This window comes from Oratosquilla oratoria, chromosome 12 (assembly GCF_046742065.1).
Source record: "Oratosquilla oratoria isolate Oo_2021 chromosome 12, ASM4674206v1, whole genome shotgun sequence".
NCBI lineage: Eukaryota > Metazoa > Arthropoda > Malacostraca > Stomatopoda > Squillidae > Oratosquilla > Oratosquilla oratoria.
In genome coordinates, this window is record NC_134788.1 from 4775611 (window position 1) to 4841817 (window position 66207).

The 66207-nt window shown below is 39.1% G+C and overlaps 1 protein-coding gene across 1 annotated transcript; it reads left to right on the forward strand.

Annotated features, from left to right (window-relative positions):
- Positions 1–16530: 16530 nt before the first annotated feature.
- On the forward strand, positions 16531–60723 carry LOC143030170 (prostatic acid phosphatase-like). The gene is made up of 6 exons (XM_076193331.1): positions 16531–16689; positions 26059–26157; positions 37951–38190; positions 45771–45956; positions 57387–57507; positions 60593–60723. Exons 1-6 carry the CDS (start codon positions 16576–16578, stop codon positions 60721–60723), a joined length of 891 nt encoding a protein of 296 aa, XP_076049446.1. The 5' UTR covers positions 16531–16575.
- The last annotated feature ends 5484 nt before the right edge of the window (positions 60724–66207 follow it).

The following is a 66207-nucleotide window of genomic DNA, read 5'->3' on the forward strand; positions in this document are numbered from 1 at the left end:
GAGGGGTCCATTGTTGGGTTCTTCGAAGATGAAGTTGAGTTCGGAAGACCTAATGAAGCGATTTTTTACTTGTAATTCATCTCAATGTTTTACTCGTACAAGTATGTCATCCACATAGCGGCAGTATAGGGAGGGTCGGGCCCCCGTCAAGAGCTCTGCTTCTGTGGTATCACATCGTTGATTTGTTTATACATTCGTCCAATAGTACAGGTAAAGGGAGCTTATTTTGTACAAATCTCCAGCAGCAACTTCAGGGTTTTCTCAGGTATGTTAAGAGGTATGGCGTCGTCGCAGTGGTACACTCTCATTAGGATGAAGTCGATGATGCGGTCCACATTTACGTTCTTGAATAGGTTCTCCAAATCCAACGAAGCGATGATGGTATGTTCGTCAGAAGAGGAATCATGTAAGATCTCTTAAGAAATCGACGCTGAGTCAATGATAACAGCAAGACAAGAGGAACATACCAGAGTAAAAACATTAATAGAAATCATCTCATCGGTGCAAAACAACTTCGCGAAAATCCCAACATCACCATTAACCCATTAAACTCCGATGACAAGATTCTTGTCATTTGGTCAAATAAAACAAAAAATCATAAAACACCAAAATGTTTGATCAAACACCAGAAAAATATGACGTTATATTTTTCTGGTGTTTGATCAAACATTTTGGTGTTTTATGATTTTTTGTTTTATTTGACCAAATGACAAGAATCTTGTCATCGGAGTTTAATAGGTTAAGGTGTGCAGATAAGACCGCCCTCTTCGTCATCATCAATAAAGAAGAATACATCCACAAGATGAACACCATGCTCAGAGACACCATAAAGTTCACGAGAATAACACGTAACCCGACTGAGTCCATCAAGAAGAAATTGAATATCACCACAACTTCTATCAACGCCAACACAGGAAGTCCGAAATTCCCAAGTTCACAGATGAATACCCGCCTGGTTAGGCCTTTGGATACATTAACCCATTCAACTCCGATGACAAGATGTCTTGTCATTTGGTCAAATAAAACAAAAAATCATAATAAAACAACAAAATGTTTGATGATCAAACAGCACCAGAAAAATATGACGTCATCAGTCCTCCTCGAGGAGGACTGATGACGTCATATTTTTCTGGTGCTGTTTGATCATCAAACATTTTGTTGTTTTATTATGATTTTTTGTTTTATTTGACCAAATGACAAGACATCTTGTCATCGGAGTTGAATGGGTTAAGATATTACAAAGGGATTACAAAGGAGGAGCATGCCGACAGGAGACCTCTTGGTCCATAACTAGGTCGGATGCGAAAAAAATTATAATGATAAATGAATAAATAAAAATTATGGTAATATAAATAATAATAAAATAAATAAATGCATAGGTATAGTTGAATAATAAATAAACAGGTAAATAGTAAATAATAATAAAATGACAGATAGATAATAATAAATGAAAATCAAGAAAATAACTATAAACAAACAGACAAATAATAACAAACAAATTATTTCCCAAACACCAACTGCAAAATACCCCATAAGTAAGAAACGTAATTATCTCCCTGCCCCATTTGTTCCAGCACCTACACTATTGTCCTAGGGTTTGCTTTCTTGGAGATACTACGTTATCAAATTCAACGTTGGAAGAAGTAAACGAACAAGAAATTTACAAGTATCGAGGTGAGTGGAGGTGTCCGATGACGAGGCCGACGACTAACACTTGAAATCAACTACGTGGCGTCTGGAGAGAAAGGTGAGAAACTACGTGATCCCCCTTCCAACGAGGATTCGATTATCATTTCGTTGGATACAGACAACCGATTCACGAACGTAAATGTGTATCATACCAATCAAATGGGAATCCTCTTTAGCTTTCAACCTCGTCTGTCTGATATATATGTGTGTGTGTGTGTGTGTGTATTCACTTGGTCTTTGGATCACGTGTTGGACTCGTGATCGACAGCTATTTCCCTCCTGGAAGAGAGCTCAGAGCTCGTAGGTCCGATCTATGGGTAATGCTATGACCTTGCACACACACACACACCCAACTCCCCGCCCACGAGAGTTGGAGTAACACCCCTCAGCGCTGCGATACTGATATTATTTCAGCCCCGGGCGAGGGTCGAACCCGGACCTCCGTAGTGGCAGGCCAGAGCTCTAACCACAGCGCCATGTGTGTGTGTGTGTGTGTGTGTGTGTGTGTGTGTGTGTGTGTGTGTGTGTGTGTGTGTGTGTGTGTGTGTGTGTGTGTGTGTGTGTGTGTGTGTGTGTGTGCATATGTTCTATATCGTTATAGATGTATTTGAATTCTCCCTTAAAAAAACAAAGACGGGTACCTCTATGTCGTGGTCCTGCAAGATGGAGAAGAGCAAAGCTACTGCCCCATTTTCGAAAACCCGTCAACCCCCCACCTCCATCAGGAGGTGCAGCCCTGAGGGGCTGTCACTCGATCTCCGGACTGGTCACACGATCTCTTTTTGTCTACTTCATATGTATTTTATACACTTCCTCACACATGAAGAGCTGGCAACTGCAAACTTCAGCCAGTGACATAGAAAGTGTCTTATATGACTTGGTGGCGCGGTTGGTAGAGTCCTCGTCTGTCACTAAGGCGGTCCGGGTTCAAATCCTGCCCAGGGCTGAAGTAATTTCAGTATCGCTGCGCTTCGAGTCGTTACTCCAATTGTGGGCGGGGAGTTGGGTGTGTGTACACGTGCGTGACCCATAGATCGGTCATACGAGCTCTGAGCTCTCATCCGGAAGGTTAATAAATGTCGATCACGAGTCCGACACGTGATCCAAGACCATGGTGAATCACAATGACACAACACAAATTCAAGTCCAAAGTTCCTTTCCAAAGAAATATGAGAAGATCCAAGGACTAGACTGCTAATAACCATTGTGCGAATTATCCACTTAGGCCCTGTTCACAGTAGCGGCTTGAACCGCGCGAAAACAGCGGCGGTATCGCATAGTCACGTAAAAATTACTCGGTTGTGTATGAACGCCTCCATTGACTTACATTGTAATTGAACCTCCGCGGGTGAAACCCCTAGTGTGAACAGGGCCTTAGTGAAATTTGAGGAAACGATTGATCGATTATTCTCCCCTAAACTCATATCCCTTACTTTAATCGTATATATATATATATATTGCAGTAATTCACAATGCACACGTGAAAATAATATGCAGAAAAAACCACTGGGAAATAAGAAGCTTAGTCCGTATATGTAAACATCGGCTCTACCTGATTGTGAAGCATCTTGTGTGTACTTCCCATGTTCCTAGCTTGTCTTTTACTTTTTTGTATATATATCCACCTTTGTCTCTGTAACTGTGTATTCCTTGATAATGTCTTAAATAGACGAAAACGTTCGGACTAAACTTCTTATTTCCCAGTGGTTTTTTCTGCATGCATATAAATATACATAGATATATATATATACATATATAGATACATATATATAAATATGTATATATATATATACATACATATATATGTTCGTAAAGAGCTGGAGTCCAGGAGCCATGATATCGGAAAAATTTCGAAACACTGGACTCAGAGTAACAGAATTTATTACCGACGTTTCGAACCCTGTCCGGGGTTCGTCCTCAGGGTTATACATAGTAAGCAAAAGGATTCATTTAAATAGTGTACCGATGTTCTCTGGGACAGGTCCCACCGGAGTGTACAAAGTTGAACAAAATCAAAACCCATTCCGAATGACAAAAGGTAATTACAAATTTGTGTAAAGCGTCACCCAAATGAAAAGAATTGACAAAAACCTCATAACACATGTCATAATAAATGGAACAAAACCAATTCTAAACGACACCCAGAAATTGATAACAGAGTAAGTACAGAGTGTCACCAAATGGCTCCACCGAAAATAAGAAATAAAATTAAAAAGGGGGCAAAAAGAAAATATCAAATGGCACAAACCAGACACAAAAGCACTACACGAGTCATCTGTCACCGCTCTAACTGTCCTGTATGTACTTATCGGTACAAATCAAACCATAAAATAAAACAAAAACAAAAACCAAGACTAAAAGACACAAAGAAATTTGATTACAAAGTGTCCACAAGAATAACAAAAGGCAAATAAATGGCAAACCGACATAATAAAAATATAAAAAATCACGGTCCGGACGCAAAAGCACCACACGGGTCGCCATTCTTTCTGTCCTGCTTGTGCTTCGCTCCCTTCATCAGTGCAAATCAAAACTAACAAACGCCACCAAAACTGAATGACAAAAAGAAATTGCAAAGTGAAAAAGACGGGAGTGGTATATGATATTGGCTGCGGCAACTGTGGTACTCGCTACATAGGAGAGACGGGTAAGAAATTATCGACTAGAGTGAGAGAACATCAACGAGCTGTAAATCGTAAAGATGGTAGCTCGGCGATATTCAGGCATTGCCAGGAGGAGCAGCACGAGATGGATTGGGACAACGTTGAAGTGAGATACAGAAACAATAAGAAAGGAGCAAGGTTATTTTTGGAAGCTTGGGCCAGCGATAGCAACAGCGTCAACAGATGCATCAATCTAAATCCTATTTACAAGGGAGCGAAAGACAGGCAGGACAGAAGGAGCAGTGAGCGGAGGCCAGTGTAGTGATATTATGCCGGGACTGTGATGTTTGGCACACGTGGGCATTTTTAGTAGTCCCATTGTGATGTTACTTTATATAACTTTATCATAATTTTCCTTTTCGTTTATCGTTCAGAATTGGTTTTGTTTTGTGTATTGTTTTGTTTCGCTGCTGCTGAGTTAATTGTCATTTTGTTGGGTTTGGCTTCATTTGCTTTTTGTCCCCTCCCCCCCCCCTTTTTTTCAGAGGACACTTTTTCACTTTGCAATTTCTTTTTGTCATTCAGTTTTGGTGGCGTTTGTTAGTTTTGATTTGTACTGATGAAGGGAGCGAAGCACAAGCAGGACAGAAAGAATGGCGACCCGTGTGGTGCTTTTGCGTCCGGACCGTGATTTTTTATATTTTTATTATGTCGGTTTGCCATTTAATTGCCTTTTGTTATTCTTGTGGACACTTTGTAATCAAATTTTTTTGTGTCTTTTAGTCTTGGTTTTTGTTTTTGTTTTATTTTATGGTTTGATTTGTACCGATAAGTACATACAGGACAGTTAGAGCGGTGACAGATAACTCGTGTAGTGCTTTTGTGTCTGGTTTGTGCCATTTGATATTTTCTTTTTGCCCCCTTTTTAATTTTATTTCTTATTTTCGGTGGAGCCATTTGGTGACACTCTGTACTTACTCTGTTATCAATTTCTGGGTGTCGTTTAGAATTGGTTTTGTTCCATTTATTATGACATGTGTTATGAGGTTTTTGTCAATTTTTTTCATTTGGGTGACGCTTTACACAAATTTGTAATTACCTTTTGTCATTCGGAATGGGTTTTGATTTTGTTCAACTTTGTACACTCCGGTGGGACCTGTCCCAGAGAACATCGGTACACTATTTAAATGAATCCTTTTGCTTACTATGTATAACCCTGAGGACGAACCCCGGACAGGGTTCGAAACGTCGGTAATAAATTCTGTTACTCTGAGTCCAGTGTTTCGAAATTTTTCCGATAACGATATATATATATATATATACATACATACATATACCAAGGCTTTTTTTCCCCTTACCAGGGGGGTAGCCAAAAAGGACAAGGCACAAAAACATTCCCACCCATTTCATCCCCGAAAACACTCCACACCCCTCCACCCTCGCTCCCATCTTAGCACCTCCTAGATGATGGGTCATCCCTGCACCCTGTCCACTGCCCTGGGTCAGAAGTAGTGACGCAGGACACAGCACATCCACAGCAAGGCCGCTTCATTAATATATATATATATATATATATATATATATATATATATATATATATATATATATATATATATATATATATATAATACCTGCGCGCGCGTGTGTGTGTGTGTGGTGTGTGTGTGTGTGTGTGTGAGAAAGATACTTTGATTCCTTATTGATAAATTAGTTGTTTTGGCTTCGATGCCAAAATATTCGAATTAAAATATTCAACTAAAACAAATATTCATAGAATATATATTCTATTGTAAAACGCTGAGTAATCCCGATTGTAATATATAGTTTATTTCATATAATTCGGTATATATTACTTAATGTGTTCTTAATGTAGGCTGGTGCAGAATGGTCGAATAATTCTAGAGGCTTGATAAAATAAATAACGAGTATTGCTTGTGTTCGGCAGTGACTTGATTATTTACAAGATATAGCTTGGTAAGTGTGATTTTTTCCCTGTCTTTGTTTTCCAGGAAGACCCAGGGACACGAAGTCAGTGATGGAATATGTCTCAGTTGTTGCCAATCGTTGGTCGACCACATATTTTTTCATACATACAAGATATTAATTTTCTGCCACATATTCCTACAATGATAAATTTATGGGAATATAGAAATGTTAACGCTATCAAAAATAAACTTACGCGAATCAAATATAGAGTGATCGCATAATATACAAATATAACGTCGTACCTTTCATAAAATGCAGAGGCTGGTGACGTCACGGCATCAGTTCTCAAGCACCGGGAATCCCATGGTTGCGCAATGTTAGAAGCTATCACGAGTTACAATTTCAACTCCTTTTCCATGTATACGTTTGTGACACAACCCTCCTCAAACAGTAATACTTGGGAAATCATCATCCAGGGTATTATATTTTCATCTTGCGTGGTATCCATGTAAATTTTCAATTATAGTATATCCTATTTAATCCATATACAGTACATGCAATATTTTGCCAACATATGTATATGATGTCGAGAGTTTTTTGATGTTCCTTTTCATCTTTAGCATCGTTAATAGTCCAGCGGATATGTACATAATATATACCAAAACCTGCATTTTAGTGATAACCATTGTTATATTTGGTTGGCTCCATATCCAATTTTCCGTTGGCTATGCATCTTATAAATGTACGGTTACGCTAGTCGACGATAAGCTTGCAGTCCAACTTTTGCATTCCTTCATCCAAACAATAAGTGGTTATACCAAATTCCAGCCTTACCTTGTAGAGAAATTTCCACCAATCACAGAAAGAGAGCTACAGCAAGCCCCACTCTCTAGAATGAGGAATCTCATTGGCAGAGCCAATGCCTATACCACTTTCTCATATATTTTATCTCAAATTAGTTTGAGGTGAGGAGGAGAACAGGGGTGGAAAGGGAGTTGGGAGATAGGATTGATGAAAGAGTGTTAGGATGGTATGGACACATGGAAAGAATGAGTGAAGAAAGACTAGTAAAAGAGGTATGGAAGGCAGATGTGGAGGGAGTGAACATGAGGGGACGTCCTAGGATGAAGTGGATGGATGGGGTGAAGGGGGCTTTGGGGAAGAGGGGAATGTCTGTTGAGGAAGGACAGAAGACAGGGGTGAATGGAAAATGGTTGTATATGGATGATGTTGTGATGCATGAGATGGAATGGGCGGGGGGATGGGGGGTGAGGTAGTATGTGTGAGCAAAATTTGACACAGCCCGAAGGGATTTCTTCCCGTCTTCTCCTTTTTGCACCTTGTCCAGGGCAGTGGACAAGGTGCAGGGATGACCCGTCATCCAGGAGGTGCTAAGATAAGAGGGAGGGTGGAGGGGTGTGGAGTGTATTCAGGGATGGAATGTGTGGGAATGATTTTATGCCTTTTCCTTTTTGGCTACCTCCCTTGTAAGGGGGAAAAGCCTTCGTATATGTATGTATGTATGTATGTATGTATGTATGTATGTATGTATGTATGTAAGTTTGAACAACTCGTAATCTCTCTAAAATGCATATTTGACGCTTAGCACAACTTATACACACGCATCCACACACACACACACACACACACACACACACACACACACACACACACACACACACACACACACACACACACATACACACACACACACGAGTCCAACACGTGATCCAAAGACTAAAGTGAATACACACACACACACACACAATCAAGAAAGACAGTTATAGAAGGGACCTGAAAAAGAACAGCTTTCCCAACAGAGTAATAGGCATCTGGAACAAGTTGGACGAAAAAGTGGTGTGTGCAAAAACACTTCATGAATTTAAAAGCAGTTTAGATAAAATGAGATATGAAGACGGGACATCACGAACATAGCTCCCCTTCCCGTAAAATACAACTAGGTAAATACAACTAGGTAAATACACACATGAGGTACTGATAGATGGAGGAAACGGTAATTATGGGTAAATTTTACGCAAAGGAAATAAATTGAGAAGAAATAACAATAAAAGGTGGAGAGGAACTCTGGGGCAACATTCTACTGGATATGACTATTGATTATACATGGACTCAATAGGCCAAGGAAAATACCAGATATAAAAACAATGAAGAACCATCGAGACTAGACTTGATATTCACATCTGAGCCTGAAATCGTGGAGAAAATGAATTACAAGACACCAGGTGGGAAGAATGACCACATACTAATAGAGGATTACAAAGGATTACAAAGGCAGAGCATGCCGACAGGAGACCTTTTGGTCCATATCTAGGTCGAATGCGAAAAAAAATCATAATGATAATAAATCGATAAATAAAAACTATAATAATGTAAATAACAAATAAAAACATAAATAAATGCATAGGTATAGTTAAATAATAAACATACAGGTAAATAGTAAATAATAATAAATTGACATATAACTAATAATAAATGAAAATCAAACAGACAAATGATAACAAAAACAAATAATATAAAATAAATTACAATCATTACAGAACAAAATGATGTAAGAAGAAACGAGAAACATAGAGAAGGAAGATTAATGTACAACAAAACGGACTTTGTAAAACTTAGAAGTTTTTCCAAAACTCTAACTGGGAAAAAATTTCAAATGAAGAAACAAATATGGAAGAGAAATGGAGGGAACAGATAAATATCTACATAAGAGGAAACAAAAAAGGATTTACATAAAGTGTTGGTATAACAAAAAATGTAGTGATGCTAAAGATAGAAGAGACAAAGCCTGGAAAAGATGGAAAAAAAAAAAAAGACCAAATGGCAAACATACATCAAACTGAGAAATGAATATGTAGATATACGCAGGGAGGAAAAAAGAAATTACGAAAAATATATAAGATAAATGCAAAGACCAACCTAAACTGTTCTACAGATATGTAAATGACAAACTAAAAGACAAGCATGAGATAGTGAAACTGCACGAAGGAAATATAGAATATATAGATGTAGAAATGGCTAAAGTTATGACCAGACATTTTAGGTCTGTATTTACAATTGAAACGCAATTTGGAATGAAGGACAGCGAGAAGAATCCCCCAAAATGAAAGAAATAACGGTGATACAGAAAGAAATAAGGGACCAAATAAAGAACCTTGACATCAGAAAGTCATACGGGCCCGATGGAATTGCGAACTGGATATTGAAAGAATGTATAGATGAACTAACAGACAAAATACACAAGATATTCGTAATTGACTTCTCACTCAAAGAAGGAAAAGCACCACAAGATTGGAAAAATGCAAATATTGTACCAATATACAAAGGAGACAAAGAAAATCCAACAAACTATAGACCGGTATCCCTTACAAGTACAGTAGCAAAAATATGCGAAAAAGTTATTAAAAATAAATGGATTAAACACTTGGAAGAGAACAAAATGCTAAATCCTAATAAATTTTGTTTTAGAAGTGGAAGATCATGCACTACAAACTTTATATGCTTTTACTCAAGATTAATAGAAATAATACAAGAGAGACAGATAGGCAGATTGTGCTTTCTTGAACTTACAAAAGGCTTTTGACAAAGTACCACACAAAAAGCTACTAAGAAAATTTGAAATAATAGGTGGAATACAAGAAAAGTTATTGGAATGGATGAAATATTTCTTGAACGGAAGAAAAACGAGGGTGGTACTTAGAGAAAAGAACTCAAATTGGGAAGATATGATAAGCGGAGTTCCCAAAGGGTCTGTATTGGCTCCGATAATGTTTGCTATTTATATAAATTATATGGATGAAGGCGTGAAATGTTATATAAACTTCTTTGCAGAGGATGCGAAACTATTAAAGAGAGTAAGTACAGAGGAAGACTGGAAATCTTTTCAAGAAGACCTGGACAAAGTCTGGAAATGGAGTCAGAAGAGTGAAGTGAACTTTAACATTAAGAAATGTAGTATAATGGAATTTGGAAAAAGCAAAAATAGAATATCGTGTCAATATAAAATTGGTACAAAGGAAGAAAAAAGTACTCTCCGAAGGGGACCTAGGAGTAACTGTCTCAAATGACATGACACCAGAAAAATATGCCAACAAATTAGTCGGAGAAACTTTCAACTTACTAAGATCAATGAAAGTAGCCTTTGATTACATGGATGAAGAAATGGTAAGGAAAATACTAGTTGCACTGATAAGACCAAAACTGGAGTACACAGCGTCACTATGGACACCTAGTTCCATATAAAAACATAAAAAACTAGAAAGAATTCAAAGAGCAACGAAAAAAATGGCACCAACACTTTGCAATTTGACATAAGAACAAAGATTGGATAAACTAGATCTACCAACCCTTGAACAAAGAAGAGAAAGAGGTGATTTGCTGACCATCTACAGACTTATGAAAGGGATGAATATTCTTGATAGGGATGACCTACTAAAATGGGACAGAAGAAATACAAGAGGACACGAGAAGAAACTTAAGAAGGACAGTTACAGAAGAGATCTGAAAAAGAATAGTTTCCCACACAGTGTGATAGATATCTGGAACAAACAGAATGAGGAAACAGTGAGTGCTAAAACTATACATGATTTTAAGAAAAAAACTGGATGCGGAAAGATACAATGGCTGTTCACTACGAGTATAGCTCTCTTCCTGCAAAATACAACTAGGTAAATACACACACACACGCGAGTGCGCACGACTCGTGGCGTAGTGGTAGAGTTCCCGGCCGCCACTACGACGGTCCGGGTTCGAATCCTGCCCAGAGCTGAAATAATTTCAGTATCGTTACGCTGCGAGTCGTTACTCCAACTATCGTGGTAGGGAGTTGGGTGTGTGTGCGCGTGTACGGTCACAGTATTACCCATAGATCGGTCATATATGAGCTCTGAGCTCTCTTCCGGGAAGGAAATAGCTGTCGATCACAAGTCCAACGCGTGATCCAAGACCATGGTGAATGGTGGTGAATTACACATACACACAGACTGTCGAGCACTTGGCAGAAGATGTTTGTCGTCCATAGAATTGTAAATGAAGGGCTGACTCACTGAGAGAAAGATTATATTAGCATTATTTCTTGATATAGTCGGGATGCCTCACATTCCAAAGTGCCTCTTGTGGCCACATATTTCTATTGGAGCATGGGTAACTTCAGTATTCCACTCCATAACGGCGAAAAATGAAGATATCAACCAAATGGTGAGAAGAGTTTTCGCACGTAAAAAAAAATTAACGATGTTTACATACAGCAGAATGCAAACGACTGTTTGATTGCCACAATATAAACTAAATAAAATCTATTTTCTATTTGAAGATAATTCTATAATATTAAATAATATACCTCTTATTACTGAAGAAATTGTACACACACACACACACACACACACACACACACACACACACACACACACACACACACACACACACACACACACACACACACATATATATATATATATTATGTCGTAAATGTGAATACTCTTATCATACGTGCATATCTTCAGTTTCTTTTTGGATCTCTTCCGAAGTGTGGACTACAACAGTATTGTGTTGGGCGTTCCTAGGCTTGGATTCCACCCCAAATCCTCCAGCGTTGGACGAAATCTATCCCTAGGCTCGGAATCCAACCCATCCGTTGACTGGTGTAACCGTACCTTAATAATGTACCAAGTTTGGATGTTAATTACTAAAAAAGCAAGGTTTTGAACAAATCCGCTAGGTTATAGGCAACTCCTCAAGTGTTTGTTTTTCCTGGTGTTATCTACCGTTTGGATAGAGCGCATTGTTGTTTCATCTGTTCTTTGTCACTCAAGCTGTAAATACTGATTCTTGAATTCAGATAGTTTCTGTTCAATCTAATCCTTGAATATCTCCTTTCTCGATTTCTGTTCCTTGATTTTACCTGGTGATTAAAGATTATAACTTTCCTCTTGAAACTCTTGCGTTAGTCAACACTGGTGTGTTTGATCCCAAGGCTGTGTGCTGGTTTGGTAACCACTTCTGTATGAACACACCACCAATGCATAATAACATCAAAATTTACTTTTGGAGCTCTCTTGAGACACACATTGGCCTAACATGTGAGAAACAGATGCATGTGAGGCTTTAACAGATTCATTGCTGCTTTCTGGTGACTTCTTTCAAATAAACCTTAAACGGGCTCTTGAGAAGAATTTAAACTTTCTTTCAGCCGTAAATACAAACTCATTACTACTGTTCTGCGGGTTATGAGACTCGGTCGAGTTGAAATGTTAGGGGATATTTAGGCCCTTATTTTCTTTTGAGATTTGTGAAAATGTACTGTCTCAAGGACCTGACATACTCTTTCTCATCGCCACCTTTAGCTTTTCTCTATTCTTCCCAGCAGTGATTGTTACCTGCCCCACCAGTCCCTAAAGAACCACGGCTTCAAACCAATGTATTGTATTGCTTTGCATTGCATTGCATTGCATTGTAGCATAGGATAAAACGAAGAAACTCGCACTTAGAAATACGGGTCCCAGAGATAAGAAAGGTGTGAAGGGACAAGTCATATCACAGTTGAGGACGTTTTAAACGTGTCATTCACCGGGAGAATAAGTTGTGGTAAGAGGCGTATAAGGAAGACCCAGAACTCAGGATGCCAAAATCAAAAGTTAGAATCTAACTAGATTTAAAGTATAACAAAGATCAGATAAACTACTTAGAAATAAAGTAATTTGGTGACAAAGTAGAAGGTACAAAGTCAGTTAGGAAGTAGAAAGAATAGAAGAACATCCAGAAACGGGTAACTCAATGAGTCTAATCATAGGACAGACAGGTAAAAGAGACAGAAAAAGAAGGTTAGAGAGAGAGTTAGGGTGTTCACCTAGGGCTACAGGAACTTTTGAACTAACTTATATTTCTATATTGTTCTAGCCAGAGCCCTCACATGCCAAAGTGTCTCCCAGGGACAAAATAGTTCTCAGTGACGCCCCCCCCTCCTCCCCCATCACCACTTCCCACCTCCACCATCCCTTACAGCAGTGGTTCCCAAACTGGGGGAAATTTCCCCCTGGGGGGAAATTTGAAGCTACCAGGGGGGAAATAATTACACTACCAACTAAGTAAAAAAAAAATCTCAGATGGATTTTCTCATGTCTGAGAGAGAGAGAGAGAGAGAGAGAGAGAGAGAGAGAGAGAGAGAGAGAGAGAGAGAGAGAGAGAGAGAGAGAGAGAGAGAGAGAGAGAGAGAGAGAGAGAATGCCTGTTTATCAGTGTATATGTACATTTGAAAAATAAAATAGTAAATAGTCACAGTGTGTTTTAACTACTCTTTCCCTCATACACATGAAAGGGGGAAATCTGGATGGTTGAACTGGGTGCAAGGGGGAAATGACAGAAAAAAGTTTGGGAACCACTGCCTTACAGCCTGCTTTAGCTATTGGCTTGCGAAATAATTAAAAGTATTTTAAAAATTGTGTTTAATGTCCTTATTGCAGAAAGGATAAGGTGATTTTTATTTCATATTTCAAAACCGACCCATCCTGCGAGTGCGGAGAAACTGAACAGAACATTGACCATGTCCTAAGCTCGTGCCCGCTTTCAACCAATTTAGACAACATTGACCTGGTCAAAATTAACCAAAGAACACTTGAATGGCTGCCTGTCTGGCGTGATAAGCTATGATGATGATTAACCATGGTCTTGGATCACGTATTAGACTCATATATGACTGATCTATGGGTAATGCTGTGACCTTACACACACACACACACACACGCGCACACACACACACACACACACACACACACACACACACACACACACACACACACACACACACACACACACACACACACACACACACACACACACACACACGGTGGTACAGTTGGTAGAGCGCTGAACTGGGAAGTAGAAGTGCTCCCAGTACCCAGTTCGAATCCTGCCCAGGGCCGAAATGATTTCGGTATCGCTGTGCCTCGGGTCGTTACTCTGACTCTCGTGGGCGGGGAGTTGGGTGTGTGTGTGTGTGCAAGGTCATAGCATTACCCATAGATCGGACCTACGAGCTCTGAGCTCTCTTCCAGGAGGGAAATAGCTGTCGATCACGAGTCCAACGCGTGATCCAAAGACCAAGTGAATACACACACACACACACACACACACACACACACACACACACACACACACACACACACACACACAACTCTCCTACCACGAGAGTTGGAATAACGATATTGAAATTATTTCAGGCCTGGGCGGGATTTGAACCCGGACCACCGTAGTGGCGGCCGCGATCGCTACTACTGCGCCGTCAAGTCGTGTGATTCACCATGGTCTTGGATCACGTGTTGGACTCGTGATCGACAGCCATTTCCCTCCCGAAAGAGAGCTCAGAACATATGTATGACCGATCTATGGGGAATGCTGTGACCCTACACGCAACGACCAGATATCATTATAAAATAGTGACTTATGCACATTATCAGAGCTGGGCGCGTTCCTCGGTGCGATCCTCTTTAGTTTGGCAGCGGTTAGCGCTCCCAAACTATTAAAGCAATATAGGTGCCGGTATAGTATGTGGCCTACCTTTTGGATGTGGCCTACGAATTTTTTCTTTGGTACAGTATGTGGCCTACCGGACTTTTATTACGGTATGAACCATTGAAAATGCATTAACCCATTAAATTCCGATGACAAGATTCTTGTCATTTGTTCAAATAAAACAAAAAATCATAAAACACCAAAATGTTTGATCAAACACCAGAAAAATATGACGTCAGTCCTCGCTTCGCGAGCGAAGCGAGGACTGACGTCATATTTTTCTGGTGTTTGATCAAACATTTTGGTGTTTTATGATTTTTTGTTTTATTTGAACAAATGACAAGAATCTTGTCATCGGAGTTTAATGGGTTAACTTTATACGTGACACGTCAAATGGATCACCGATAAGTGGAAATGCTGAAAGTCTCTATTATGTGCTTATCGCCTAAGTTCTTCTTCTGTCGTCTACAGTTGCTCTATAAACCTGCATACATCGTATTTCTTATCACATTCGGATCACAAATGCGAAAAAAAGTGTAGCGAAATGTAGCGAAACGACCGAACAATGTATCGAAATGGTTGGTAGCGAACTGGCCATGTAGCGAAACGACCATATACCCACGCCCCCCCCCACCCACCCCCTCCTCTCCCTACTCCCCGCCCAAGAGAGTTGGAGTGACGACCCGCAGAGCAGCGATACTGAAATTATTTCAGCCCTGGGCGGGATTCGTACCCAGAACGCCGTAGTGGCAGCCAGGAACTCTACCACTGCGCCACGAGTCGTGTGTGTATTCATTCACTTGGTCTTTGGATCACGTGTTGGACTCGTGATCGACAGCTATTTCCCTCCTGGAAGAGAGCTCAGAGCTCGTAGGTCCGATCTATGGGTAATGCTATGACCTTGCACACACACACACACCCAACTCCCCGCCCACGAGAGTCAGAGTAACGACCCGAAGCGCAGCGGTACCGAAATAATTTCGGCCCTGGGCAGGATTCGAACCAAGAACTGCGGGCCACTATGGTGGCAGTTCAGCGCGCTACCAACTACGCCACCGAGTCGACCAACTACGCCACCGAGTCGACCAACTACGCCACCGAGTGTGTGTGTGTGTGTGTGTGTGTGTGTATTCACCTCGGATCTGCTGCAGTCTCTGTCGAGACAGCCAAACACCACCCTACGGCAGTGAGCTCAGAGCTCATTATTTGCCGATCTCTGGGTAGGTCTGAGACCACTCACACACTACACACCGGGACAGCAAGGTCACAACTCCTTGACTAACGTCCCGTACCTACTCACTGCTAGGTGAATAGGGGTTACACGTGAAAGGAGACAAACCCAACTTATCTCCGCCCGGCCGGGGAATAGTGTGTGTGTGTTTGTGTGTGTGTGTGTGTGTGTATTCACTTGGTCTTTGGATCACGTGTTGGACTCGTGATCGACAGCTATTTCCCTTCCGGAAGAGAGCTCAGAGCTCGTAGGTCCGATCTATGGGTAATGCTATGACCTTTCACACACACACACACCCAACTCCCCGCTCACGAGAGTCAGAGTAACGACCCGGAGCGCAGCAGTACTGAAATAATTTCGGCCCTGGGCAGGATTCGAACCAGGAGCTGCGGGCCACTTTCGTGGCAGCTCAGCGTTCTACCAACTGCGCCACTGTGTGTGTGTGTGTGTGTGTGTGTGTGTTTTCTTTTACTCCCTCCCGCATATTTTTTTTAAAATAAATGTCCTGTTTTATTCAAACGTCTGGCAGCAACGACAGCCTTTCCAGTGATTTCCTCCGATGGACAGTAATGTAAACAAACAGAATTAGTGGAAGCGTAAACGATGGTGGTGCTAGGGAACAAGACGAATTTTAGTGTTTTAATATTTTTAAGTATTTTAACTTATAGACATACAATAGTCAAAGCAGCCGAACCAACATTGGAAATTGTTCATGTGGTAAGTTGCAAATCTACTTAAGCAGAAATGAGAAGTCGCTTTTAAATTGATGGTTCATGTTTTCACAGTATGAGGTAATTTTAAACATGTAGGAAGAAAACACGTAAAGTACTACAAATTGATTAATGCCGTTCGTATGTAAACGTTTACATCATGGAGATGGATGATTATGTGGGCTACAACTTTAAAAACTGGTAAGTCAGTCGAATGACATGAAATATGTGACGGAAAACGAATCGGAGACCGTTTACGAAATACGAAACTTTGAGTCAGTTGAAAAGAACAAAGTTGAAAAGAGGTTTAACCGGAAATACGAAAGATGTTGAAAGTTCTAATATTTGGAAAGAAAGAAAGATAAGTGGTAGTAGATGCAGAGGCAACAGGATTTTTTTTTAAATACAACAAAAACCATACTAGAGATAGCTACCCAGATAATGATAATAACAATAATAGAATAAAAAAAACTAACAACTTAAACAAGGTGAAAAAAAATCAACAGAAGACTGATATCACAAACTAATAAGTTGAAAAGATGGGAAAATGTAATTTTTTAGGATTACACACCTACGTGAAATAGCAATAGAAAATTAGATATTTATTTTGTATGTCAATATAATATTTAAATATACGTTTTTCGTGGTGGAAATCGGAGAAAAAGCTGCTAGTGATACACAAATGAATGGAGCCACAATAACTGCTTGAGCCATCATTGTTTTGATAGACGTGGAGGTCAAAGAAATTAAAGTATAATAAATATATTGAACCTAACCTACAGAACTTAAACTAACCTAACCTGCATTTAGTAATGTGGTACCTGTAATTCAAGAGGTCATCAGGAATGTTGACTGCTGGTTTTGGCATCCAACCAGACTAGGATGTAGAGGAGTTTCATAGCTTGAAGAAAAGCATGAAGCTCAGCTCTGTAGCACTTTTTAAAAAATATTTGGTGTGATGTTACTTGGAATGGGAGAACATCTGGTACATAATGTCAACACCATTGTCAAATTGATATTGATGTTGATTCTAACATTTTGCCTATAACTGATGTTAAATTGATTGGCCTGTAGTTGTGCATTGACAATTTACCCCTTTTTTTTCTTTTCTTTGTAAGGGAACATTTGCCTACCCACAAGAAATAGGCATAAATCCATTATCTACTGACTTGTTGAATATTTATATTACTATTAACTGGTCACAGATTTCAAACTCTAAGCAACTTTAGGAAAAAAAATTTGCCTAGGGATTTTGTAGCATTAAGTCTGTCAATCTGTTTGACTACTTATGCTGATGGTAGTCTACTTCTGTCATCCCCACTGGATGTGTGTGATGATTGTATTACCTCTTAGGGGAGGACTCCCTCTGTTACAGACTTGTTGTATAGGATTGTTAGGGGCTTGGAAATATTGAGTCTCTGAGGATCTCCAGGTAAATGCCGGGACCATAGGCTTTATATATGTCTAGTTCTTGCAGGATTTTCTTTACAGAACCTTGATAAGGAGGAAGTAGGCATGGAATTAATTTGGGTGAAGGGTATAGGCAGGAACAAGGAGAAAATTATCAGGTTCTCTATAGACCTCCTAACCTGAGTACCGTATGGGACAGACTGAACCCCTGTTGCAATAAATTTGCAGTGTATTGCAGTACAAAAATTTTGTGATCATAGGAAATTTTAACTATAGAAACATTTACTGGGAAAGTTTAGTAGATCAGAAACTGTACAATTTTTTTAATGTAACACAAGATCATATAATTTCTTAAAGCAATTAATTACTGAGTCTACGAAGTGAGAGAATCCATTGGACCTACTGTTAACAAGGGTTTCTTTCATCTTTACATACCTAGGAATAAGGAAAAGATAGGTTAAATTTTTAGAAGTACTTATGCAATATAGCTTTAGAAAATTAAATATTCATTTTGTAAATTATAATACATCAATGTAATGTACATTTTTCTTGGCAGAAATCAATAATGGAAAAAGTTGCTAAAAGTAGTACACTAATGGAGTTGCAATGACTGCTTGAGATGTCATCTTTATTTTGATAGATGCAGAGGTTGATAAATTCTTTTAACCTAACCAGCATTACTAAATGCAGGTTATGATAGGTTAAACGAATTTATCATGCTTTGATTTCTATGATCATATCTATCAAAACAAAGAGTGCATCTTAAGCAGTCACTGTGGCTCTGTCAGTTTGTGTATCACATTTAGCAACTTTTTCTGTTGTTAATCTCTGCCAAGAAAAATGTATATTATGTTGACGTATTTTAATTTACAAATTGAATATCTTATTTTCTAATGCTATATCTCATAGGTGTGCACCTCTAAAAATTTACCAAAGATACATATATACATACATACATATACCAAAGGCTTTTTCCCCCCTTACATGGGGGATAGCCAAAAAGAAAGGCATAGAAATCACTCCCATCCTTTTCATTTCCCATATATTCCACTCCCCTCCACCCTCCTCTCTCCCTCCCTCCTATCTTGGCACCTCCTGAATGACGGGTCGTCCCTGCATCCTGTCCACTGCCCTGGGTCAGAAGCAGTGTCGCAAGACACAGCATATCCACAGCTGTGTCAAATTTGTTCTTATACATACTTCCTCACCCCCATCCCCCACCCACTCCCCCTCATGCATCACAGCCTCATCTATACACATGCATCACAGCCTCATCTATACACATTTAGTAAATATTTTCTCACAGTAATATCAGCATTAGCAAGGAAGATGTAGTCAAACAGATTGATAGACTTAAGATTGGAGGGGTTCAATAGGTCACTAGAGCAAATTAAGAAAGACCATATGTCTAAAGCATGTGAAGAAATAGGTTTCCATATAGATGCTAATATTGTCTCCTTTTGCTGTTATCTTCGATATTCAGCTTGCCTGTCATATCCCTTCGATGCCTAGTGTGCACATGCATGCATGCATGTATATGCTACCAGAGTGAACTTGGATGTCTTCAACCAACTCTCCAGGGACTGCCCAAGTGACTCAAGTCACCAACTTTTCCAGATGATGCCCCTAGCGAACAATAGGCTCCCTGGTCAAGCCACCTGAAGCCCTCTTCTTGACCGAAGAAACCAACAGGGTGTTGACAAGACACCTGCTTGAAACTTCTACATCTCATGGCCTTCGCTATTATAGAATCAGCGAACTAATCCGGCACCTCTTATCGCATTGCCCATCTGATGTGACCAACCTTTTAAATATTCTATATGTGAATATAGCAACAGCCTACTTATACCATATTTTGGCAACCCTATAAATATGTACATTCTAATGTTTCTGGCGACCCTCTGAGCTTAGAATGGAGCTTGCCTCATATTTGTAGGCAAGAGAGCTGTCTGGTACATTTAACAAACCACAGTACCAGAATTTACTTTGCCATTTAAATGTAGAAGTTAAACCTACACTCTACAATAAGTATGTGGAATAGCTTAGAAAGTGATATAGTCAAGCTCAAACAATACATGAGTTTGTCTAAATGTGATAATTGGAATTAAGGATGCAGATTAAGTTGGAACTGTACATAAATTTGAGGATAGGTATGATAAAAAATTAGAGAAGACAAGTTCCAATGGACATTGCTCCTTTTCTCTGTACTACATTTAGGTAAATATTTAATGCTACAGAATCCTTGGGTCCAAGTGAAATTTTTCCGAGTGTTAAAAGTGTAATTTAAAATCTGTGAATAGTTAATGGAAATAGTAAGTTGGTTGACAATGGACTTGTGCCAATTTCTTGGGAACAGGCAAATGTTGTTCCTGCATTTAAAAAGGGTAATAAATCTTCTATGCACAACTATAGACCAGTCAGTTTGACATCGGTTATAGGTGAAATGCTGGAGTCATTAAAAGCTAATAGTATCGAGGATCATATTGAGAGGCATAATTTGATTTGTGACTCACAGCATGGGTTTGCCAAGGGTAGGTGGTTTGTAACTAATCTTTTATCTTTTTGCACCAGATAACAATGTTAGTTACAATGTTACCGTATATATCTTGACTTTAGCAAAATGTCAACAAGGTGCCCCACCAGAGACTACTATTTAAATAAAGTCAAAGCCCATGGCAGAGGAGGAAAAGTGTGTGAATTAGTGGCTGAAAACAGTGGGACATCATTAACTGTGTAAAATCCAAATGAAGAAATGTTACTAGTGAAGTTCCCAAGGGGTTGGTTTTAGGATCTTTATTGTTCTTTATGTATATATGATTTGGACAATGGAATTGATAGTGATGTTAGTAGGTTTTGGCAGGGCTGTGGAGTCGGAGTCAGAGTTGGAAGCAATTACGGTCACTGGAGACGGAGTCAAAAGCAATTACGGTGTCACTGGAGTCGGAGTTGGTAAAAATATACCGACTCCGACTCCAGTTAGATTTACACTTTATAATGCCTTCGTTTAATCTGTAAAGTTATGCAGTGCAAACTCCTTATAAGTAGATTATATAAAAAAAATAATTTTAAAGATGTGATAAATCTCGTCTTATCTTTGTGGTCATTCCACTAAACCCCCAAAATGTCCTTGTGCAATGCTGGCTTTCAAATTTATACATAGAGCGATAAACCTCCAAAGTATTACTTGAATAAATTAGATAAACACCTCCATTTTACACCTTCTGTTGACACACAGTCATGGGAGCTGTAATATCCCTGTCAAGTTCCATATGCGTCGTTTCCATCACTCCATCAGTTTGGTGGTTTCTCCCAATGCTGCATTGCCAAACAGCAGGATAATTATGATTTCAACTGTAGACTAATGCAATGATACTATGTCTTCTCTCCTTTCCCCTTCTTTGTCCCTTCTATACTTTTTAACATTGAATTATTGAAATAAGGATATTTAAAGTTGAAAAAAAAGTTTCCCGTTTCAAACATGTTCAGCTGTATCTTGTATTGTACTCGTATCGATAAGATCGGTTCCAGAACCAGAGTGATGTCCATCGCAATAATCGCATAGCAGTACCAGTATGTAGTTAAATCAAGAGGTACATTATAGAATCTTTATTTTACAGAATTTTCTTGAATATCCTTTCAAAAAATCTCTACTTCAGTAATAAAGTATTAATGAAGAGGTCAAACATAGGAAAGCCACACTATAACATATATCTTTATGCTTTGATATAAACCAGTTATAATGATATAAGTCTCTTCAAGATTGGAGCGTATGTGTGTTGTATAGGCTTTATAAAATATGTAGGCCATAATCAGTTAATTACATGAAGAGGAGTCGGATTTGGAGTAAGTGGTGCCAAAAATAGAGGAGTTGGAGTCGGAGTCGGTGGTTTTGTGTTCCGACTCTTCACTGTTTTTGGTAGTACTTCTTCCACCATCATTTGAGACCTTAGTTTAATTTTTAGAGATCTATTTTTTCTTTAGAGTATAGTCCCATCAATGCACTTCTATTTCTTTTTCCATCTCTTGCCCCTCTTGTATCTTTTTTCAGAATTTCCTTTGCTATTTCTTTCTCCTCCATTTCTATTAAGTATCTAGCTACATTGTGCTTTATTTTTATACCATAAACTATTATACACTTTCTTTTTATCAACTGTGTCCCTGACCCAATTTTCATTCTCTTTAATTACTTTAATGACTGTTTCTTTTGCATTTTCCTCCACTTGTACAATTACTTTGAAAGCTACTTTTTGGTTTTCCTGATCTACTTTCCATTGATTTTTGATGTCTAGAAGATTTGTCTCTTTTATGGTATCTTTAACTTTCTTGGTCACCACTTGTATTCATTCTTTTACTTCTCTTTTCAAAGCCTCATTTTTGTTAGTATCTTCATTTTTCATTCTTTTTATTTTAATTTTTAATCAAGTTTTATACTTAGTTTAATTTTTTTAGGTCATTAAGCACTCTGTTGGTCTCAGCATTATTTTCTTAACTCGTTCATTTCTCAATACATTGCCCAGTATTCTGCTTTTAGGTCTATAATTCAATCTATTAGTTCTGTAATCTCTTGATTTTGTAGAATATTTTTATGCCTTATCTCCCCTTCTAAATCTGTACCTTCACCTAGTATTCTACCTTCTCTTGCAAACCCTGAAAATCCATAATTCTCCTCGTACCTTTGGTTATATAGAGGCGTTTCCATGTTACAGCTTTTTTTGGGGATGACACCTAATGGTGATTCAACCCTGCTCACATCTAGTCTTCTTTTAGTTGGTTCACCATATTTTTGTCTGTCTTCGCCATCCTCCATTTTGAATTATTTTCCACTCGGTGGAGTTATTCTAATAAATCATTTCAGTCACTTGAGTGTTAAGCAAAGCTCTCTCTTTCCCATACAGTACCAGACTAGGTGTTTCCTCCAACTTAGCAAAAAAAGCTGTGAACCCCAGATGTCCGCTCCAGATGGTGGTTCGTCTGTGTGTGTATTTACCTAGTTGTATTTTGCGGGAAGAGAGCTATGCTTGTAGTGACCTGCTATTGTATCATTCTGCATCCAGTTTTTTTCTTAAAGTCGTGTATAGTTTTAGCACTCACTATTTCCTCTCAGTTTGTTCCAGATATCTATCACTCTTTGTGGGAAGCTATTCTTTTTCAGATCTCTTCTGTAACTATCTTTCTTAAGTTTCTTCTCGTGTCCTTTTGTATTTCTTATGTCCCATTTAAATAGGTAATTCATATCAAGAATTTCCATCCCTTTCATAATTGTGTAAATGGTTATCAAATCACCTCTTTCTCTTTTTTGTTCCAGGGTTGGTAAATTTAATTTATCGAATCTTTGTTTGTGTGTCAAATTGCAAAGTGTTAGTGCCATCTTAGTTATTGCTCTTTGATTTTTTTTTTATTACTAGGTGTCCATAGTGATGCTGCATATTCTAATTTTGGTCTTATCACTGTAACTAGTATTTTCTTTACCATTTCTTCATCCATGTAGTCAAAGGCTACTTTCATTGATCTTAAGTTAAAAGTTTCTCTTACTAATTTGTTGACACGTTTGTCTGGTGTCATGTCATTTGAGATAATTACATCTAGGTCCCTTTCAGAGTTTACTTTTGTAACTTACTTTGTACCAATTTTATATTGACCCGAGATTCTATTTTTGCGTGTGTATTTACCTAGTTGTATTATACAGGAAGGGGAGCTATGCTTGTGGTGACCCGTTTTTGTATCTTGCAAGATCAAGTTTGTTCTTAAATTCTCGTATTGTGTTTGCACACACTATTTCTTCATCCAATTTGTTCCATATATCTATCACTCTGTGTGGGAAGCTGTTCTTTTTCAGGTCTCTTCTGTAGTTATCCTTTTTGAGTTTTATTGCATGTCCTCTTGTTTTTCCTCTGTCCCACTTTAGTAAGTCCTCTCTATCAAGGCATTCTTTTCCTTTCATAATTCTGAAGATGGTTAGTAGGTCCCCTCATTCTCTTCTTTGTTCTAGGGTTGGCAATTCCATTTCGGCCAGTCTTTGTTCATGTGTCAGGTTTGAAAGTGTTGGGACCATCTTTGTTGTTGCTCTTTGTATTCTTTCTAATTTTCTTATCTTTTTTGTACTGGGTGACCATATCAGCACTGCATATTCCATTTTTAGCCTCATCAGTGTTTGTAATATTTTCTTGATCATTTCCTTATCCAGGTATTCAAAGGCCAGCTCTATTGATCTCAACAAATTATATGTTTCTCTGACTATTTTATTTACATGTTTATGTGGTGACATGTCTTTGGTGATGATTACTCCTAGGTCCCTTTCAGAACTTACTTTCTCTACTTCTTTCCCATCAATTTTATACTATCCTAATATTCTCTTCTTGCTTTTTCCAAATTTAGTTATACTGCACTTCTTGATATTGAATTCTACCTCCCATCTCTTGCTCCACTCTGAGATCACTCTGCAATGAGTCACAGTCTATTTTGGAGTTTATTCTCTTTAATAATTTTGCGTCATCCGCAAAGCAGTTCGTGTAACTTTCAAGGTGTATTTACCTAGTTGTATTTTGCGGAAGAAGAGTTATACTCATATGGACCCGCTCAGAGCTTGTATGACCGATCTATGGGTAATGCTATGACCTTATACGCACACACACACACACCTCCAACGCCCCCGCCCACGAGAGTCGGAGTAATGACTCGAAGCGTAGTGATACTGAAATAATTTCAACCCTGGGCAGCAGGATTCGAACCAGGCACCGTACTGGCAGTCTAGTACTCTACCAACCATGCCACCGAGTCGTGTATTTACCTAGTTGTATTTTACGGGAAGGGGAGCTATGCTCGTGGTGTCCCGTTTTCGTATCTCATTTTATCTAAACTATTTTTAAATTCATGTATTGTTTTTGCACACACCACTTTCTCATCTAACTTGTTCCAACTGTCTATTACTCTGTGAGGAAAGCTGTTCTTTTTCACATCTCTTCTATAGCTGTCTTTTTTTATTTTCTTTCCATGTCCTCTTGTATTTCTGTCATCCCATTTTATCAGATTCTCTCTATCAGTAATTTCTATGCCTTTCATGATTCTGTAAATAGCTATCAAATCTCCTCTCTCTCTTCTTTGCTCTAGTGTCTGTAGTTCAAGTTTTGCTAGTCTCTCTTCATATGATAGTTTTGAGAGTGTTGGTGCCAATTTGGTAATTGCTCTTTGTATTCTTTCAAGTTTTTTATGCATTTTTTTGCACTTGGTGACCATATCGTTGTTGCATATTCCAATCTTGGTCTTATCAGGGTGATTAGAATTTTCTTCACCATTTCTTCATCCAGATATGTAAATGCTACTTTGATTGTTCTTATTAAATTATAGGTTTCTCCAAAAATCTTATTTATATGTTTTTCAGGTGACATATTATTCATAACAATGACTCCCAGGTCCTTTTCATTTTCTACTTTTTTTATTCCTTCTTCTCCCAATTTATATGATCCTGTTATTCTGTTTTTGCTTTTTCCAAATTCCATTATACTACACTTTTTTGTATTGAACTCCATCTCCCACTTCCTACTCCATTCCTGTACTATATTTAGATCTCTTTGTAGTGATTCACAATCTTCTTCCGTGTTCACTTTTTTCAATAATTTTGCATCATCTGCAAAGAAGCTCATATAGCTTTCAATTCCTTCATCCATATCATTAATATATATAGCAAACATTATTGGGGCCAGAACTGTTCCTTGTGGAACACCGCTTATTACTTCATCCCATTTTGAGTGCTGATTGTGTGTGTGTGTATGTGTATGTGTATGTGAGAAATTACTGTAGCGGGTTACCAACTCAGCCACATGGAGGCTTATTGAACTTTCATAATGAAACAATGTTAGGGAAGTATGGATATCACATATTTAATCAGTGCTCCGTAAAGTTTGCTTTTTATTGATTTTTTCCCTATTCTTGTGTTTGACCATTTATCCTAATTCTATCTTGTTTGCAGTTATTCCGTCATGGAGACCGTGCCCCAGTTGAGTCATACCCAAATGATCCATACAAAGATGGTGCAACATGGCCGAATGGATTTGGTCAACTTACACAGGTAATAAGAGATATGATTGTCCTCATAGGATTTATCTGGTACCAATGATGGGTACCTGCATGTGATGGTCCCGCAAGATGGGAGAGCAAGGCTTTCCATTCTCAAAAGCAGTCAGTCCCCCACCTCTATCAAGAGGTGCAGCCCTTAGAGGCCGACACTTGGTATTGGGCCAAAGATATCTGTCACTGTCAACTATATATCTTAAACATTTTAATTTATAGAGAAGTGACAACTGATGACTGTTTCCCTCCTACTACTTTCAGCCAGTGACACAGTAATGGTCTCGCACTAATAGAACACAAATAACAGTCCAAATCTTCTCATAGAGATATGTGTAAGGGCCAGGATCTGTAAAGGAGAATGTCTGTTGAGCAGGGAAAGGGAGAATGGAGGGGATAGATGTGAATGTAGAATGGTTGTGTATGGACATTGATTTGACAGTCCAAAGGGATTTCTCCTTGTCTTCTCTTTTCTTTGCATGATGGGACAAGGAGGAAAGGTTGACATGGAAGTGAAGAGCTTGCCCAGCTTTGGATGTACTATGTCTTGTGTTACTTATTATCTTGGCAGGGAGACAGGGAAGATCCTTCATCCATCAGGAGCTAAGAGGAAAGGGAAACAAATGGACAATGCATGGGACTGGAATTGGTTGAGGATGGGTGCATGCCTTGCTTGGCAACCTCCCTTGTGAGGGGGAGGAGCCCCCTTGTATGTAGAGACAGGATTTAATTGATTTAGTAAATCTCCAGTCATGTATTCTCAATTTTCTTCATTGTTTTATGTCATTTCTGTTTTGTTGAAAAGATTTTGCTAAAATTCCTTATGTTTATATAATGAAAAATTCATACATTGAATAAGCAATTGCCCCAATTTAATATGTACTAAAAAAAAAAAAATGAGGATAACAAGTATTAAATTGTTTCCTTTGTGGTTCTCCATCTCCATGAAGATTGAATAATGATTGTTGATTTGAGTTTCACTAACTGGAAACCTCTCAGTGGCTGGCAATGATCCTTGGACCCTCAACATTTGTCTGGGAAGAAACAATGGACTGTCTTTATTGTAGTAGTGTGGAACTGTTTCTGTGACTGGCTGAGAGTAGGAGGACAAGGACTGTCAGCTCTTGAAGTAAGAAGTTAGAGGAAATACAATTGAGACAGAAATCTCGAGCCTGGTCTTGCAACCAGGTACCAGTCCTTTAGGGCTGTATTTCTATATGGATATAAAGGGTTTATGGGTTTTGAAAATTAATAATAGGGAGATGATTCCCTTACCCAACCATCTTGCAGGGTGACCACATACAGGTACATGTCCTTAGTCCAAAGACTTTTTAAATACAGTCTGCTGACAGCAAATCACTTTCAAAACCCATCTCCAACATTATCTCTCCACTAAAATTCTTACCTGGTACCAAAAATCTCCCTACTACATGTATTAGCTCGTGTCTTACTCTAGCATTGAGGTCCCCCAACACCCTTACATTCACATTCTTCCCAAAACTCTTAACACATTTAAAACTCTACAAAAAAAGGGCCTCCATTTTCTCTTCACTTTTCTCACTACCAGGTCCATAAATACCCACAAAAACCCACATCCCAGTTTTGCTTTCACCTACATTAATCTTGAAGACACTTCACTCCACATACTTCCCTATCAAATCACTTGCCACCAGCATAGCCACTTCTTCCCTCCTATGCCCTCTGATGACTCTAGACACTGCCCATCATACTACCAAATTCAAAATCACCCCAACCTTTCAACATAGTTTCATTTAACCCCTTCCATACAGTGCCGCATACGTAGGCGGCATGAGGAGCAAGTGGATACGCGAGAATGCCATATCGGCGTCTTGATTATATTTATTGTAGTTGCCCCTGCGTAATGACATACTCTCTAAACTGTCTTCATCATATTTTCTATGGTTATCAAAATTCATGGGTGAAAGAGAGAACGATCGATATAAGCGGTGACTATATTTTATGATGCAAGTATTATTACGACACATCGTACGTCTGGCAGCTAATGCTGCCCGCGAGATTTTGGCCCGTACTGAAGAGGTTAAGGCTAACACATCCATACTCTTTACAAACATACTGCCAATCTCTTCCCTTTAATCATCTGTACCACAATCATACACATTTAATGACTAAAATTTTAGGGTTCTGACTGGAGTTCTTCCAGAACTTATCATGTCTTGACTTCTTGGAGGATGAACATATAGAGAACAGAATCCCTAGCCCATATCACTCCAGCCCAGTTTGATGCCTTTTACAATTCATGTGGGAATCAGAGTGGCAGAATTATTTTCCATCCCACCACAGTTTCAATGGAACAGCAGAAGGGAGGGATAGTTGTAGTACAAAAGGAGGATCATTCCTCAGAGTAGATATTTTATTCTTATCATAGACAAATGGTGTGTGAATCCAGTCCATAGTGGTGCCCCAATACAGTCCCAAAAGAATTTGCTGTGTACTACCATGTAATCCCCACTGCTTGATAATATGCAGTTATTACCCCAGTGTGAAGTATTCTCATACTACAGATGACAAAATTTTAATGTTTTTCACAAATAAAAGGGAGTTATTAGGGAAATCAATGAGGATGATACTAAGATCACAATAAAAGAAAGGAAAAGCTTTCAGGGTCATAATTTATCAGAGGTAAAAGAATTTGCAATTGAGGTGAAAAAATTCATGAGATTTCTTCTCATTGGTTAAAGTTTTATGAACTAGAGTGAAAGCATGGACAAGAAAAGCCACAAACCTGTATCAGAAACCAGAAATTGATGAACAAGGAAATTGCATAAGAACATAAGAATGGAGGAGATTGCAATAGACCATAAAGCCTACACTAGGCAGTTCCATGCCCCTTAGCATCTGTCATCCCTTTCCGTAAAGTTATCTGATCTTCTCTTGAAACAACCAGTTGTTTCAGCACTTGCTACATAGTTACTAAATCTAATCCATTTGTTAACCACTCTGTTGGTAAACCAATTCTTGCCTATTTCCTTGTTAGAACTAAATTTGTTAATTTTAAATCTATTACTACAAGTCCTTCCCTGCTGTCTTAATAAGATGACCTTGTCTGCTTCACCCTTGTTAAAGCCCTTAACCCATTTGAATACCTCTAATAGATCACATACTCGTCTTTCCAGAGGGTGTAAGTTAAGGTTTGTATGACTGTCTCGTAAGATAAACTTATAAGCACTTGTACCACTTGGGTCAATCTCCTCTGTAGTGATTCTAGTGAATTAATATCCATTCTAAAGGATGGAGACCAAAACTGTATCACATAGTCAAGGATGTGTCTGTTGCCAAATAGAGTTCAGTGATTACCTCCACAATAAATCCTAATGCCCTGTTAACCCTATTCCTGGCACTAATACTCTTTCCCAGATAAGTGCAGTATTCACACACAACTAAGTGAATGCAAAACCAGCTCACTTCTGATTATGCCACTAGCCACTAGGTCATTGTAGGAGAAATGGCATGCATCCAATGAAAATAAAATTTAAATCATAAGCCATAGAATATGAAGTAATCAGCAAATCTTGGAAGTTAGCTGAAGAAAAGCTTACAAAATATTTGGATTATAAAAGATTCAACTGAAGATGAATGTGGAAGACATGGGACGTAGTAAAGGAAGCCAAGGACAAAAATGAAACAAGGACAGAAGAAGAAAAACGTTAGTTTTCTGGAGAGTTCTCAGTGTGTGAGGAAATGGTTTTGAAAACGAGAAAACTAAGTAGCCAGTGCAAATGTAGAAAGTTTACTATGTGCCATGTAGGAGATAAATGATTACTTGATAGTAAATGAACCTGATATTTTGTGAAAAGTTGAGACCAAGCTCTCAACAAAATGTTGATTTACAGCTGGTGAAGAGACTGAGAAGATGAAATTGATGGTGGGGTGATAGTTGTTTCGAGAAATTACATAATGGTGGGAAAAGCCAATCTGAGTGAAGACAAGGCTGAAGAAACTCATGGTGGCATATGTCCCCTCCAGGTCAAGAGCTTGGAATGAAACTGAATATAAAGAAATGTTGGACACAACTCTCTTCCTAAGGTGGTGGTGGGGTGGGGGGGTTATATTGCATTTTCTCTTCCAGTTGGATGGGAGGGCATGTATGGTTTGCCATGTTATGTTTCTGTGTCTCCAGCTAATAGGAGGAGGTGTAGGAGGAGCAGGTGTCAGGCACTGATCTTCTTTTGTGAAAACAAGAATAAGAGAGAAGGAAATAGAGATAAGTGGTAGGGTTAGATTTAGAAGATTCTGGGCCAAATCTCGAAATGAAGTATTGGCCTTTTTGGGCTGTACTTCCATGTGAAGATGGGTAGTTGTGTGCTGGGTTTGGAGATCACTGTAGGGGTCTGGCTACTTGTTCATTGGCATTTCAACAAATCTTTTTTTCTATCCTCTGCACCATCTCCTGGTCTTGCAGTGTATCCTTGGACATGACCAGTGTGGAAGCACCTTGTATGTATGCAAGATTGAGAGAATACAAAGAACAGCTTAAAAAAATCCACCAAGGTAAAAATTATCCTCTACAAAATGATTCTAAGGCTAGTGTTAACCTATGGCTCAGAATCATGGACAGTGACAATAAAATTAAAGAGTAAATTCTAAGCAGTTGAAATGAGGGTTTTATGTCTAATTAAGGTTGCAACTAGGAGGAACTAGAAGAAATGTTGATATCCAGAGGGAACTTGATGCAAAACTAATAATAATATTTGTGAAGAAAAATCAACTGAGGTGGTATGGACATGTGATGTGGATTGACTTGGAAAGATATACCACCACAGCACTACCAGTGGACACTGAGAGGGAGAAGACCAGTGTGAAGACCTAAGAAGAGAGAGATGGAATCAGAGAAGCAATCGAATGAAAAGGAGAGAACATGAGGATGATAGAAGCTGAAGGGAGATGCAGAGATCATTCCCTATGGAAAAACACCATACATTTTACCTGCCATTAATGGGAAAGAGAGAGTGGTACAGTTGTAGTGTTCAGGTTAACCCCTTCCATACGGTGCCGCACACGTAGGCGTCATGGACTTAGATCTCGGTGGCAGCAACCAATGCCAGCCGTACGACGTGTCGTAATAATACTCGCATCATAAAATATAGTCACCGCTTATATCGATCATTCTCTCTTCACCCGTGAATTTTGATAACCATAGAAAATGCGATTACAAAAGAATTAGAAAGAATGTCATTATGGAGGGGCGACTACAATAAATATAATCAAGACGCCAATATGGCAGCCTCGCGAATACACTCGCTCCCCATGACGCCTACGTGTGCGGCACCGTATGGAAGGGGTTAATGAAGGGAGATCTTTTAGTTTTGGATGGGAATCACTAGTTCATGGGAACAAAGCAAAAAATGACTACATGATTGAGGGTATCAAGAAGCTGTTTTCCATACAGATGGATCAATTCATTGGATAGCCTAAAAAAGGACAGTCCAATTTGAAATCATAAATGAACTTAACCACTTCCATATGGTGACGCCTACGTAGGCGTCATGAGGAGCAAGTGGGTACGCAATGATGCCGACATCGGCGTCTTGATTATATTTATTGTAGTCGTACCTACGTAACCTCCATTCTCTCTAAACTGGCTTCATCATATTTTCTATGGTTATCAAAATTCACGGGTGAAAGAGAACGAATGATTGAGCACTGACTTTATTTTTTATAATGCGATTATTATGACGCAACATCGCACGTCGGGCAGCTAATGCTGCCAGACGTGCGATGTGCCCCGGAGTGAAGAGGTTAAAACTAAGTTTGATTGATGGAGAAAAAGATGGTACTCCACAAGTGATTCATGTATTGGACTTGGGATTGACAGATATTACCCTCTCAGATGAGAGCTTAGAGCACATATGCAGCCTAATCTATAACTTGCACCCAGTCCTCTTGGCATTCAGTGTTAGTGAAGTTTTCAAAGTGGATACAGGGCTTAAACTGTGACTTCTTGTGTCAGAAGTAAAGACAGCCACTATACCAGCAATCTTTATACCCCTATCCTTTTATAGTACAATTACAGTGGGTAAATACAATTATGTAGACCCACTAATCCTAATACAAAGACAGGTCTGTTAATCCTTGCAGAATGAGGGAGGAAGGGATGCCTCAAATAAAGGCTTCCAGTAAAAGGATTGGCATTAAATCATTTTTAATATACTACATGTCTTTTGTTTCTTATTCAAACATGGAGAAGAGGCACAAGAGAGTAGGATGACAGGCATCAAGATGTGGAGAGTGGTTTGAGGTAAAGGTGGGATTTCTCCAGGGATGTGTCATGCCACCATGGCTGTTCAATGTGTAAATGGATGGGGGTGGTGCAATAGGTAAATGCAAAGGTAATAGACTGGCGATTGGAGATGGTTAAAGAAAATGGAGAAAAATGGGAGATAGGCCAGTTGTTGTTTGTTTGGTGATGACACTGCTTGTGGCAGGATCAGAGGAGGGATTAAGGAAGTTAGTGACAGTTTGGGAAGGTGTGCAAAAGAAGGAAGTTGAAGATAAGTGTGGGTAAAATTAAGGTGATGAGAATACAAAGAATGAAGGATTACAAAGGAAGAGCATGTCAACAGGAGACCTTTTGGTCCATAACTAGGTTGGATGCAGAAAAGAAAAACCAGATGAATGAATAAAATAAATAGATAATGATAAATAAAATATAACAATTTATAATAAAAAACATGAATAGTAATAACTAAGTAAATAATACATATACCAAAGGCTTTTTTCCCCTTACAAGGGAGGTAGCCAAAAGACAAAGGCATAAAATCCACTCCCATTCACCCCCCTCTCTCCCCATATTCTTGGCTACTCCTGGATGATGGGTCCTTCCTGCATCTCACCCACTGCCCTGGGTCAGAAGCAGTGTCACAAGACACCACACGTTCACAGCAAGGCCTTTTCATTAAATCCCTCCCTCCTCTTTCCCCTTATGCAGAAAAAGAGAAGATGGGGAAAAATCCCTTTCGGGCTACATCAAATTATTTTTTCATACGTACTCCCTTAGCTCCATCTTGCACCCACTCCCAAAAATGCATCACAGCATCATCCATACACAACCATTCTTCATTCACCCCTATCTTCAGTCTTCTCCTGTCCTTCCTCCACAAACATTCCCCTCTTTCCCAATGCCCCTTTTACCCCATCCATCTATCTCATCCTTGGTCTACCCCTCATGTTCACTCCTATCTCTTTCTTCCACACCTCTTTTACTAATCTTTCTTTGATAATTCTTTCCATGTGTCCAAACCATCCTAATACTCTTTCATCAACCCCATCTCCCAGCTCCCTTTCCACCCCTGTTCTCCTCCTCACCTCCTCATTTCTTACTCTATCCAGCCTAGTAACCCCTATCATACATCTCGGGCACCTCATCTCAAACACATTCAAACTCTTCTTCTCTTTCTCTTTTATGTTACATGTTTCTACCCCATACAGTGCTGTCAGCACAATCAGTCCTTCATACAAACAATAGACTGGTCTCCCTTACAAGTATAATAGCTAAAATCTGTGAAAAAGTCATCAAAAGTAGATGGACCAAACATCTGGAAGAGAACAATATACTAAATCCAAAGCAGTTTTAGAAAGGGAAGATCATGTGCCACAAACTTGATGTGTTTTTATTCAGAGTTAATAGATATAATACAAGAAAGGGATGGATGGGCAGACTGTGCTATCCTGTACTTACAAAAGGTGTTTGATAAAGTACCACACAAAAAACTAACAAGAAAACTTGAAACAACAGGAGGTGTACATGGAAAATTACTGATATGGATGCAAGATTTCTTGCATGGGAGAAAAATGAGAGTAGTGCTTAGAGATGATAACTCAACCTGGGAAGAAATGATAACTGGAGTCCCACAGGGTTCAGTATTGGCTCTGATAATGTTTGCTGTATATATAAATGACATGGATGAAGGTGTAAAATGTTACATGAACTTCTTTGCAGACAACACAAAACTACTAAAGAAAGTAAGTACAGAAAAAGACTGTGAATCACTACAGAGAGACCTGGACAAAGTCAGGGAATGGGGTCAAAAGTGGCAAGTGAACTTAAACATTAAAAAATGTATAATGGAATTTAAAAAAAAAAAAAAAAAAAAATCAGGACAATATAAAATCAATACAAAGGAAGTAAAGAAAGTTACTTCTGAAAAGGACCTACGAGTAATTTTTACCAAAGACATGTCCCCAGACAAGCATAAAAACAAAATAGTTGGAGAAACCTACAATTTACCAAAATCAATAAAGGTGGCTTTTAATTACTTAGATGAAGTAATGGTAGAAAAAATACTAGTCACACTGATAACACCAAGGTTGGAGTATGCTGCAACACTATGGACATATGGTACAAAAAAGAATATAAGGAAAATAGAAAGAATCCAGAGAGCAATGACAAAGATGGCCCGAACACTTTCAAAACTGACATATGAACAAAGATTGGCTAAACTGGAACTACCAACCCTGGAACAAAGAAGAGAAAGAGGAGATCTATTAGCCATTTACAGAATCATAAAAGGCATGGAAGCCCTTAAGGGGGTACGCGACACCTGGAGGTTATTTTCTAAACTATTTAGAGTAAAGAGCTGAAACTTCTCAGGTAAATAGGTATCCATGTTGCCTACATTTTAGGTGAAACAGAATGATGTATGTACACATGTACGTATACCAGTAGCGACATTTAAAAGTGCACAGCACCATAATACGTGGACCAATTTGTTTTATATTTTGGCTATGATTAGTCAGTAGGCACACCTAGGGCCGGTCATTGAGTAATTGAACAATTTCCTTTATACTTTTGCATACAGGCATTTCAATTTTAATGTCCGGCAAAAATCGTGAAAAATAAAAAAAAATTGGTCTTGTTTCCATTATTACTCCGAACTCTTTCATCCTATTCAAAATATTCGAACGATCGGCCCTAGCAGTTACTAAAAGTAATATTCCCTGTAAGTTTCATCTAAATCTGATGTATTTTAGATTTTTTATGATTAAAAAAAAGTAAAAAATATCGAACGGAGATATGGCAACTTGAAATATAAATATATCTGTACCTTGCTTATAGTTTCACCAATTTGACTGATTTTTTCATGGCTTAATTCTTATTATATAATGAGTAAGTACAGTAAAAATCATCAACATATTTTAATTATAAGTACTTTAAATACTGAAAAACTAAAGTATAAGTATATCACAGTAGTGACGACGCACAGACGACACCATCATATAATTTGCTTTTTTGCACCTTTGGCGGTTTCTTCATATGAAACCTCACTGCTGGGGGTCTTCAGGGTATCTAAATCATTGGAAAGAGGTTTATTTTCCAGCAGTGGGCGCCTTCTCTTTCCTCATCAGATTCCCCTCACCAATCTATGTTGGTAGGGCACCCCCTCCAGCATCATATGATGTCCCTTCTTCTCTCTTCTTTCTCTCTTCTTCCTGTATAGCCTTGATCTTTTTCCTCTTGCTTTCTTCTTTGGATTTAATCTTCCTCTTTGAATTGTTTAGTCTAATGTTGTCCTTTACCTCTGTCACTGTCACAGAGGTGCAGGTGAGGGCAGTGGTGGAGTGAGAGGTGGTGAGGTCTTGGCTAGTCGTCTTTGACTGCTTGCCATCTTTAACTGCTGTTTTTTGTCATTGTGGATGTTCTTTTGTTCTTTTTGCTACCCATGATGACTGTACTAAAGAGTAATATGTACTAGCTAAAGTAATAGATTGCAATGAGAGCTCATGAGACATGCGCACTTTTCCTTTCAGAGCTAGCCGGTAACTGACGCTTAGCTTCGCTCAAAGTTGGCAAAACTTCTCCCTCCACCTTCCTCCCTTCCCCTCCACCATCGTACTGGCCATTGAAGCACTGGGCAAGCGTAAATTCAATCAAATTTCAACGTTATTCGATGCGCCTGAATGTCCTAAGTGGCACGCCTCCCTCTAGTGTGGGTTGCGCCTTTAACTCTGTCCCTTTAAACCTCACCCAAAACCTTTAAATTGTGCACGGCTGGAAAATTATTTGTCGGGATTTGTTTCTAAATGGTATACGAACATTTTAAACACAGTTTTGAAAAATGCTATATCTTGACCAAATTCACCCCCCCAGGTGTCGCGTACCCCCTTAACAGAGAAGACTTATTAAAGTGGGATAAAAGAAAAACAAGAGGACATGAAAAGAAACTCAAAAATGATAGTTGTAGAAGAGATCAAACTCACTCTCACCCCTCTCTTTCAACTTAGTTTCACTCAATGCCAACACATCCATCTCTCTTCTCCCAATCATACTGCCTATCTCTTCCCTTTTACTCTCATCCATACCACATCCATGCACATTGAAAGACCCAAACCTCAGGGTACTTTTTAGGAATGTCCCCTGTGGGGCTACAGGTAGCAGAATTTGTAGTCCTATCCCTGTCCTGTATTTTGTTGCCTCTTATGACTCAAGAGGGAAGACTTGGTGGTAGCATTCTTTTCCCCCACCACAGGGTAGGCGAAAAAAGGAAATGAATATTCAGAGAAATGGTTCAGGACAGTAAAATGGGGTTGCGGGACAGCATAACAGAGGGACAGTTGCAGTATAATAAAAGTGTCATCATTTCTCTATGAACAGAGTCTTCCTCTATCACAGACAAAATGATGTGTGGCTCTGTTCCATGGGGGCACCCCATATAGACCCTAAAGTGTCAACTGCATGCTACTTTGCCACAATAACATGCAGCCAATGGCCCAATTAAGTGATGGAAAAAGTGACGAGCCATTATTGAATGAGAAAAGGGCATCAAGGTAGATAATATAAAGATAAACAACCTATGCTGATGAAGTTGATCTAATTGCTGAAAATGGTGAGGACCTTACCAACATAGTACCGACAAAGGGTTAGTGGAAAAAGTCTTCTTGCAAATTAACCACAATATAACAAAACTAATTCATGAGAGTAGACAAAACAACCACCTTTGGAATTTTTAAACAGACATAGAATCAATAGGGTGAGTGACAGAATTAAAATATTTAGGAGCAACAATAACAAATTAAAACAAAATGAATGAGGAAAGTAAGGTGAGAATATTGGCAGCTAATAGGAGTATTTTTTTTTTTAGCTTTCAAGATGTCATGAAAAGAAAATATATATCATGAGCAACCAAGCTGCAAACCTATAATTCAATAATACGACCTACAGCTTTATATACCTCTGAAACTTTGGTATTAACAAAAGAAATGGAACAAAGGTTAATAGAATTCGAAAACACAATACTAAGATCTAATACAGGAGCCATCTTTGATAGAGAAGAAAACCAATGGAGTAGTAGTCAAAATTGGGAACTTAGGAAAGAGACTAAACAGGAGAGAATCATAAATGTTGTTTTAAGAGAAATAAGCGAAGATGGGCAAGGCATGTTGCACGCATGGAGGCGAGCAGGATGCAAAGAGGTGATGAACGCGTGTGTGGAAGGGAGAAGACCAACAAGTGGATTGATGGCATAAAGAAGGGGGTGGGGAAAAGAAAGTGATGGTCCAGAAAACTGGATGTAACTTGTACAAGACAGAAGATGGCAAGGCTGGATATTGGTAGATATGGATCTGCAAGAGGTCTAAGATCCACCAGAGTAAAGTAGTAAAAATGTTATTGTAGAGGTTGCTAAACTCCCTTGTTAGATATAAACTTGCCATTAATTTACATACTTCACTCAGCCTTGGGGTAGACTGATGAGCATATCACCGATTTTGTTTAATTGTATGTGTGTCTTTTTGCTAACAAGATCTTGCTACTTTTCAGAATGGGAAGAGGATGCAATATGCTTTGGGGAACTGGCTTCGGAAGCGTTATGATGGTTTCATCAATGAAACCTGGAAGACAGAAGAAGTGTATGTAAAAAGTACTGATTACGACCGAACACTAATGTCTGCACAGAGCAATATGGCAGCATTTTACTACCCAAATGATGCAATGCGCTTCAACAAGAGTATCCCATGGGTTCCCACTCCTATACACACAGTGCCATTAGAGTTTGACGTTGTAAGTATCTGTTTTGTGTGTATGATAGATATATTAGTATGTCTTCCATGTAGGGTATTGATGGTACTAATTGTGTATTGTTAATATTTTAGTGATGCCCCTATAGACTAGAGTTATTCAGCATTTTTTATGATGGGAGACCAGTTTTTTCTTTTAGTTCAGTCTCTATAAGTATATGGTCACTTTTTTCCAAGTGGTGTCTTGTATATAATTTTATCTACTATTTCAAGTTCTGTTGTAAATATTAAATCTAGTCTCGACGGTTCCTCATTACTTCTGTATCTAGTGTTTTTGTTGACCCATTGTGCTATTGTATATTCCATGGTCATGTACAGTAATACATTACCCCACAGATCCTCTCTGCCTTTCACTGTCATTTCCTCCCAACAAATTTCTTTGCAGTTAAAAGTCCCCCATATTGTGGCATAGTTACATTGGCTGGCGTTCAATTTCTTAACCCCTTCCATACAGTGCCGCATACGTAGGCGGCATGAGGAGCAAGTGGATACGCGAGGCTGCCATATCGGTGTCTTGATTATATTTATTGTAGTTGCCCCTGCATAATGACATACTCTCTAAACTGTCTTCATCACATTTTCTATGGTTATCAAAATTCACGGGTGAAAGAGAGAACGATCGATATAAGCGGTGACTATATTTTATGATGTGAGTATTATTATGACACATCGTACATCTGGCAGATTTTGGCCCGTACTGAAGAGGTTAATGAAATAAGCTGTAGCATGCTATATGCCATTTGTGTCCTGCAATAGTGTTGCTCCTAAAACAACATCACTTGCATCTGTTAACAAAGTGGAAGATTTTTTTAAGTATCTGGGCTTTTCAGGACAGTGTCTTTCATAAGAATTAGTTTTAATTTTTGAAAAGCTTGCCGACAATGTTATGTCTAAGTGAATTTCCACCCTTTTCTCGACAAATCTGTCAGCGGCTCTGCAATATCAGAGAAATTTGGACAAATTTTTCTGTAGTAACCTGCCATTCACAGGAATCGTCTTGTCTCTTTTCTATTCATGGGTGTAGGAAGGTCAGATGGCTTGAACTTTAGCTGCCAAGGGGGATATTTCAGAATCATCTACTTTGAAACCTAAGTAGGATACTTGGGCATGTCCAAAATGACTTTTTTCTAAATTGATGGTTAGGCTAGCCTTACTGGCTCTCTCAAAGAATTCGTGCAACAGATTTAGATGTTGTTCCCAAGTGTCCCTAAATATCACCATGTCTTCTAGATTAGATATGATTTAACTCCTCTCATGCCTGAAATAATCTTGTTAACCATTCTTTGGAAGGTAGCAGGAGCATTCCTTAACCATTCTTTGGAAGGTAACAGGAGCATTCCTTAACCTAAAGGGAAGCACCTTAAACTGAAATGATTCATCTGGTGTTACAAAGGCTGTTTTGTCTTTAGCCTTGGGGTGCATTGATATGTAATAATAACTTTTTAGTAAATCTATGGTAGTGACTAATCTAGAAGAGCCAATATCGTCTATTAGATCATCAATCCTAGGAAGTAGGTAAGCGTCTGCTCTCGTTGTCTCATTCAACTTTCTATAATCTAATACTAATCTATGTTGCCCTCCTGGTTTTGGCACTAGTAAACAGGGAGCGGCCCAAGGACAGGAAGATGGTTCTATTAGTCCTTGTAGTAGTAGAGGGCTTTCTTAATGGATATGGTAGAGGTTAGTTTGATGTCATGCATTATGTCTTTGTTTTGTCTTGGAACATTGGAAAATAACTGGGTAATCCCGAACTAATCTTATAACATCTTGCTGTTTATCACAGCCCGTGTTCTACTTTTTTCTCCAGGAACATCAAAGCCACAGAGTTCTGTAATGATAGATCAAGATGTGGCAAGTAGTATTCACTTTTGTCTTCCTTTATTATATTAGCCAAGATGGCTTTGTTGGAATGAAATAGTTTCAATGAGTTTATATGGCATTTCCTAAATTTCTTTTGCCTCTGGAGTTTCTGTAATATAATTTAAAAGGGCTTACTCTCTCCTTGATGGTGTATGGCCCATGAAACCTATTCTGAAGAGAATCTCCTGGTATAGGTAGATAGAGGAGGACTTCATCACCTGAATGAAACTTTCTTTTGTCTTTATCATACTTTCTCTTCATCTTCTATTGAGCCTGAGTAAAAATTTTCTTGGCAAAGTTCCAAGCTGTCTTTAATCTTTCTAACATTCTCTCTACATGTACAATGGTTGAGACAGAGGAATGAAGAGTAAGCCAACTATTTTTCAATACTTTAAGGGGTTCTCCATCTTCATGACCAAAAATGAGTTTGGCTGGACAGCCTGTACTGTTTTGTATGGTGGATCTGGCTCCAAATAATATTAAAGATAATCCTTCTTCCCAGTCAGGACTGGTTCCTAAAACATACTTTCTGAGCATAGACTTTAGTGCGACATGGAATTGTTCTAATGCACCTTGTAATTGAGGGTGGTAAGGAGTAGAGATAGTATGATCCACTCCTAATCCTTTAAAGCTTATGTTCAAACTGGTTTGATGTAAAGTTTGTGCCTTAGTTACTTTGTATCTCTTTGAGAAAACCCATCAAAGAAAAACAATTCCTTCACAACCATTTTAGACCTAATGTTTCTCTGTGGAATTGCTTTGGGGAATCTGGTACTGAGACACATGATTGTCAACAAGAACTTGTGTCCTTTCTTTGGAGGTAAAGGTTCTACACAATCTATGAGGATTTTGGAGAAGGGCTCCCCAATAGTTCTAACTCAAGTAGTATGTGGTCACTCTTCCCAATTTGTGTCTTGTATTCAATTTTGTCCACAATTTCAGGTTCTGATATAAAGAATAAATCCAGTCTTTATGGTTCTTCATTATTTCTATATCTGGTGTTTTCCTTTACCCATTGTGTCATTGTAGATTCTATAGTCATGTCAGATAATAAATTTCCCCATAATTCCTCTCCACCTTTCACTCTCATCTCTTCCCAACAGATTTCTTTGCAGTTAAAATCCCCCATAAGTATCACGTTTCCTTCGTCTTTCAGCACCCCATTTAATGAAATCCTTGTATCTTATAACATTTTAGAGTAACTCCCTCTCTCCAAGAACCTGTTTTTGGAAGTACATAGATCACCACAAACATTATTTTTTTCATGTCTTTATCTTAAACTCTTATCATGATCATTTCCACATTGTTCCCTCCATTTGAAACCTTCGTCACATGTAAATTTTTCTTAGCCAAGAACGTGATTCCACCCAGTGATTATATAATCCATTTCCAACACTCTTAGGTGATAGTGGACCCCTTGAATTTGTTTCTACAATTGCCATTGTGTCTGGTTTTGCTTCTGACAAGTAATCATTAAGCTCATTTAATTCTGAAATTAAACCATTTATATTAGTATAAGCCAATTTTAATTTTCTGCACTCTCCATCTCTTTGTTCCTCTTGTTTCCTTTTCTTGAAGATACCATTTTCACAGTCATGTCTAACACTTTCCATAAGAACTTTTTCTCAGTCTTTTTTTTTTCTTTATAGTGTAGTATTACCTTGTTCTTGGTAGTATCTCTTCCGCTGTCCTTTGTGACCTTAGTTTGATCTTCTATATACCTTCCTACTCTATGCCATTCCTCTATTTCCTTTTCTAATTCTTGCTCTTTACTTTGTAATACTCTCAAAATATCTATTGCTAAATTTTTCTCTTCTTTTTCTCTCATGAATCTATTTCTTTTAGACCAAATACTACTATACACTTCTTTTTGTCTACTGTATCTCTCACCAGATTTTCCATTTCTTTGATTACATGAATGTTTCTTTAATTTTGTCTTGCATTTGTTGCTGAACAATTTCTTTAAAAGATACATTATCATTTTCATGATCTTTCCATTGTTTTTTGAGTTGTGATTGATGAAATATGCAGATAAGTTATTTAATAATTCATGGTTCATGTAAAGGCATACAAAATATTTCTGTTGGTAGCCCTTTACCGGTAAAGGGCTACCAGTCTTCTCTTCATACTTCCTCTATTACTTATGCGTGATTTTCTCCCCTCCTTTGTTGGAGCCCACTTCTGTTTCAATGGTCTAGGCATTTTAAACACTTGTGTTTGTAAGCTATAGGAAACTGAATGGCAGCAAAGAAAATGCAATGCATAGTAAATTTCATCTCAACCATGTGAACCATGCATGTTTCCCTGCTCACATTGTGGCAGAAACTGATGCACTCTCTCTTTTCTTTTACACACACACCACAGAGTTGCTGTCAAATACATTATAAAAAAAAAAAAGAAGAAAGAAAATAATAATAACAAGCTTGCTATGTGTAGTCATGTGTTCACATGCCAGGGTTTCCAGCATGTGGTATTTATATTCAAATAATTATTGATAGTAAAGGCATACAAAATGTTTCTGTTGGTAGCCCTTTACCGGTAAAGGGCTACCAGTCTTCTCTTCATACTTCCTCTATTACTTATGCATGATTTTCTCCCCTCCTTTGTTGCAGCCCACTTCTGTTTCAATGGTCTAGGCATTTTAAACACTTGTGTTTGTAGGCTATAGGAAACTGAATGGCAGCAAAGAAAATGCAATGCATAGTAAATTTCATCTCAACCATGTGAATCATGCATGTTTCCCTGCTCACATTGTGGCAGAAACTGATACACTCTCTCTTTTCTTTTACACACACACCACAGAGTTGCTGTCAAATACATTATAAAAAAAAAAAAAAAAAAAATAATAATAATAATAATAACAAGCTTGCTATGTGTAGTCATGTGTTCACATGCTAGGGTTTCCAGCATGTGGTATTTGTATTCAAATAATTATTGATAGTAAAAATCACTATCAGTTTAACCCCTATGGCATCAGTGGCATATATCATATGCTGCAAATTAAAAAACTCGCCAAAAATAGGCATTACATCGAGGGTCAAATTTGTGTTAATGACCAAGTAGCCCTATCCATGGGCTATAAAAGACACCCAAATTTTTTTATTTATTGACAAAACTGGCAACCCCGGCAGCATTTTTCGGGGGTAACTTGGGGTATAAAATCTGCCTTTAGGACGTAATTTAGGCGACTCTGGTGTATGAAATGAAGTATGAGGAGGTGAAGCTGTACCTCGATAGTTAAGCAGGTGCTATTTAGTGTATATTCAGATGTGAACTGGCAATTTTGCACTGCTAATTTTCATCATAAATGCGTAATACAAAATGTGGCTGGGCAATAATGGTGTGATGGATGCTTACTAAAGCATTTACCAAAGCAATAAGAAACACCACAATCGCCTATCCTCCATGAAATTATAAAAAAAAGATACTGAAAAATCAATTGATCACATTCAAAATGATAAATATTTGCCAAAAAAAAAAAAAAAAAAATTATAAACACATTTTAGGTAAGTGTCAGACTATTATGGGTGACTGTACATTGATTTGAAACATTGTTAATGTAAAATTCCTTCATTCTCTGAAATTCTAACGAAGCTTCCCCGAAAAATACGACCTCCCTCAAGCCACGTAAGGAGTGAAAGAAAGTATACAGATGTTATAACAAACTTTTGCATGCATATCTCAACAAAATCAACCCAGTTTCTCCACTTCTAGGCTAAGATGAATCAAAATAAGCAAGATTTGTTGGTTTTACATCATTTTGAGTTGATTTAAGCAGTAAGAAAAAATTATTTTGGCTCCAATGCTGTATGGGTTAAAACTTCAGGACATTAACGCTTGAAGCAATTTTTCAGCAAGTTTTAATTTTTTTTTTAATAACTTTTCATTTTTTATCTCTATAAAGTGGACTGATGTCCGTAATGCTAACACATCCATCTTCGTTCTCACAAGGATGCTGCCAATCTCTTACCTTCTACTCTCATCTGTACCTCAACCACACACATTTATCACCCAAATTTTAGGGTTCTGGTTGGAGTTCTCCCAGACCATCTTTTACCTTGAATTATTGTAGGGGAAAGTGGTCACATTTACCTGAGAGAAGGCACTGACCCATTGGAACTGTACTATCAGTCTAGCAGTGTCGAGCACCTCAGTTCTCTTATGGTGTAGGGAAGTTTGTTTTGCCTGCCAAGATTAAAGTGAATCAGTATGTGTATTATGATCTGCTAATTGACCATCTCTTGATGTCATTAGAGTTAACAAGTACATGCACATTTCAGCAAGATGGTGCTCCCTGCCACACTGCCAGATTTATTATGAACTAGAACTAACCCAGTCGTACATACATACATATACCAAGGACTTTTTTCCCTTTACAAGGGAGGTAGCCAAAGTCAAAAGGCATTATTCCACTCCTACCCACTCCACTCCCATTTACCACCCCTCCCTCCCTCTATTCTTGGCTCCTCCTGGATGACAGCTTATGCCTGCATCTTGCTCATTGCCCTGGGTCAAAAGCAATGCAGCAAGACCGCACATCTACAGCAAGGCTGCTTCATTTAATTGATGACCCCCTCTCTCAGTCCCCTCATAGAGAACTTCTGGGAAATGGTTAAATATAAGTTATGGGGAAAGGATGTCACTTTGCTGAAGCTTGAAAGAAATCAAGGATTCTTGTAGCAAAATATCCATAGAAAAGCTACATAGCCTTGCCCATTCCTTGCCACAGTGCCTGAAGGTGAAGAGATGCAAAAGGTACACAACGAAGTATGAATGATAGAATGAGATTTTGTCACCATTTTACTCTGGCCTAAACTTTTGTTGATTACTATATTGCCTACATTTCTTTTTGTATAATGTATGTATATATAAAAAGGCATTTATGATTAGTATCTCATGGAATGTGGTTTAGCCTTTTATACTTCTATTAGAATCTAATACATGATCTTTCTACATTTCTTGTTTGGCCTACTAGTAGCCCACCTTGTATAAGGGATGACTTGTGTAACAATAATGCAGCTGTTAGAGCAATAGACTGCTGAGTGGGAGATATCCAGTATGAAACCTGCTTGGCCCAACAGTCACTTTAACCCCTTCCATATGGTGATGCCTGCATAGGCGTCATGAGGAGCAAGTGGGTATGCAAGGCTACCATATTGACGTCTTGAATATATTTATTGTAGTTGTACCTGCAAGACCCCCATACTCTCTAAACTGGCTTCATCATATTTTCTATGGCTATCAAAATTCATGGGTGAAAGAGAACGAGCAATACAGGGGTTACTTTATTTTTTATACTGCAAGTATTATGACACAACATCACACGTCTGGCAGCTAATGCTGCCCGTGAGATTTTGGCCCGGAGTGAAGGGCTTAAGATTACTGTACCTACATGTTTTTCATACACTTTCCTTGTGGCTTTATACCTGAAGAAGTACAATGAATTTCATGGCAAAATCCATTTCTGTTAATAGTTCCAAGATTACTGAGTGACATCAGGTCCAATTATGGGGGCTTTGAATGATCTACACCTTAATTTGTGGTAGAACATTCAGATTATTTGAAATAATCTGGTCTCAGTTAAAATTATTAGTCAGGATTTTCAATTTATCTTGCTTGAAACCTTGTTTTGAATGGCAAGTCTAAAGAAGTACATTGTACAGTTTAATAAATGAACTCATAATTTTAACCTCATCCCAACAGCTCCTGAATGTACAAGAAACCTGCCCCAGGATAGAGAAAGAAAAAATTATCCAGGAACAACTTCCCAGGGTTAAGAAAGTGATTGAAGAAAACCAGTGGTTATTTAAGTACTTGACTGAAAAATCCGGGAATAATATAACAACCATAGAGGAAGTGGACTACTTGTACGACACACTTCATATAGAGGTTAGTCAGGTTGAAATCTTGATACAAGCCTTTGCTCATCTATTAGATTATTATGATTTAAGTATAATACTTGTTTCTTCACTTATTATTAAGGCTTGTACTGCATTTGTGTCTTAAAATTAATGTGTTATTAATGGATAATTACCTGAACAGTGTAAAAGATATCACAAAGTTTGCTTCATACTCCTTTCAACACATTTGTGTTGTTTGAGAGCAGTGTGGTGGAGTGGCCTTCCTTGTATCCATGTTGGTTGGGTTAGTAGGTTATTTCTGATTGGATTCCTGCTACTACCAGCTCTTCCATTAGTTTGGATATTGTGGACAGTAGTGAGAGTGGTCTGTAATATGCAGGATTTTCAATGTGTTTATTTTGTTTCAAACTAGGGATTGTGTGAGTTCTTTTCCACATATTTGGAATTTTGTGTAACCAATGTGTGAGAAAAATTTGATGCAGCCCGAAGGGATTTCTCCCCCGTCTTCTCCTTTTTTGCATTGGGGGACGGAGAGAGGGGGGTTGCCGATTAAATGAAGTGGCCTTGCTGTGGATGTGCTGTTTCTAGCTACATTGCTTCTGACCCAGGGCAGTGGACGGAATGCAGGGATGACCCGTCATCCAGGAGGTGCCAAGATAGAGGGAGGATGGATGGGGGGTGGATTGTATTTAGGGATGGAATGGGTGGGAATGGTTTTATGCCTTTTTCTTTTTGGCTACTTCCCTTGTAAGGGGGAAAAAGCCTTGGTATATGTATGTATGTGTAACCAGGAGTAGTTGAAGATGTCAGTTAAGGTTCTTATGGCAGTTTGTGCAAGGTATTTGAGCTGGATGTTTGAGATCTTGTTTGGACCTTCAGTTTGTGAGTTTTTCAATTTCCTTGTGGCTCCTTCTATATCTTGACTGGTGAAAGGGGGGATTGCTTCAGTGTCTGGTTTTGACTTCCCATATTTGATTATTTTCCTATTTTATAATGTTGTGGGGTTGAAGCTTGTTTTGTAGAAATGCTAGTTGATGGTATTGCATTGCTGTTTTTGAGTTGCACCAACTGCTCAATGGGTTGGGGGATGGGGGAGTTTTTATGGTTTTTACCAATCTCCACATTTTACCATTATCACTTTTTCTGTCCATTTTGTTAGTTTTTTCATATATATATTATTTTAGATTTGTGATGATTCAATTTGTCTTTTATTCTCTCTCCGTTTAGGTTTTTTCCTTTTTGATCGATTGATTTTTTATTTATTTTATCTATTTATTTTTTTTTTTTTTTTTTCCAATCTGTAAGGTGACTATCTCCTGTGTGTAGTTGGAGTTGAAGATTTTCCTATAGTGATTGGGAATGTTGCTTTCCTTCTGGATGGTAGTTGATATTTTGTTCACTGGTTTATCTAGGAATAGGTACTGGTCTACTTTGAATTATTATGTTTTTCTATATCTTCTTAGTACTCTTACCAGTTTGCTTTTTTGGTAGTTTATAAATGTTATCTTGTAAGTGGACTGTATTTTCCCCTCTAGTGCAATCATCATCAATTGGGAACATGCTAAGAAGTCTGTTACTTCATGCTCACATTGTCGCCAGTGTACCAGTCACAATATGTCACATCACATGGTCTCTGAGCAAACTCCCACGCAACCCCCTTCCCACTCCAAACAACTCTTGACAGGTCCGATCAATTTTCCCCAACCATGAATTCTGTGGGCATCCTCTTCATCTCTTTCATCAAAGGTTGTCTCTTGTGGCATCAACATAAGGGAAACTTGCCATATGCACATATAGCCAGAGTTAATATTTTTGAATTTTGCTGGTAACAGTCATAAACTGAGTCTCACAATACAGTCCCTGGTTTGATACAAAGTCATTCCAGCAATATCCCATGATTCTCCAAAGGCATTTGGTACCAAAAGCTTCAAGATGCCTCTTAAAGTGAACATTCAATGTCCATGTCTCACACCCATACAGCATGACAAAGAGCACAAGTGAATTGGAAGATTTAGATATTGAAGATCTTAAATCCTCGTGCATAGATATTGACTGTCATATAATATGGTTGAGTGAGTCCATAATAACATGGGCAATGCCAATCCTTTGAAGGACTTTCTGACATGACCCACCAGTGTTATGCACTACACTACAAAGGTATGTTAAGCTTTGCAAGACTTCAATGTTCTCACCACATGCATGGACAGACTGAATTGTCATCCAGTAAACCTGCAAATGCCTGGTCTTTGATCTTGCTTCAGGGTACCTGGATTCCAGTTGGTCTCACCTCCTTGTTCAGTGACTCACTGGCTGCAACCAAGACTGCCAATAACTCCATAAGAAGGACATCATTATCAGCAAAGATAAAGTTACCTTAGTGTTGCCAATGGATGATCCGCTGGTGTTGAAAAGTGTTGGGTTGAGGACACACTTTTGCCTAACTCCTGAAGTAACAGGAAATAAGTTGGACAACTCTTCTCTATAGTTTACAGCACTCTGTTGTCCCAGAGTATGAGCAAGATATCAATCAGTTGTTGACTTACCTGGTGTGAAACCAAGCTGCTCAGGTCTCTGAAACATTAACAAATGTGAATGAATTCTTGTCAACAACAGATGGACAAGCACCTTATCTGGCACACTGAGCAGTGTACTACTATGGCAGTTGTTGTTGTTGTTGTCGTTCCCTAGACTGTCTGTCCGAGCAGTCCCATCTCCCCAAGGAATGCCACAGCCAAAACTGGGTTTTCCCACAAATCCTTTATAGAGTGTATGCTGTGTTGTTTGGCATGGGGTGTGTTACATCCTGGGCAGCTGTTCACAATATGGTCATCCAGCCTCTTCTGGTAGCTTAGAAGTGCTGGGTGGTGACCGCACCGCAGTCTGGCCAGGTGGACTCTGTCCTTTTGTGGGAGAGAGGATTCAGAAGGGTGGATATCAGGGGGTCTGGCATGCAGCAGTGTGTTGTCTTTCAGTGTGTTAATGGAGCGGTGAGTGATATGATTATGAATATGTTTCCGGAGGCTGGTATTTGGTGGTTGTGGAGGAAGAGAAGAGAGTTTCTGTGCGTGATAAAGGTCTTTGGGTGTTGTTTTAATGTTTCTTGGTGTGTGTGGGTGTTCTGCTATGTAGTGTAGCGGGTGTGATGTGTTTGTGGTGGCTGCGGCAAGTGTTTGTGTGCCTCTCATGTCGAGGTGGTCCTTGACTTTGAGGACTTTTGTTTCATGGTTGTAAATGGTCTGTAGGTGTTGTATTTGTGCAGCCTGTAATTGTTTTTAGGGCTTTGTTTTGTATGATTTGAAGGGAGTTGTGGTGTGTCTCACTGAGATTAGGAGCCCATGCAGGACTCGCATAATTCATCACTGAGCATATGCATTGTTTGTATATTGTTATATAAGTTTCTTTGTTTTGTCCAAATGTTGTTCCAGTGATTGACTTAAGTGCATTAAGTCTAGGTGTGCATTTGTTTTTTATGTTTGTGATGTGTTGTTTGAAAGACATGGATGTATCTTATGTTACACCAAGAATTTTTGGTGTGTTTGTGTGTGGTATTAGAGTGTTGTTGATGTAGAGGTGAGGTATGTATTTGTGTTCTTTTGTCCAGTTGGTGAGAAGTGTCGCTGTAGATTTGGATGGAGCTATTTTGAGTCTGTGATGAACCATGTCTTGAGTGTATCAAGGTATGGCTGGATTATTTCTGCAGCTTTGTCTGTGTTACGATGTGTGCATGTGATTGTTATGTCGTCTGCGTAGGAAGAGATTTGTATATCTGAGGTGTCTGGTGTGGGTAAGTCATGCATGTATAGATTAAATAGTGTGGGGGATAGAACTGAGCCCTGTGGTACCCCATTCTTAATGTTTCTGATGTGCGATGATTGGCCATTATATGACACGTAAGCATTCCTACCTGCCAGATAATTGGCCAGCCATCTTTTGGTGTTATTGTGCATGTCTGTGTTATATATTTTATTTGTTAGGATGTGGCGGGGGATAGCATCGAAAGCTTTACTAATGTCTAATGTAATAAGAAGTGTTCTGTGGTGGGGCCTATCTGAATTGATACATACATACATATACCAAGGCTTTTTCCCCCTTCCAAGGGAGGTAGCCAAAAAGGGAAAGGCATAAAAACACTCCCACCCATTTCATCCCTAAATACACTCCACAACCCTCCCACCCTTCCTCTCATCTGAGCACCTCCTGGATGACGGGTCATCGCTGCACCCTGCCCACCGCCCTGGGTCAGAAGCAGTGTCGCAAGACACAGCACATCCACAGCAAGGCCGCTTCATTTAATCGGCGACCCCCCCCTCTCCGTCCCCCTTTGCATATAAGGCGAGGACGGGGAGAAATCCCTTCGGGCTGCGTCAAAATTTACTCACACATACTACCCCACCCCCCCACCCATTCCTCCTCATGCAGTCACAACATCATCCATATACAACCATTCTCCACTCACCTCTGTCTTCCGTCCTCTCCCTTCCTTCCTCAACAGACATTCCCCTCTTCCCCAAAGCCCCCTTCACCCCATCCATCCACCTCATCCTAGGACGTCCCCTCATGTTCACTCCCTCCACATCTGCCTTCCATACCTCTTTTACTAGTCTTTCTTCACTCATTCTTTCCATGTGTCCAAACCATCCTAATATTCTTTCATCAACCCTATCTCCCAAATCCTTTTTCACCCCTGTTCTCCTCCTCACCTCCTCATTTCTCACTCTATCCAGCCTAGTAACCCCCACCATACTTCTCAGACACCTCATCTCAAACACATTCAAACTCCTTCTCTCTTCTTCTCTTATGTTCCACGTTTCTGCCCCATACAGTGCCGTTGGCACAATCACTCCTTCATACAGTCTCCTCTTCGCATCCATTCCCAAATGTCTATTCCTCATTACACTCTTTAAACCACCAAGGCATTTACTCGCTTCTCTCAATCTACATTCTACCTCCACCTTCACTCCACCTTCACTCCACCTTATCTGAATTGATGCCATCTAAAATTCTTTGTGTGAGGTTTATCAGAAGAGTGTGGAGTGTAGTGGCCTAAAACCGTGTTGTGAGTCAGCAAGGGGAATATGTGGTGTGACAAGTTTAAGTATTAGGCATTCAATGACTTTAGAGGGGGTGCAGAGAAGTGTGATTGGGTGGTGCGATGTTGGGATTGTTGGGTCTTTGTTCGGTTTTGGAATGGTGATTATTTTACCACGCTTCCAGATGTCGGGTATATTGTTGTGTGAATAGCTGTAGTTTGCAATGTTTGTGAGTGCATGTATACCTTGTGGTCCAATGTGTTTTAGGTGGATGTTGCTTATGTTATCAGGACCACAGGCAGATGAGTGCTTGAGATTATGTATTATGTGTTTTGTCTGACTGTTTATGAAGGGTGTATAGTCTGAGTCTGTGGGAAAGTCTTTCTTACATCGAATGGTGCGTCGGTCATCAGGGTGAGAAGTGAGATGGCTTGTCTGTGCAAAATTAATTATGAGTGCGTTTGCTTGTTGTCTGATTGAGGGTAGATTATATATCTGTTGTTTTGATTATAGCTGCGTGAGAGCGTGTAGTGTTACTGTTGGATAGTGTAATGCTGTTGTGTGTTTTGTACAATTTGCTGGTGTTTGTTTTGTGATCAAGTGTATTGATAAAGTTTTGCTAATTTTGTGTTTTTTGTTTGTGTATTTTATTGGCAATCACAGTGTTTAGTGTGTGTATTTGGTCTGCTATGTTTTTTGATAGGTGTGGGGGTATCGTGTTTAAGTGTGTCACGTTGTCTGATGAGGCCTTGGGATTTCGGGTGTGAAGTGGGGTGTAATTTTCTGTTGCCTTTCTTGATCGTGGTTTTGTATGATTGTATTATTAAAGTGTGCACACATTGTTTATGTTTGATGGTGTACTGTTAGTGTTTCAAATGTTGTTCTGTCTCTTCAGTAAAAGCTTCCAGTTAGCTCTCTTGTATTGGTGTATGTGTGTATCTTGTTGTTGGTGGTGATGGTTTTTGTTAAGCAGTCTAAAAGGGTTTGGGTGTTTGTAGAGGCTGTGTGTTATGTGTGATGATTTGTGTGTTGTTCATGATAGTCAATGAGTCAAACTGAGTCTGTTAGCCCTCTGTCTGTGTCAGGGTTATCGACATACCAGGCAGACGACTTGGCGTTGAAGTCACCATGATCAGGTTGGGGATTGAGGCTAGTTTGCTAAATTGAGCTGAAGGTGTTTGAACTGTTGATAAAAAAATGTCAGTGTTGATATTGTATTTTGTAGCAGTTGGCAGTTGTTGGTCCCCTTTCCCCTTCCAGATAATGATGACCAGATCCTTTTTCCAGTCAGATGGATTAGTATCAGACAGCAGACAGCATGCAACATGCAGATCATGGCCTCTTCCAGTAACTGCATTGGTGTTGTAGATTGCTTTCCCTTTAGCCACCTCAGTTAATCATTGGTCATATGAGGTCTGTTAAAAAAATTACGTGGACTGTTTGAATTGCATGGCTTCAGTTGGTTTATCCACTTTGTTTCGCACTGATCAGCTGATTACGGACGCCGATATCCGATTAGCAGATATCTTAATTTTTGTATTAGCTACATTTTTAGTGATTTTTTCATTTTTCAGAGCAATAACTTGTGACATTTTGTGTTAAACTTGGAAAATCTGCTAATGAAAGTTTTGCAATGTTTTGCTATGCTTTGCATGTTCTCAAAGTGGTTTGAGGTGTTTTAAGGATGGTTGACAGTCCATTGAAGATGATGAGCATCCTGGACGGCTTACATGTGAACTGACGACCCACATGTTGACAAAATCAATACCCTGGTGTGGGCAAATCGACGTCTGATTGTTGGGAGCTTGCTGAAGTGTGTGGAATATCAGTTGTATTTTGTTACGAGATTTTGACAAAAAGATTGAAGGTGCACCGTGTTGCTGCGAAATTTGTGCAACACCTGATGAGGACAAACAAAAAGCCCATTGTGTCCAGGTTTGTCAGAAACTGTTTGATCGTTCAGAAGATGAAAACTTCTTGTCCAGGATCATAACAGGTGATGAATCATGGGTTTATGGTTTTGACATTGAAACAAAGATACAATCGTTCCACTGGATGAGTGAAACATCCCCCAGACCCAAAAAACCTCGCCAAGTTCGATCCAAGGTCAAGGTGATGCTGACAGTTTTCTTCGATGATAAGGGTGTTGTTCACCATGAGTACCTCCCCGAAGGCTCCACAGTGAACCAGACTTCTACACTGAAGTTCTGAAATGTCTGAGGGATGCCATCCATAGCAAAAGCCCAGAAATGTGGAGGAGTGGCAACTGGTTTTCCCATCACGACAATGCTCCAGCCCATTCAGCCCTCAGAACTCGTGAGTTTTTGGTCATACACTCGATCACTCTTCTTCCTCACCCTCCCTACTCACCTGACCTTGCTCCTTGCAATTTTTTCTTGTTCCCCAAGCTCAAAAGACCCTTGAAAGGAAGAAGATTAGAGACGATTCTAAAGATTAAGGCAAATATGATGAAGGAGCTGAAAGACATTACATTTTGATGAGATATTACCCTCCACAGAATGGTAGATGACCACTACATTCCAACAACCGATAACATTGACTCACACAGTCATTAATACAAATTGTACGCTATTTGTACATCACAAGAAAATATAACAAATACCTTCTTGAATTCTTATACACCAAATAGAACATAATTTTCTAAATCATAGAATATATACATAAATATGTTAATTTCCAAAGAACATAATTTCTCTTAGAAATTGGGATGTACATAGACAATGGAGAGTAAAAGGGGGCGACTATCATACACAGTATGGTAGCAAAATATATATATATATATATATATATATATATAATATACTAATGTATATGTATGTGTGTGTATATATATATATATATATATATATATATATGTATATATATATATATATATATATATATATATATATATGCTAAGAAGAACACGGGTACGTGTGTTCACTTATGCAAAAGTAGACCACTTTGAAAAAAACCTTTTTGCACTGAAAATGTAATATACGAAAGCGCTCTGCTTTGTTAGTTTCTTTTTCCAAGTGGTCTACTTTGCATATATATATATATATATATATATATATATATATATATATATATATATATATAGAGTGTATATATATATATATATATATCTTATATATATATATATATACATATACACACACACACACACACACACACATATATATATATATGTATGTATGCAGTGGAAACCTTGCTTAACAAGCATAATTTGTTCCCAAAATGCTCGTTAAGGGGGGGGGGGGCACCCCTAAAAACTCGTTGGGCACGTATCTCGCTTCTGGTTCATTCAATTGCTTTCAAATTTTAATATATTGTTTTTTGGTTTAAAGGGACATTGTTTTGTAAAATTTCATCAAATTTGAGTGAATGGTAGTGGCTAAATTTTTTTTTTTTTTTTTTTTTTACCTCAAAATTAATTTTTCTCTAATTGCTTTGACGTTTTTATCATAGAAAATTTGTTCATATATTTACATTTTGTAGGAATTAGTTTGTCAAAGTTTTGTGTTGTCTTCGAAGATTTTTGTTTTGTTTTTTGTTTTAACCCATTCAACTCCGATGACAAGATGTCTTGTCATTTGGTCAAAAAAACCAAAAAATCAAAACACCCCAAAATGTTTGATCAAACCCCACAAAAATATGACGTCAGGCCTTGCTTCGCTGCGAGCGAAGCAAGGACTGACGTCATATTTTTCTGGTGTTTGATCAAACATTTTGGTGTTTTATGATTTTTTTGTTTTATTTGACCAAATGACAAGACATCTTGTCATCGGAGTTGAATGGGTTAAGAGAAGTTAAAAAATCAATTCCCACAAAAAATTATATATATATATATATATATGTATATATATATATATGTATATATATATATAGGTATATATTTATTATATAGATATATATATATATATATATGTATACATATATTGAAGTATTAAATGATACCCAACATAAGTTGATCAGAGTTTTTACCAATTTTGTGAGATCATTTGAAGTCCAAAAATCAACATTTCAAGATAGCTTATATCTATATGTATATATATATCTATATATATATATATATATATATATATATATATATATGTATATATATATATATATATATATATATATATATATATATATATATATATATATATATATATATAGATATATATATATATCTATATATAAATACATATGTATAATTTTTCATATGATTCTAAATTGGTCCCCCTTTCTAAAGGGCGAGTGAGGTGGCGGGGGAGGAGGTGGAAGCGGCAGCACCTTACACACTCTCCCTTCATATTCTTATTTCTCCTTGGTCTTGATGCCTTTTCTTCTTTCTCCCCTTTACCCTTCTTGAGTTGGGATATCTTCACTATTGCAGCGTCATCTTGTTTCAAGGACGATTATAAATGGAAAATACGAATACAATAGGATTGCAGCGTAACAACCTCTTAGGTCTACGTAGGTCATTGTAACATTTCATGCTGTTTGTCAAAATTATATAAAAAAAAATTATTTTAATGAGTTAATTACATTAAAGCATTGAATGATCCTTATTTATAGCGCATGCGTCACGTTATGACGCAACACCCCAGGTCATTTAGAAATGGCGTGGGAGGGAAGAATTTTAAAAGAAAAAAAAAAAAAAAAAACGTCACCAAGTGATAGTTTTGGGTAGCAATGACAGGTGAGTGAATAAAACTAAAAGTGAACTTTAAAAATATTCATGAAAATTTTACCGGGGTGGCCCCCCTTAAGAAGCAAAACAATTTTTCCCATAGGAATCAATGTAAAATATGGTAATGCATCCCATGCTTAAGAAAAAATACCCCAAAACAATTTGTAATAATATCAAGAAGTGTTTATTAAATAATTAATAGTTCCGATAGTTGCCCCGGGATTCGATTAAGGTATTACTATGATGAAAGCCCATCAAGGATTCGTACCAGCTCACCACAATGAGTTGAGCTTAATTCTTTGTAAAATTAAGTTAGGACAGCAGTTAGCAGTCAACTTAGTTCTACAGGAAGATCAACCCCCAAGTTTGAGAATTTTAGAGCTCTTTTAGCTCAGTAGGTAGAGTTTTGGTCTAGTGTAACACAAGAACCTGGATCAAATCCTGGGTGACTGTTGGAAGTATTTGATAGACATATGCTGTCAGTGGTGAATCTATTTATATATATATATATATATATATATATAAATATATATATATATATATATATATAAACAGTCAACTCCCCGTTAACACGAGTTCTGTTAACCCCTTCCACATGATGACGCCTATGTAGGCGTCATGAGGAGCAAGTGGGTACACGAGGATGCCGATGTCGGCATCTTGATGATATTTATTGTAGTTGTACCCGCGTGACCCCCATACTCTGTAAACTGGCTTCATCATATTTTCTATGGTTATCAAAATTGATGGGTGAAAGAGAACGAGCAATACAGCGGTGACTTTATTTTTTATAATGCGAGTATTATGACGCAACATCGCACGTCTAGCAGCTAATGCTGCCTGCGAGATTTTGGCCCGGAGTGAAGGGGTTAACACAATTTTGATCTTACACGACTTAAAATTTATTAATATATATTCTGATAACACGAAATGTCCGATGTTATGCGAGTTGAATTTCCCACCTACTGTAGTTGAATATCTTGTTGTCAGAGCGCGGGAGAGACACTGATTCCCCCGCTCCCGCTCTCTGCCTCTTGTCCGTAGTGTGAAGCCAGCCCTCACAGCATGTGGAACTCATAAACAATTTTATCAAAGTTTTGAAAACAGTGAGTGCTAAAACTATACACGACTTTAAGAAAGAACTGGATGCAGAAAGATACAACTGCGGGTCCCTACAAGCATAGCTCTTCTGCAAAATACAACTAGGTAAATACATACATATATATATATATATATATATATATATATATATATATATATACACACATATATATAATATATATATATAACACATATATATATATATATATATATATATATATATATATATATATATATACACACACACACACACACACACACACACACACACTCACACACACACGGTGGCGGATTGGTAAAGCACTGGCCTCACAAGCCAGAGAACCGGGGTTCGATTCCCCGGCCGGGCGGAGATAAGTTGGGTTTGTCTCCTTTCACGTGTAACCCTGTTCACCTAGCAGTGAGTAGGTACGGGACGTTAGTCAAGGAGTTGTGACCTTGCTGTCCCGGTGTGTGGTGTGTGAGTGGTCTCAGACCTACCCAGAGATCGTCAAATAATGAGCTCTGAGCTCACTGCCGTAGGGTGGTGTCTGGCTGTCTCGACAGAGACTGCAGCAGATCCGAGGTGAATACACACACACACACACACACACACACACACATATATGCACGATAATGATAGTAATAGTATTTCTGCCTCCCACAGATGATTTACAACCTGACATTGCCTGATTGGACCACAAAAGTACTGGATAAAATGAAGGAGCTGTCTGACTTCAGCTTTGAATTGGTTGCATACACCAAGGAGATGAAAAGGCTTAGAGCTGGTATTGATTTACACATTTTTTTGTTTGTTTATGATTATCTTGTATACTTTAAGCAACTCCCAGTAAAGTTGTATCTGAATGGTTGCTGTCTAGTGGCTCTACATTTTCAAAGTTTTTTGGCTTAGGTGGGACCTCCGTCCGGGATGTGTTATGTCGCCCTGGCTATTCAATCTAACATGGATGGGGTGGTGCAAGAGGTGAATGCAAGGGTGGTGGGTCAGGCGTTAGATGGTGGAAAGATGGAGAAAAATGGGAGATAAGGCCAGTTGTTTTTGCTGATGACACTGTGCTTGTAGCAGGATCAGAGGAGGGAGGGAAGTTAGTGACAGAGTTTTGAGAGTGTGTGAAAGAAGGAAGCTAAGATAAATGTGGGCAATAAGTAGTGACAGCAGGCTGAAGTGAACATTAAGGGTGAAACTGGAGAAAGTGGATAGTTTTAGGTACTTGGGTGTGAATGTGGCAGAAAGGGAGGAGTGGGTGTGGAGGTGGAATGTTGTCCAACAGCACTGTAAGGGTTCAGAAACATGGAACATAAGAGAGGCAGAAAGAGAGGTTTGAGATTGTTTGAGATGAAATGTCTGAGAAGTATGATGGGGGTTACTAGGCTAGATAGAGTGAGAAAGGAGGAGGTGAGGAGGAGAGCAGGAGGGGAAAGGGAGGTGGGATATAGGGTTGATGAAAGAGAATTAGGATGGTTTGGACACATGGAAAGAATGAGTGAAGAAAGATTAGTAAAAAAAGTGTGGAAGGCAGATGTGGGGGGAGTGAATATGAGGGGACGTCCCAGGATGAGATGGATGGATGGGGTAAAAGGGGCATTACAAAAGAGAGGAATGTCTGTTTGTGGAATTTGTGAAGGATGAGAGAGGAAAGAAGATAGGAGGTGAATGGAAGAAGGGTTGTGTAGAGATGCTGCTGTGATGCATGAGGGGAAGGTGGGTGGGGGATGGAGGGTGAGGAAGTATGTTATAGGAAAAAAATTTGATGCAAACACCCGAAGGGATTTCTCCCCATCTTTTTTTCCTTTTTTTCTTGATTCTTTGCATTTGCTGCTTGGACCGGAGAGCGGGGTCACCGAATTTATGAAGCGGCCTTGCTGTGTGGATGTCGATGGGTCCTTGCGACACTGCTTCTTGACCCAAGGCAGTGGAACAGGATGCAGGGATGACCCGTCCATCCAGGAGGCTGCCAAGATAAGAGGGAGGGAGGAGGGTGGAGGGAGTGGAATATGTAGGGAATGGAATGGATGGGAGTGATTGTCTATGCCTTTTTCATTTTTAGCTCAACCCTCTGTTGTAAGGGGGGAAAAAGCCTTTGGTATATGTATGTATGTTACAAAGTCAAAAGACATAACTCCTACCCATTTTCATCCCCCAATTCACCACCCCACACTCACTCTTCATCTTGGCTCCTCCTGGATGATGGGTCAATCTCTGCATCTTGCCTATTATCCTCGGTCAGAAGCAATATAGTAAGACACAGCACATCCATAACAAGGCCATTTAATTTAATCGGTAATCCCCCCTCTCCATCCCCTCATGGGTAGAAAAAAGGAGAAGACCAGGGAGAAAATCCCTTAGGGGCCTGCATCAAAATATTATTCACATGTAACCCCCCCCCCCCCCCTCCACCTTAACCCCCCCAATCCCCTATCAACTTCTTTTTCCAATGGGCATCACATGTATCATCCATCCACAGCCATTCTCCACTCACCCTTTTCTTCTGCCCTTCCTCCCTTCCTCTTGCTAAACACCCCTTTTACCACCCATACCATCCATACCATCCATCCATCTCATCCTCAGGTCATCTCCCTCATGTGGGAGAAAAAGCCCTTGGTAAATAGAATCATCTCTGCACTGGGCTATTGATTGCAAGCTATCGTGTAGGTGATTGCATGGTAGCCGATGCTTTAGGAACTGTTTTTGTGATGCCCATACAGACCCCCCCCCCAAACCCCCCCAGGGTATACAGACATGATACTTGTTTATGTTATCCAGTAAAATCTGTACTCATACAGGAATGGATTGGCTGTATGGGTGAGACTTGGAATTTGAATGACAGCGCAGAAAAGGAGAAGTTTAAAATGTGTTTTAAGATAAAAAGTGTTTGAGAAGCAATGGTGAGAGGTAACAAGGTTGTAATAGAGTGAGAAATGAGGAGTTGAAGAAGAAAGGGAAGCTCTTAGATAAGGCTGATAGAAGATTACTTGGGATGTTGTGGCACAGAACGAACAAGTTGAAGAAAGATTAGCAAAAAAAAAAAATGTGGAAAGCGGAGATGGATGGAGTGAACTAGAAGGAATTACCAAGGATTTTGAACAGGAAGGGAGAAGGCAGGGGATTGGTATGCCGCTTGGAGAAATGGTGTGTCTGTTTTGCATGGATGAAATTTTATATGCAGCTTGAGATTGTCCTCCCTGTCTTCTCAATTTTCCTGTAACAAGGGAATGAGGTAGGAAAGAGGGTCCACTTTGTAAATGCTGTGGATGTGCTGCCTTTCTGCATTGCTTCTGACTCTTTCATCCACAAGGAGCTAAGATGAAAAGGAAACAGTGGGAAATGGATGGGTATGGAATGGATGGGAAAAGGTGCATGCCTTGGCTGGCTATAATTCCCATTTCAATAGATAGAATTATTCATTTGTTATTAATCATAACATTTGTATTATTTTAAACTAGTTGTTTGACTCCAGTTTTATTTGTGTACACCTTCCGTACATACATATAACCCAAGGGTGTTTTCCTCCGTTTACAAGGGAGTGTAGCCAAAGTCCAAAAGGGCATACAATCCACTCCCAAACCATTCATCTCCCATAGACTCCACTTCCCATTCATCACTCCTTCCATAGCAGAGGGATAATCTTGTCCCAAATTTATCCCTTTGTGTTAATAAAGCACTTGTTTAATTCTGGTTAATTCCTACATGGTTTTAGCCAGCTGTTACCCTTTCAGAAGCTGAAAAATACCTTTGCCAATATGGATTGTTTCACTCATTATTCAATATAATTGACATTTAGTAATTAGTATTCAAATGAAACCATTAGCCAGGTGAACTTTTTCTATTATATTCTTTCCTTCCTCCCACAGGTCCGCTAATTAAGGAAATTCAGGAACATATGCACCAAAAAGCTGGTTGGGGTCATTACCTGAATGCTAGAATGTATTGTTATACTTCTGCTCATGACACAACTGTAGCTCAACTTCTTCAAGGGGACTGAATGTGTTCAACCAATTTAGCACCCACCTTTATGCTACCACTGTCCTCATTGAGTTGCATCGGATGTCTGAGCGAGTACTATGTTAAGGTTAGGGGACGTTTGTCTCATTTCCGCAACAGATTGTTCTTCTCTCTTAATTGCGTCATCAGTTGCAGGTGTCCCTTTTTGATGAATTTATTTCTGGTTACGTTCTCCTAGTGATGGATTTGTTTCAAATGTGTAAATCAATTAAGTTATATCTTGGTCCTATTTTTTTTTTTTGCATGGAATTATTTCTGCAGAAAATGGAAAATTTTGCAATAGGTGGGTGACCTTTTCATATTGTTATTACTAACCTCACCCACCTTGTATAATCCAACCATGTTACATATTTTTATCGGTATTTCCTCTCTTATTGCTAAGTGGCTTTCCGAATGCGTTTTCCAACCATTTTAACCTAAAGAATATAGTTTTTATTCAGAGGTCCCTGCCTTCAAGTGGCGATTGGATGAAAAAAAGATAGATCCCAATCAAAATCTATCGGACCCCCTGAAGTAAAACTGGACAGACGAGCCAGCAACAGAGTTGTAAACAAAGATAGGAATTGGGGATTTTTTTTTTAAAAGAATAAGAGAAGTAAAAGGTAGGACAAATAGAAAACTACATACATACATACATATAACCAAGGCTTTTTTCCCCCTCCTACCAGGGGGTAGCCAAATAAGGACAAGGCAACAAAAACATATCCCACCCAATATTCATCCCCGAAAACACTTCACACCCCTCCACCCCTCCCTCCCATCTTAGCCACCCTCCTAAGGAAACTAAAATTGACATGAGTATAAATGGACAACTGCAAGAGATGTTAAGTGTTTGATTGAGGAGCCATAGAGGTGGAAAAAACCACCTATGAAGCTGAACAAAAATAAGGATTTACAGAGGTTCAAGGAAATGGCAAAACAACATGTGGCAAGAATAGAGAATCATCAGCAAAAAATTTTGTAGATAAGATGACCACACTAAATATCTATTAACCCATTAAACTTCCGATGACAAAGATTCTTGTCATTTGGTCAAATAAAACATACATACATACATACAAATACCAAGGGCTTTTTTCCCCCTTTCAAGGGAGGTAGCCAAAAAGGGAAAGGCATAAAAACACTCCCACCTATTTCATCCCAGTTAAATACCACTCCACACCCCTCCCACCCTCCCTCTGCATCTGAGCACCTCCATGAAGACCGGGCATCCCAGCACCTTGCCCACCGCCCTGGTTCAGAAGCAGTGTCGGCAAGACACAGCACATCCACAAGCCAAGGGCCGCTTCATTTAAATCGGCGACCCCCCCCTCTCCGTCCCCCCTTGCACCATAAGGAGCGTACGGGGAAAAATCCCTTCGCGTGCTGCGGCAAAATTTGCTCACACTTTCTACCTAACCCCCAAACCCCTCGCACCATTCCTCCTCATGCAATCACAACATCATCCCATATACAACCATTCTCCACTCCACCTCTGTCTGTACCGTCCTCTCCCTTCCTTCGCTCAACAGACAGTCCCCTCTTCCCCCAAAGCCCACACTTCACCCCATCAGTCCACCTCATCCTAGGACGTCCCCCCTCATGTTCACTTCCCCTCCAACATCTGCCCTCCATACCTCTTTTACTAGTCCTTTCTTCACTCATTCTTTCCATGTGTCCAAACCATCCTAATACTCTTTCATCCAACCCTATCTCCCATCCTCCTTTTCCACCCCTGTTCTCCGCTCTCACCAGCCTCATTTCTCACCCTATCTAGCCTAGGAACCACCCCCATACATACCTTCTCAGACTACCCTCATCTCAAACACATTCAAACTCCTTCTTCCCCACTCTTCTTCTCTTATGTTCCATGTTTTCTTGCCCATACCCGTGCTGTTGGCACAATCACTCCTTCATACAGTTCTCCTCTTCGCATCCATTCCCAGATGTCTATTCCTCATTACATCTCTTTAATCCAACAAGGCATATACTCGCTTCTTCTCAAATCTACCTGCTACCTCCACCTTTCACTCCACCTTTTCCTTGCCACATATTGCACCCAAGTATTCTAAAAACTATCCACTTCCTCCTAGTTGCTCTCCCTTTAATGCTCACGATTCCAGTCCTACGTATGCCACTTTCCACCCCTGTATGTACATGGTGATACAATTGATTATTTGGTGGCAGGTGCTTTTTCTTTTTACAGAACACCTATTAAAGCAACAGAGTACACAGGGCAAAAAACGTAAGAAAAACATTAGTTTCCCGCTTACTGCTTTGAATTTTATTTGTAACTATCATGCATTTCTCTCTCTAGCTGAAGGTGTGCAGACACACACTTAGCACACCCACTGAATATGTGCCCCTGGTTGAAAATTGTTGTGAACCATGATATTACAACTGAATGGTGACTAGGGTGACACTAGATCTTGGAATAAAAAATATAATTCAGACTACCAAATATACAAAATATTCCATTTATATTCTTTTGTCTTTTACAGATGTTTCTACGTAATGATACCTCATCGAATAGAGGAACCCCTTGTTTTGGTTCTTCCTGGTTGTAAAACTTTATGCCCCGCTGGAGGACTGGATTAGACTCGTCTTCATCTGTGGTTCCTGAGGATTGGGACAAGGAGATTGTGAGCGGACAAGCAGCACTGGTAATAAGTTTGCTCCACCTGGGTTTTAGTTTAGCAGGTGGTGTTCCCTATTGTTTCTGATGAGATTAGATAGGCGAGTACATGAAAATAAAATTAGGCTACTCAGTTCTACACAAGAGCCATCAATCCCCACCCATGTATCCCATCACATAACAGAAGCACAATTACCTCAAATGGAAAGAAATAAGAGAAAACAGAAAAGTATCTAAATTTTCAAAAGGTATAATCCTCCATAATAAGGGAGGTAGCCAGCAAAGGCATGCTCCCACACATGTCTGTCACTCATTTGTTTACCTAATATCTTAGATAACTTCTTGTGGATGAAGGGTCAGTTCCCTGTCCCCTGCCTAGTGCCTGAGTAAGAAGCAATAGAGGAAGGCAATACTGCTTTTATTTACATGTCAACATTGATCATCCCATTCACAACTGTATCTACTGTACACTCACACCCCAATCCTCTCTGGCCTTCTCCCTTCCCTGCTCAGACATCCACCTACGCGGCCCCCTTCACTTCATACGTCCATCTAGATGTCTTGGTCAAATGACTCCCCATAACAAACACACCCCTCAAGTTTTCATTCCATCTCCACCTCTGCCTTTCACAACCCCCTTTTTGATTAGTCTTTCTTCTTCATTATTCTTTCCATTTTCTTAAACTAAAAACATTTTCAATATTCTTTCATCAACCCTATCTGGCAGCTTCGTTTTCCATCCCCAAAACTCTCATCTTCACCTCATTTCTCATTTGCCATCCTTGGGACCCCTACCAATTTCTTAAACATTTCATATTAAAACTATTAAATTTCTCCGTTCTGTCTGTCCTACATAGTTCCAGATCTATACCCCATATAGTGTCATAGGCATGATCATAAGCAAGATCGCTTCATTTAGTCCTCTCTTTGTGTGTCCATCCCCAAATACCATATTTCTTATGGACCTTGTTAGTTGGTCCCCAAAGACATTTACATGCCTCCCTCCCGCCACTCAACAGGTTTATCTTCCCATCTCCCACTCTTCCCCCTTCTCTGCTTACATGGGATCCTAATACTACTAAAACTATCCACAATCCTCTAACCTCTCCAATTTGTCCTCAAAGTTGACCGTCACCCCTTTTCCCTATACATACATCACCTACTTTTACTCACCATTTACTCAGCTAGCCTGTCACATGCTTTCCCCACACCGCTGCTATACACTAACTCATCACTTACTGCGGCCTACAAGCGGCCCATACACGATCTATTATATTGCGCAATTTTACTCAAATTGTCAGTGTCAATACTCTAATTACAACAAATTGCGCATAAAATGATCGTGTATGCGCACTAAAATGATCGTGTATGGCGGCTACCCACACACAAGTGCTGTGCATCACAATAACAACTTGGTGACCCACCACAAGTGCAGTGGTCATCCAAAGCAAGTAACATCTGGGGACATGGCTTCCTGCCCTTCTCTCCAGAAGGGACTTCAATGCCTGCCCACATATCTTGAAGGGCCACACCCTATTACATATTTCACCCTGTAGAAGTCAATTGCCTAAGTCATTTTTCGTCAATTTTGTGGATTAATTTTTTATTTTTTATTATTATTTTTTTTTTTCCAAATCATTTTTCATTGCTCCTTGTGGTACAGTTTCCCAATGTAATTATTTAGTGTCCTGAGTAGGCTATAAAACTACGTTAGGGAGGAACATTATGTACAGTTTATAAAATATTAAAAACAATTTGTTGTTGTGCGGTGTTTTCTGAAAAGTTGGAAACATGACCTTGTTTTTTAAGGGGGCACTTCGTTTGAACATAGGCACTTTTTTTTATGAGGCTGGCTAGCGATATATAGTGGTTCTGCAAATTGGGAGAGCGAAACTTCACATTTTCCAAAACCCTGTCAACCCCTCACCTCACCTCATCAGGGTGCCCTGAGGTCGCCTGGACATGGTCCTAAGATTTTCAGATGAACTTGTAGTTGTATTTATTATACAAGGTCCACACATGGATTTTCAATGAACTTTAGTTGTTATTATCATCAAACTTTTAATCAAAACAGTGGAAAGTCGCGACTAGTTTCGGCTCTTCATTAAACTCCCCCCTTCACCAGTGACAGAAACCTTACTCCATTCATACACTTATCCATTCCCAGCTTTCATCATCACGTTTCAGTAAACTTTGTGCCTTACTGCTTCTTCCTATAGCCCTGTGCAGCCCTGTCTTTTTCCTCTCTCTCCATCAGTCATTTTCCTGCTCTTCTTCCTAGTGCCGCAGTCAATCTCTCCAGGCCTCATTCCAGAGTCAACATTCTCCTTAGCGTACAGACTCATCCATGACAAAAATTCTCATAGGTTACTCGACCTTTCATCTCATTAACCTAACTTCTTTTTTTTATGTAACCTCGTTTACCTCTTCACTATGGGGGCAACATCGCACCTCCTGCACATTAGCTGCCGCGACGTGCCAGGGCATTAGGCTGCCCGGAGTTGCAATGTTGGCGTCATAATCAATCGCATTATAAAAAATAAAGTCAGTGCCTCAAATCGTTCGGATTCTCTTTCAACCCGTGTTAATTTTTGATAACCAATAACCATAGAAAATGATGATGAAGCCAGTTTAGAGAGAATGGACATTATTAGGTAGGTACGACTACAATAAATTTATTCAAGATGGCGACGTCGTCATCATCGGAGTACCCCACTTGCTCCTCATGACGCCTACGTAGCGTCACCGTATGGGATGATATGGTTAAACTTCTGCCTCTCTGCACCTTCCGTTCTCTCTCAATATGACTCATTCTTCCATCTCGCTCTTCTTCCACTTCCTTTCAAAACA

Excerpts from the sequence above, each read along its gene's own strand:
- LOC143030170 (XM_076193331.1), top strand. The coding sequence starts at position 16,576 with ATGGTGGTGCTAGGGAACAAGACGAATTTTAGTGTTTTAATATTTTTA. Across the intron at positions 26,158-37,950 it reads GATTTGGTCAACTTACACAG|AATGGGAAGAGGATGCAATA; the intron begins GTAATAAGAGAT and ends GCTACTTTTCAG. Across the intron at positions 45,957-57,386 it reads ACGACACACTTCATATAGAG|ATGATTTACAACCTGACATT; the intron begins GTTAGTCAGGTT and ends TGCCTCCCACAG.